The following is a 72,089-nucleotide window of genomic DNA, read 5'->3' as shown; positions in this document are numbered from 1 at the left end:
AATTCTAATAAGATAACAAATTATAACTTATTTTTTCAGCGATCTTGCATCTATATCATGTTTACACTTTACAAAATGAACCTCAGTAGTGTTTTGTTACAATGAAAGTGGCCACTGTGTTGCTACTGACCAAGTTAGGAGCTCTAAGCTTTACACTCTCATGATTTCATGGTTTATAACACAGATTGAGTCACAGCCCTACAGGATTATTTAACATAACTGATGTGAATCATTAACGCTTAATGCGTACCATATTAATGTTTAATATCACAAGTCATTGGAAAACCCTTTTGCTTACCCACCAACAGTCCTCATTTTTGTGAGACCAGGGGGTAAATGTATCATACCCCGGTTTTTGCAAATCGCGGGAGATCGGCATGTTCGCAGCTTAAACAGAGCTGCCGCGCATGCGCGGCAGCTCTCTGGCGGTTTTTTTTTTTCGGTGGAGGGGAAACCCCCCTTAAAAATCCTCCGTGCGCCCATGGGTGAAAAGCAGGATTCCTGGTAGGGCTTTTTATTGCCTCTTATCTCAGGATGCCTATAACAGAAGAAAAACATTGAAAAAAATGTTTATTACGCACGTAAATCATTCTTTTCAATGTTGAAAGGCTCATATGTGTGTGTATATATATATATATATATATATGTATATATATATATATATATATATATATATGTATATATATGTATATATATATATGTATATATATATATATATATATATGTATATATATATATATATATGTATATATATATATATATATGTATATATATATATATATATATATACATACAGTCAGGTCCATAAATTTTGGGACACAGGGGTGGGCTGCTGGGTCAGACGGCTATTAGGGCCTGGGGGTAGGCCGGCCGCCCCCCTGGATGCAAAAAACATATTTTCCCCCCCGCGGCCGTATCTGATGACATCAGATGCGGCCGCGTCATCAATGACGCGGCCGCTTCCCCTGTCATGTGGTGCGGCCACCTGTGTGCCCTCCAGCCATCCCTCTCCCAGCCCGCGCCTGTTGGGACATAGACACAATTCTCATATTTTGGGCTCTATACGCCACCACAATGGATTTGAAATGAAACTAACAAGATGTCCTTTAACTGCAGACTTTCAGCTTTAATTTGAGGGAATTTACATCCAAATCAGGTGACCAGTGTAGGAATTACAACGGTTTCTATATGTGCCTCCCACTTTTTAAGGGAGTAATGGGACAAACTAAACAATCCTGCATCAAGCTTTCACTTTTTAATACTTTGTTGCAAATCCTTTGCAGTCAATTACAGCCTAAAGTCTGGAACGCATAGACATAACCAGACGCTGGGTTTCATCCCTGGTGATGCTCTGCCAGGCCTCTACTGCAAATGTCTTCAGTTCCTGCTTGTTCTTGGAGCATTTTCCCTTCAGTTTTGTCTTCATCAAGTGAAATGCATGCTCAATCGGATTCACGTCAGGTGATTGACTTGGCCATTGCATAACATTCAACTTTTTAGCCTTAAAAAACTCTTTGGTTGCTTTTGCAGTATGCTTCGGGTTATTGTCCATCTGCACTGTGAAGATAATATTGCCCGAAACACTTCAGAATTCATCCTGCTGCTTTTGTCAGCAGTCACATCATCAATAAATACAAGGGAACCAGTTCCATTGGCAGCCATACATGCCACCATGCCTCACTGCAGGGGCGCACGGAGTATTGTCGGAGGGGGGGTTTCTCCCCGCCGACCCCAAAAAAACAAACAAAAAAAAAACGAGAGAGAGCTGCTGCGCATGCGCAGCAACTCCGTTTCGCCAGTGCTGTCCTATACAGCAGCCGCGGCGCTGTCTAAGAAGCGTCTGCGGTGGTGCTGTATACAATACAGCACCGCCGCGGACGCTTCTTTGACAGCGCCGCGGCTGCTGTATAGGACAGTGGCCACTTAGTTAGCGCAGGGGGGGTTTCTAGAGACTCAGAAACCCCCCCTGCGTGCGCCACTGCACTGATGAGGTGGTATGTTTTGGATCATGAGCAGTTCCTTTCCTTCTCCATACTCTTCTCTTCCCATCACTCTGGTACAAGCTGATCTTTGTCTTATCTGTCCATAGGATGTTGTTCCAGAACTTTTTTCATGTAGCACACAAATATCAACTTTAATTTTCAGTGTACAAATAAGCTATCAAGTATTTGTGTGCTACATGAAAAAAAAGTCAGTATTTAACTTATGTGCAAAACAGAAAACTAGTTTGCACCCCTTGCATTGTACAATGGTTTTGTCCAGGAGACTGAAATAAGATACCTCTTCATTTAAGATCCTTAATGAATCAGGTCCTTAGTCTTGATGTATTACAATGGTAAAGGCTGAAGACAATGAGTCATCCTTGGGCGAGTCCTTGAGGATAAGCAAGTAGGAGAGACAAGGAAGGTAACAGGTGTAGATGTGACAATCCCCTCCACATTTACATCTTCAGCCCCAGTAGTGCTTATTCATGTTTCCGTTTTGCTATAGAGTTCAGTTTAAAAAACAAACAAGTGACAAAGATTGCCAAGGTTATATCAAAACACCAAGTGGAGCTGAATGTAGAAAACCTGGGAACGTAAACATTGGTGGTATGGCTGGAGGGAAGGAGGATGGTGAAGGAAGCCAGATTCTAAATGAAGGACGAGTTCCTTTTACCTATCACATATTAGTGTTGTGTGGAAGGCGAGAGGGTGATATGAGTGTATTAGACTAGGGCGGCCTAAACCCTTAATCTGACCCTGTAGAACACCTAGAAGTCTGCTTCACGCCTTCTTTTCTATTGTGTTGGTACATCCAAAAGGTACGGACGTACAATGCATGACACAAAGCGGGTAGTGAAACAAAGCAAAAAACAGTATACCTTGATTTCTGCTTAGAAGCCTAGGTAGATAGGGTGAATAGGACTAGGAGGGGAATGGGTGGGCAAGACAAGGAGGGGCCCACCTGCCCTAAAGGTTGGATGAAGAGAGATGTGCATTTGTGAAGGGAGGAAGACAATTGCATGCATGGAAAACATTCTAAAAATCAAATGAGTGGATCAATAAAGTTGTTTTCTTATGAGAACCAGACTCTGGTAAAGGATGTTACAGACTTACAGAGAATACTAGTGATAACATTGGGCCTTCAGTGATTGCATTTATATGATACACTAAAGGTGTGTTCACAGGAGTGTTTTTTTGAGTAATGTTCTGTAATCTCTGAGCTGTGCATTTCATTGCTGTCAATGAGAAAAGTTTAGGATGCACATGCAGAGATCAATGGATGTTTATGCCGCATTATTTCTATGGTAGATGTTCCCTCAGTACTTTCAACTTTACGTATACACTAAGACAAGTTGTATATAGTGAAGTAAATAAATACATGATGGCTGTTTGTTTGTTTTTTTTACATTTTTATTTATGAGATTGACAACAAAAATAAGCACATTAATTACAATGAGCACAATAAACATACAAAGTGTTTATAAACATAGAAATATATTGGTATAGTTGACCGATTACCTCTATGTTCCAATGACTAGGGTCAAAGACTTTTTGGATTGATAACATTTAAGGAACAGGTAAGTACATAGATGAGCACAAGTACGCAGGCCAGCACCCCTCCCTCCTCCTCAAAACCAGCTACCCAGAGGACAATTGTTCAATCGGCGGATCCCCGACACACATACGTAGCTCATACCATTCTGTGTTATGAAAGCTTTTCCAAACTTGTGTACGTATACCTTGCGGTAAAAGACCTATCAGGCTTTCCCAGGTGTTAAAGAAATATTCAACTCTGCTTTCTTTTTGTAAAGATGTTTCAATCCAATCCATACAAAAGTCATGGTAAAGTTTTTGTTGAAATAATGATAGTGTAGGTGGTTCTTTCTGAGCCCAGACCTGCAGAGCACTCTTCCTTGCTGCCGCCGATATAGCAAGCAACAATTTTCTACACCCCTTGGTCAACTTAATTTCTGTTGGCAAAATTCCGAATAATTGCCAACTCCGGAGAGAGTGGGACATAATTTATTAAATGGGCAAGTGAGTATCTCCAGATCTGGACCCAGAAACGTTTTATGTGAGGACAATCCCACAAACAATGTTAGATCTGCCTGATGTATTCCATATTTGGGCATTTGTGGCTATCTGCCATGCCTATTTGAAAACGTTTGAATGGAGAGAGGTGAGCTCTATGAAAGATTTTTATGAACATCTCTGAGTAAGTCATGGCTGGGATTAAGCGCAGCTGTTTTGACAAGGCTTTCAAAAGAATATCTGGGGTCATAGAAGGGAAACGTTCCTGCCACTTGGCGATGCCTGTCTTAGAATTGCTAAAATCCAGCCGATGACGTAGAATAGAATAGTGTTGTGAAATAGCTTGATGTAATGGGACCGGCTTAGACAAAATTGGGTCTAGTGGATTATCCCAGTCTAACGGAAAGAACTTATTTAATACAGTTTTAATATAATGTTGACATTGAAAGTAGGCCAAATTGTGGGTGCGAATTGGGGGGGAAAGAAGAAGAGGCTTGATCATAAGACATGGGTTTATGAGACACCTTGTCCATTAGTGAACGAATTGTTGAGATTCCCTCTTTTTCCCACAATGTAAAAGGATAGGACGCCATGCAGTCTTGAAATTCAGGGTTACGTAGTAATGGAAGATATAACGAAGCATGTGGGTTTAATTTGAATTGCCTACAAAGCTGATGCCATAGATTATAGGTAGTGTAAAGGATTGGATTGTCACTAACCAGGTCTGGTAGTTCTTGTTTGTGCATGTGGATAAGTGCACGGAGGTCTATACCTGGGCGGAAGCTTTGATCAAGTGTGGTATAGGTGTATATGGATGTATTATGAATCCAATCTCTTAAGTGTCTCAATTGAGCCACCAGGTTGTACTGAGCCACATTTGGTAGGTTAAAGCCTCCCCTCTCTCTTGATTGTTGCAATTTTATGAGTCCAATTCGGGCTTTTTTCGAGTTCCAAATAAATTTACGAAAAAATCCAGTTTATTTTTGATGAATCTGATTTTGTTAAAAGTAGAGGGAGAATTTGTAAAGGATATAACAGTCTCGGAAAAGTGATCATTTTTATCAGATTGATCCGGCCTCCATAGACAGATTTAATCTACCCCATCCATTTATTTCTCGTTCAGTTTCCAGAATTGTCTTAGTGATATTTGAGCTATAAAGTAGGTGAATATTTTTCGGGAGACAGACGCCTAAATATGTCATAGAGGATTTTATCCAAGTAATAGGGATATCATGTGCCCATATTGGTTTAGAAACTTCCTTTGATAGATACATGGCTGATGATTTTTCAAAATTAACCCTAAAACCCGAGACCCGACCAAACTCGGCAATACGAGCCCTCAGTGGCCGAAGAGAATTTTTTGGATTAGAAATGTAGACCAACACATCATCAGCAAAGGCTGATAGTTTTATCTCTTGAGTACCGATTTTAATACCCTCAAGGAGACTCAAACTCTGCAAGACTCTGAGCATGGGATCTAGAACTAAGTTAAAAAGTAGAGGGGAGAGAGGACCCCCCTGGCGTGTTCCCCGGGACATTGTTGGAACTGGGCTTTTGAGACCATTAATTAGCAACGATGTGTTGGGAGAAGTATAAAAGAAGGCTATTAAGGCCTTAAAATCACTACCAAAACGCCTTAGTGAAAGAATCTCATGGAGGTATGGCCAAGACACTGTGTCAAAAGCTTTCTGCGCGTCAAGACTTAAAAGCATGTTAGTGGAAGGGGTTGTCGTGGAAGCTATTATAGCCGAGATTGCCGAGCGCACCCCCTTAACTGAATGGCAACCACTAACAAATCCCAGTTGGTGAGACGTTAACAAATGGGGGAGTATACTTTGAAGTCTGTTAGCCAATATTTTTGCCAGTAGTTTATAGTCTATATTGAGGAGAGTAATTGGCTGATAAGAGCCTTCCTCCTGAGGATCTTTCCCAGGTTTGGGTATGAGGATTGTATGGGCACTATTAAATGAGGGATAAGACGGACGCTCCCTGTGAAGTTTACAAAAGAGTTCAGTCAAAATTGGCTGAATTTCTCCACGCAGAGATTTATAATATTCGGCTGTAAGGCCATCAGGACCAGGGGCTTTGTGTAATTTCAATCCTTTAATTGCTAAATCTACCTCTTGAGATGTAATATCTCCTGCAAGGATCTCCCTCTGATCAGGTGTTAATGAGGAGAGTTTTTCTTCTCCTAGTAATCTAGACATCAATTGTTGATCTGGCGGGGTACCTGAGTATAGGGTTGAGAATATTTATGAAATTCCATCAGGATCTCTTCTGAACTAGTGAGTAGACCCTTAGGCGAATTTGTTTTAATTGCGACTATATGTCCTCTACGTTTACAGGTTTTAGTTATATTTGCCAGTAACTTACCAGCCTTGTTACCCCATCTAAAGTATTTGTTTTTTGTATAATCAATCTGTTATTTAGCCTGGCATGTTAAAAAGCTTTCCAATAATTGTCGCGCTTCTCTATGTGTCGCTAGGGATGCATCTGTTTGAAGTAGAATATGGCGGTCGTAAGAGTCCACCGAGGCCTTGTGTAAAGCTTCGTAAGTTTCTTTTAACTTTTTACGGTGATTCGAAACATATGCAATTATTCTTCCCCGCATGACCGCTTTTGAGGCCTCCCAAAAAAGGATAGAATTGTCCCAGTGGTCTATATTGTCATCTAAACATTCTGCCCATGCATTAGTCAAAAATTGTTGAAAATGCTCAGAGCTACGCAGATACGATGGAAATCTCCAGATACAAGTTTTCTGACCCGAACAGGGTAATTGAATAACCATTGAGACTATCGCATGATCCGAATTGACTATATCGTCAATGTCCACTCATCTGACTAGAGGCATCAATTGATCTGCCACAAGTATGTAGTATGAAAACGAGCCATGTACACTAGAATAATATGAATATGAACGATCTGACGGATTAAGTAGGCGCCATGGATCCACTACACCACATTCCACTGTCAGTCCCGAAAAATAATTGGAATCGGGAGTTCTAATCAAATTTGTTTTCCCTGATCTATCTAACTTTGGATTTGCTACTGAGGCTGTTTGTTTTAAATATACACAGTCTGTAACACAGAGGGAAGTATTTCTGTTGTTACTCTGTTAATGTCATCTGACGCAATGTCACAGATTCTTCAGGCTGGCTGTGTCACTAAATTATGTATGAAAGGGATAATGATTTTGTGACACTTGACAAAATAAATGGACCAAAAAAACCCAACTATTTAGCAACCATAATGGTATTATTACAAATATATATAAATAATAGAAAAGTCTGACAGTAATTATGTGAATCACTTCAGATTGCTATAATTATGCATTAGACAACTGTTGCTATTTTTGTGACTGTTAGAAGACCACAAAACCTAAAATACAAGTTACTTATGCAAAAGCTTCCGAAACTTATCAGAAGTTGAGATTTTTGAGATATAATTTTTGAAATATTGTAGGGTCTTCCAATCTGTGAAAATGTAGAGAGCCTTTCAGAGCCCAAAAACGTTGATGGAAAATAAAAATATTTACACTAAGCAAAATAATAAATGCAATTTAAAGCATCTTAAATTTGACCTGTCACCAGTAGGTGTTTAAAAGCCACATTCTAATAGTAAATATAAATATTTATTACATTTAAGAATTTTTGCTGCTCCATTTTCACACTATCCATTTTATTTTTACTATATGTCCCCCACCCAGGGCCGGACTGCCATCTGGCATTTCTGGCAAATGCCTTTAGTCTGGCCTATATATTGAAATCTGCAATCACATTCTAGCATATAAATTACACCTTCTGTGTTGCAGGTAATAAACTGATTAATCTTAAATTCTTTTTCATTAGAGTTGGATTCAAATTTCGTCACAGGTTTTGTAATATTCAGACCGTTATTTTTACAAGCCTTGCAGTTCAGACAGTAGTGGAATCCAAAAGCTCCGCTACCAACTGTCTTAGTCTTAGATAATGGTACATAACTTTTCATCAACATATTTTGTAAATTGCTGGCTTTTTTATATATAATCCTTGGTTTGTTCGGGAGAAATTTCTTTACCTCCTCATCCAACTCCAAAAATATGCCAATGTTTGGCAATAATATTTTCCAGCATACTAGTGTAACTATTGAATTGTGTTATGAAATTGATTTCTGAAACGGAAAGGGCAAAGGGCAGAGCATTCTCACCAGGGGGTAAATGTATCAATCTGCGGGTTCTTCAACACCCGCGTGTTCAGCCTCTTCTGCGATTAAATTTCAAGCGGCGCTGCATTGTAAAGGGTTAACTTCCCTTTACAATGCAGCGCCGCTTGAAATTTAATCACAGAAGAGGCTGAACACGCGGGTGTTGAAGAACCCGCAGATTGATACATTTACCCCCAGATGTGTAGTGGGGTACCAGATGCTGTTTGGCATCTCCAACAGAGGTCTGGGAGACCAGGGTACATTTTGGCCAGGAGGCTGGGACACAGGTACCACCGGGTCAGAACATTGTATTGGGCCTCAATCACCTGAACACTGATGGAGCTGGCATGTGTATGTTGGAAAATGTCAGTCCATTCTTGATCTGAAATGACAATTCCCAAGTCTCTTTCCCAATATTTGGTGAAATTTAGTAGAGCTCTAATGGTGTGTTCAATCAAAATTCTATATATTGAGGTCAGTGTATATCTGGGGTATTGGTTTGCAGTGCACAGAGATTTAAAAAAAGTGAGTTTTCTCCCTAACATTTTGCGCATCCCCGAGGAGCACAAGAAGTACCGCCAAACTTCGGAATTAGGTAAGTCCCATTTTGTCTGGATGTTGGGGAACTGCATAACACCCAACATGCCCACCAGGCAGTCGCGGGCTGGGAGAGGCGTGGCCGGGGGGCACACAGGCGGCCGCATCCCATGAAAAGGGATGACGCGGCCGCATCCCCTGTCATGTGATGCTGCCGCCTGTGCACGGACGCGCCCGCATCTGATGTCATCAGATGCGGCCGCAGGGGGAAAGCATTGTATTTTGCAGCTGGGGGGCGGGCGGCCGGCCTACCCCCCGGCCCTAACAGCGGCCTGACCGAGCGGCCCGGGGGGCCGAAGCCCCCCTGCCCCCCGGGTCAGTCCGCCCCTGCCACCAGGTGTTGTGAAACTACAAGTCCCAGCATGCTTTGCCAATATATAGCAGCTTATTGCTGGAAGGGTATGCTGGGACTTGTAGTTTCACAACACCTGGAGTGTCACAGGTTAGCCAAGGCTGCACTAGACTTAGAACATTTGACAGACTGTCCTACCTGTTCTTGTCACTTTTATCACCTGTGGATGCTGGTTTCTTTAGTTGGAAAAAATAATGGGTACATTCAGAAAATTCCAACCAGCCTTGGCATTAAATCAATAGGACCTACAATTAATACTTAGGCCTTCCTCCAGCCCCAGCATTAAAGTAATAGTATTTCCATTTAATAAACCTATTTCCCTCCCTGCAGACAGCCCCTGCAATGAATTAATCGCATGTAAGTATAGTAAATATACCTATTTCCCGCAACCGTCACTGCCATTAAATAATTCATATTCACATTTAATAAATAGACCTCATGATCCTCAACCTTAGCCCCACATTCAATTAATAGCCCCCAAACCACCCCATCTTAAACTAATAGTGCCCCACCTTCATCCTACAAACAAAATAGCACCCATTATTTAGCCACCACCTACCAATTATCACACACACATTACATTGCAGCAAGCCCCCTGTGCCATCACACACACATTACTGTGCCCCTTTATCACCATGCTGTGCCTCTTTATGATCACACTGCGCCCTCCATGCTGCTTTTGCCCCCCCTCTCCTAGCCCCCCTTCATCACCCTGTGCCATGCTGCTTTGGCCCCCCTTCACCCTGTGCCATGTTGCCTGTGCTCCCCCTTTTCACTCTCTGCCATGCTGTCTGTGTTCCACCTTTTCACTCTCTGCCATGCTGTCTGTGTTCCCCCTTTTCACTCTCTGCCATGCTGTCTGTGTTCCCCCTTTTCACTCTCTGCCATGCTGTCTGTGTTCCCCCCTTTTCACTCTCTGCCATGCTGTCTGTGTTCCCCCTTTTCACTCTCTGCCATGCTCCCCCTTTTCACTCTGCCGTACTCCTCTTTCACTCTGCCGTGCTCCCCTCTTGCTTCCGTTCCTTCACTTACCTTTTCTATTGGCTTCTTTCTTCTCTTCTGTCTTCTTCCCCACTCCTCTCTGCCGTGCTCCTCACTGCAAGTCGGGCGTGATGATGTCACACCCAACATTCAGTGCGAACGGAGCAGAGAGGAGTCGGTGAGTGCCGAAGTCACGTGAGTATTTTTTTTTAAAGCTTCCCGTTTCCCCACCAGCAAAGAGGGGAGCGATCAGGGTCGGGGCCTACCGGGGGATAGCCCAGTCCCCTGATGGACCAGTCCGAACCTGGAACCAATACTCTGGCACCCTACAGGTGTCAGAGGGCATTATATAAACCATAAGATGCACCCTGATTGGGTGATGGAGATTCGGCGGCCAGACACGATGACCGCCGACAGGTGAGCGGAGATAGGAGGAGGAGGCTGAAGGTTGGAGAATTCATTTTAGAACCAATGGTTTTAATAAGGAAACATGAAATGAATTATGCACGCGGAGTGCAGGAGTTAGATGGAGCATATAGGTAACCGCATTAATAATGTGAGAAATGCAAAAGGGACCAATATATCGGGGAGCGAATTTCATTGATGGTAGCTTGAGTCTGAAATTGCGCATGGACTGGAATCTTCCTACATTGATGATCAGCAAAGAGTTTATGCCATTCCGAGGACTGTAAAAGTTTAGAACGTACCTGAGTCCACATTTTCAAAAAGTCACCGACCATCTCTTGAGCTGCCGGTACCGATGTCTGCCAAAGACGCTAAAGAAAGGAGATGTGGGCTGCATGGTGGCTAATGAGTTCAATTCCCGACCATGGCCTTATCTGTGTGCAGTTTGTATGTTCTCCCCGTGTTTGCGTGGGTTTCCTCCGGGTGCTCCGGTTTCCTCCCACACTCCAAAAACATACTGGTAGGTTAATTGGCTGCTATCAAAATTGACCCTAGTCTCTCTCTATCTCTGTCTGTGTTTATGTTAGGGAATTTAGACTGTAAGCTCCAATGGGGCAGGGACTGATGTGAATGAGTTCTCTGTACAGCGCTGCGGAATCAGTGGCGCTATATAAATAAATGGTGATGATGATGATGATGTTCCAGAGGATTCATGCTGATGAATATTATGTGAAAACTCTGCCTAAAATAGATAATCGCTCTAGGAGGATAGGTGATCAGAGCAGTAACAACGGAGGAACGTCTCCAAGTCCTGGTTGACCCGTTCAGTCTGACCATTAGTATGGGGATGGTATCCAGAAGAGAATTTTAGCTTGATTCCTAGATTGTTGCAAAATGATCTCCAGAATCTTGAAATCAATTGAACTCCTCTATCGGAGATGATTTCATCAGGGCAACTGTGGATCCGAAAAATATTTTTAATGAAAAGACTGGCTAGATCAGCAGCAGATGGCAATTTCTTAAGAGGAACAAAATGTGTCCATTTGGAGAAATGATGGAACACCACCCAAATATTATTGAAGCTATGACTATTGGGGAGGTCAGTAATAAAGTCCATGCAGATGCTTGCCCGAGGAGAGTCTGGATAGTGAACGGAAGAAGAAGCACAGCTGGAGCAGCCTTGTGTCTTGTGACGAGCACATACTCCGCAAGCTGCAACATACTTGTGAACGTCGGCATTCAAGGGCGGCCTCCAATAGCTGCAGGACAAAAGGGCAATGGCCTTTTTAACCCCAGCATGACCAGCAAATCTGGAGTTGTGAGCACAAGCCAACAGTCTGGAACGGAGACCGTTCTCCACAAAAGAGCGATTAACAGACGGTGTCTTAACTGAGGATTTAGTCAAGGCCAGAATCCTCAGTGGACTGATGATAGGTCTGACGTCCAAATAGCAGGAAACCGAATGATCAAAAGACCTAGACAGTGCATCGGCCCTGGAATTTTTTGACCCAGCATGATAAGTCAGGATCAACTTGAATCTAGAAAAGAAAAGTGACCAGCGGGCATGACGAGGGTTAAGGCACTGTGCAGATTCCAGATAGGTAAGTTGTTTTTTTTTGATCTGTGAAAACTGTAATAGGATGGAGAGCGCCTTCAAGCAGGTACCGCCATTCTTCTAAGGCTATCTTGATGGCCAGGAGCTCCTTGTCTCCGATGCTATAGTTGGCCTCACCAGATAGAAATTTCCTGGAGAGAAAGCCACATGGAGAGAAAGTGCAACAGAAATTTTCTGAGAGAGAACTGCTCCCACACTCACCGCGAAAGCATCAACCTCTAAAAAGAAAGATTGTAGTTGGTCGGGCCGTCTCAAGATAGGAATGGTGCCGAAAGCTTCCTTAAGAACTTTGAAGACCGAAACTGCCTCCTGAGGCCAGTTTCTGGCTAGTCCACCTTTACGGGTAAGTGACGTGATGGGCGAGATCAACGAAGAGAAGTCTTTAATGAATTGCCGGTAATAGTTGCAGAATCCAATAAAACGCTGAGTAGCCTTTAGACCAGAGGGTTGAGGCCAATTCAGGATACATTCTACCTTTTTAGGATGTTATTCAAAAAGGCACTTCTTCAATTTGCAATATAGGTAATTGGAACGGAGACAAGACAGAACTTCTTTGACATGATCTCGTATTAAAGGCGGTTTTCCACTTGTCACCTTGGCGAATGCGAATAAGGTTATAGGCCCCAGTATATGAGTATACTGTCACAGAATTGCAGAGATGGCCGCTAACCGGTATTAGCGCAACTGAAAAGGGAGGCGCGGAGTCTAACGCACTCCGGTATTGTCACGACTAGTATAGCGTACCTGCTATCGTTGGCACTACTCGGAGGAAGGCGCGGAGTCTAACGTGCCCCTGGTGTTCACCAGGGACCCCCGCAAGGAGGTATGGACTTGGCTGCAGGAAACACGCAGGTCGCGGTCCTTCCACGAGTCAGATAGCGAAGCACGAGAGGGATATCAGACAGGCGGGTTCAGCAATGATGCGGGTAATGCAGGTACACAAGGAGAATTCAAACGGGGTGTGAGTCAAGCCGGGTCAATAACGTTCTGACAGCGAGGTACAAAGGGAGATCCAAAGGGGTAGTCAAGGCAATCCGGGTCACAATGGTCACAGGCAAACGGCAATAAACTGGAGGAAGGCAAGGGTCAGGAAACAGATAGACACAGGAACACTGGAACGCTGGAGGACAGGAAAGGACCTGAAACTCTGGCACAGGAGGTGAGGTCAGAGGGACTTAAATAGGGCTGCTAACCAATGCCCTCAGCACTAGTGGTGCTGTAATAGCTGTAGCGCCGTAGCGCTAGTCATTAGGCAGCGCCGTAGCGCTCTCTTCCTGCAGCGTCCCGTTGCCTAGCAACGGGGACGCTTCTGGGTCTGGGCTGGCCGGCCGGGCGGAAGGGGAAATGACGCGTCTGGTTGCTAGGCAACCAGACGTTCTTGTATGGACGGGCGGGCGGCCGCCGAGCGGCGCCTGACAGTATGCCCTCCTCCTTCTCCCCTTGTTTGGAGGAATCTCTTAAGTAACTGAGGAGCGTGAAGGTCCGGTTTATCCACCCAAGATCTTTCTTCCGGGCCAAATCCCTTCCAGTGCACAAGGAACTGTTGTTGCCCGTAGCGAATGCGGACATCCAGGATCCGGCTGATCTCAAACTCTGTTCCAGAGGAGGTTTGAACCGGAGGAGGTCGAGATGGAGGTACAAAGAACCTGTTAAGCACCAATGGCCGGAGTAGGGACACGTGAAAAGTATTATGACATCGTAAAGAAGCCGGTAGCTTTAGTTTGACACACACTGGATTAATAACTTGTGAGATGATGTAAGGACCAATAAAACGTGGAGCCATTTTCATAGATGGTACTTTGAGTTTTAAGTCTTTAGTGGAAAGCCATACTTGATCCCCTACCTTCAATAGGGGAGTAGCCCTACGGTGGCGATCTGCAAAGATCTTATGGTGCTGTGATGCCTTTTGTAGAGCTGCTTTGGTTGTGGCCCAAATGATAGAGAATTCTCGATAAAGTGAGTCCACCGCTGGAACAGAGGAGGAAGAATTGGGAAATGGATCTGGGATAATAGGATGCATCCCGGTCACAATAAAGAATGGAGAAAACCCGGTAGATTCATGGACATGGTGATTGTGTGAGAATTCTGCCCAGGGAAGGAATTGCGACCATCTGCTTTGATTATCAGCGGTAAAGCAACGGAGAAAAGTCTCTAAATCCTGGTTGATCCGCTCGGTCTGACCATTGGTCTGGGGGTGATATCCCGATGAGAATTTTAACTCCGTACCCAGTTTTTTACAGAAAGCCCTCCAGAACCGGGAGATGAATTGCACTCCCCTGTCAGAGATAATTTCCTTAGGGCAGCCATGAAGTCTGAAGATCTCCTTGATAAATGTGTCGGCTAAGTGACTGGCTGAAGGTAGACCTGAAAGAGGAATAAAATGCACCATTTTAGAAAATCGGTCAATGACAACCCAGATAGTATTGAATCCAGAACTGCAGGGAAGGTCAGTAATAAAATCCATGGCTATACTCTCCCAGGGAGCATCCGGCGTAGGTAGGGGCTGGAGCAACCCAGCAGGAACCTTCCTGGAAGTTTTGTGTTGGGCACAAATGGTACATGCTGCAATAAAGTCCCGTATATCAGCGCGTATGGTAGGCCACCAGAACCGACGGCAGAGAAGGAATGTGGTCTTCTTTATGCCTGCGTGACCCGCGATACGGGACGAATGGGCCCAACGCAACACCTTGAGTCGTAATTGTGGTTCCACAAATGATCGTCCTGTGGGCGGAACATCCTTCACCGTATTGGTAATAGCAATGATGTTCGAAGGGTCAATAATGCAATGAGGAATTGATGGGTTCAGGCGGTCTGTATCATCAAAAGAACGAGATAGAGCGTCTGCCCGCCCATTCTTAGCACCTGGACAGAAGGTAAGAATCATGTTGAAGCGAGCAAAGAATGATGCCCAGCGGGCCTGCCGAGGATTCAGACAGCGAGCTTCCCGAATGAATGTCAAATTTCGGTGGTCTGTAAAGATGGTAACTGGATATAGGGCTCCCTCTAATAGGTGCCGCCATTCCTCCAAGGCTGCTTTAATAGCGAGAAGCTCCTTGTCTCCGATTCCGTAATTAATCTCGTTGGGAAGAAATCGTCTGGAGAAGAACCCGCATGGAGAGTGGGTACCTGAAGGTGTCTTTTGGAATAACACGGCTCCAATGCCTATTGAAGAGGCGTCCACCTCCACAAAGAAAGGTCGCTGTTGATCCGGCTGAGAGAGCACAGAGGCAGAGGAAAAGGCTTTCTTCAGAATAGTGAAGGCAGAAACAGCTTCTGGAGACCATATCTTAGGATTGGCAGATCTCCTAGTTAATGCTGTAATTGGAGCAATGATGGACGAGAAATCTTGGATGAACTGTCGATAATAATTGGCGAATCCAATGAATCTTTGGATACTTTTAAGACTCTGCGGTTGAGGCCAATTCAAGATGGATGACACCTTGGTGGGATCCATCTGTAACCTGGAGCCGGACACAATGAACCCAAGGAAGGACACTTGGAGAACTTCAAAAACACATTTTTCCAATTTGCAATAAAGATGATATTTGCGCAGTCTTCGTAAGACCTCCCTCACTTGTTCTTGATGAGAACTCAAGTCTTTAGAAAACACTAGGATGTCGTCTAGATAAACGACTACGGAGGTGTACAATAGATCTTGAAAGATGTCGTTAACGAAATTCTGGAAGATGGCGGGGGCATTGCAAAGACCGAAGGGCATTACCAGGTATTCAAAATGCCCATCCCTCGTATTGAAGGCGGTCTTCCACTCGTCACCCTTCTTTATACGAATGAGGTTGTAGGCCCCTCGTAGGTCTAATTTAGTAAACACTTGAGCCCCGCTGATTCTGTCAAATAGGTCAGAGATAAGAGGTAACGGGTACCGATTCTTGATGGTAATACGATTCAGGGGTCTATAGTCAATGCATGGGCGCAGGGACCCGTCTTTTTTTTTGACAAAGAAGAATCCAGCCCCAGCAGGAGAGGTAGACTTGCGAATAAAACCACGTTCCAGATTCTCCTTGATATATTGGGACATTGCCAGGGTCTCTGGGCGAGAAAGGGGATACGTTCGCCCCTTGGGTATAGGTTGATCGGGAAGCAAAGTGATGGAACAATCCCAGGGCCGATGGGGAGGTAATAACTCGGCCTCCGTTTTACTGAATACATCTTGGAAGTCAGTGTATGCAGCTGGAAGGCTAACTTCCGTAACCGTGGACTGAGCAACAACTTGGGAATCAGGAGGCAGAACACTAGGTAGACATCTATGATGACATTCTGTACCCCAACGAGTAACCTGAGCTCGGTCCCAATCCATCTGCGGAGAGTGTCTTCGTAGCCATGGAAGCCCCAAGATAATGGGATTGATGGATTTTGGCAACACCAACAACTGAATCATCTCGCTATGGAGGGCTCCAACCATTAACCGAATAGGTGACGTGATGTAGGAGATGGAGCCACTGCTGACACGGTTCCCATCTACTGCTGTTAACGATAATGGTTGAGGCAAGGGGAGAGTTGGAATTTGAAGCCCAGCAATGAGAGTGGCAGAAATGAAGTTCCCGGAGGAGCCAGAATCCACAAAGGCTGTGGTGGAGAAGGGACCTCTAGGGGTGCTCAGGGTGACTGCCATAAGAAGCTCAGGGGTGTTTTTTGAGTAGGGAGCAACTGTGGATACTCCTAAACCGGCCTCCCTGCTACCGTTTAGGAGGACGGGTTTCCCGGTTTTTTAGGACAGGCCTTGAGAACATGTCCGGAATCGCCACAGTAAAGGCAGAGACGCTGCCTGAAGCGCCTCTCTCTTTCTTCTGGGGATAAACGGGACCGTCCTACTTGCATGGGTTCATCCATAGGCAAAACTGGGTTTTGAAATTGAGGAGCCAGACGAGGAACCACCCGCTTAGAGACAGGACGTTCCTGGGTGCGTTCTTGATAACGTAGGTCTACTTTAATGCATAGCGCAATTAGGGTATCAAGATCAGAGGGGAGATCCCGAGAAATTAGTTCGTCCTTAATACGGTCGATTAGACCTTGCCAAAAAGTTGCGACCAGCGCCTCGTTGTTCCATTTCAGCTCTGATGCTAAGGTCCGGAACTGGATGGCATATTGCCCAACAGATGAGTTGCCTTGACGCAGGTTCAGCAAGCTGGTGGCCGCAGAGGCTACTCTCCCAGGGTCATCGAAGACTCTCCTGAAAGCTTCAATAAAGGAGCCGGTGTTATTAAGAAGAGGGTCTCCATTTTCCCACAAAGGCGAAGCCCAGGCTAGTGCTTGACCACTCAGGAGGGAGATCATAAACGCCACCTTCGTTCGCTCTGAAGGAAATGCTCCTGCATTGCACTCAAACTGGATGGAGCACTGGTTCAAGAAACCCCTGCATTTCTTGGGATCTCCATCGTATTTTTCAGGTGTGGGGATACGCATGCCAGAAGTTGCAGTGGATACCGTAACCACACTGGCGGACGCCCCTGGGGCGGTGGTAATGGCAGGAGCAGCAGGCAGGGAGCCTTGTAAGGCATCGAAGCGTGTAGCGATACCTTGAACACATTGTAGGAGATGTGCTTGGGCTGCTTCTTGCTGTTCTACTCGCTGAGCCAAATGAATGAGAAGGTCCCGGGCTGAGGGTTCCCCCGTTCCTTCGGTAGTCATCGCCAGAGTTTACTATCACGACTAGTATAGCGTACCTGCTATCGTTGGCACTACTCGGAGGAAGGCGCGGAGTCTAACGTGCCCCTGGTGTTCACCAGGGACCCCCGCAAGGAGGTATGGACTTGGCTGCAGGAAACACGCAGGTCGCGGTCCTTCCACGAGTCAGATAGCGAAGCACGAGAGGGATATCAGACAGGCGGGTTCAGCAATGATGCGGGTAATGCAGGTACACAAGGAGAATTCAAACGGGGTGTGAGTCAAGCCGGGTCAATAACGTTCTGACAGCGAGGTACAAAGGGAGATCCAAAGGGGTAGTCAAGGCAATCCGGGTCACAATGGTCACAGGCAAACGGCAATAAACTGGAGGAAGGCAAGGGTCAGGAAACAGATAGACACAGGAACACTGGAACGCTGGAGGACAGGAAAGGACCTGAAACTCTGGCACAGGAGGTGAGGTCAGAGGGACTTAAATAGGGCTGCTAACCAATGCCCTCAGCACTAGTGGTGCTGTAATAGCTGTAGCGCCGTAGCGCTAGTCATTAGGCAGCGCCGTAGCGCTCTCTTCCTGCAGCGTCCCGTTGCCTAGCAAGGGGGACGCTTCTGGGTCTGGGCTGGCCGGCCGGGCGGAAGGGGAAATGACGCGTCTGGTTGCTAGGCAACCAGACGTTCTTGTATGGACGGGCGGGCGGCCGCCGAGCGGCGCCTGACAGGTATTCACCGGGGACCCCAGCAAGGGAGTTTGGGCTTAGCTGCAGAGAGTATGCAGGTCGCGGTTCTCCAAGACAGTCACCGCTGTAGCGACAGTGGTAGACAGGAGTAGTCAGTCAGTCCAGGTCAAAGCCAAACGAGTGATGTGGTACACAGGGAGGATCCAGAGAGAAGCCAGGTCAAGCCAAATAGTCAAACCAGCCACGCAGCGAAGTACCAAAATGTAACACAGGAGAATGGTAACAGAAAGCCGAGTCAGAACCGAAGAACACAGGAAAAGTAGTTCAGGAAGTAAGAGTGAACCAATACTCTGGCACCCTACTGGTGTCAGAGGGCGCTATATAAACCATAAGATGTACCCCGATTGGGTGATGGAGACAGGTGAGCGGAGATAGCGTCCTGTTGCCTAGCAATGTGACGCAGCTGAACTGAGCATGTGCACGCACAGCGTGCAGAGGAACAAGGAAGCGTCCCGCGGATGCCGAGAGGGTGCAGACGTCCGCTTCATGCAAGAAGTGTCAGTGCAGAGACGGCGCCTGACACTCAATTTCTTAAATGTATGAAGAGTCTAATGCATGATGAAATTTTTATGATTTGTTTTATCCCCTTTGTAGACGTTGATGAGCGCACTCCTTCACTGACAACAGTTACACATTTATGTTTTCCTAAGGAAAGTACATTTGTTTTACATCATCTGCTCTCATGCTAGTGCAGCTTACATACTCTAATAACAAACAAGACATTTATGAAAACTGGTGCTCAGAAAAAAGTTGATGTACCCCATATCAAACAATCAGGCATTCTGGTTGCTATGAATAATTGCACCTTTTTTCATAAATATACTCTATTATATTGTTTCTAACATGCTTTCAATTTATTGTATTATTTCCCCCATATTAATGTATTTTAGCCACTAGAGGGCATTCCCGGTCACTTAATGTATTATATGTAAGCCTCAAACATCTCAGGTTTGTAGTCAGTAATGCCATATGCATAATTCAATAAACAAAATATGCAAATAAATTACTTTTAAGATGCTTGCTGGATCATGTATTCCTCCAAATTCTGAGTAGCAACATTTGTGGCTGCTAGCGTTTCAAAGAAATAACCCATTTCTCTTTACAATATGTATACCATTAAGGCAGATACACAAGGAAATTTTCATTTAAAAAAAACCAACTAAATAGTTAGTACAGCCAGTGAGATTAATCATCACCACTCTATTAAGTTTGCAGCAAAAATGACAAAAGGGGACTTGATAAATCAAATGCTCTAATCTAGTTGTAGCCGTATCACACTCTGCAACAGATGACAGTGAAAAATTAGTACCCATTATCTCTAACTCCAGAGTTATTTAATCAGTTAAAGCAAACAGTTATATACTCTAAAACTAACCTTAATGGGCGTTATCATTTAGGGCAGATAAAGGAGGGGGGTGAGTGTAAAATGTCATTTAACATGCACACAGGGCATTATAAATACTTGGCATTGGGTTCAGTAATGCCCCTGCAGTTTTCCTGGACCTTATTAATGATGTCTTGAGACACTTCTTGAATAAATTTGTCATAGTTTACCTGGATGACATCTGAAGTTACTCTAGCTCTGTTACCATGCATCGTTCCCATGTGTGTCCGGTACTCTAGAAGCTCCAACAGAATCATATGTTCACCAAGTTGGAGAAATGTGAATTTGAGGTTCCTGAGGTAACCTTTTTAGGCTATATTATCTCAAGTATGGGTACAGCCCACCAACCTAAAAGCCTTACAGTGATTCCTTGGTTCTGAAAACTATTATAAGAAATTTATGCAAGAATTTTACTCAATTGTAGCCCCTTTAACAACTCTAACTAAGAAGGAGGCAACTCCAAACAACTGGCCTCCAGAAGCCATGAATGCCTTGTTATCAGATTAAAATAAGCAAGCCTGGTCTTTTCCTGACTTGTTGTGACACCTTCGGAGGAGATGGCCCCTGTTGCCACAATATAGACAAAGGCCTAGGGTACGTCTCCTTTTTTTTCCCTTTGAGAGGTGATAAGCACCTAGCTGCATGGGCTCGGAGGCTTCAAATGGTGCACAGAAGAGGTCAGTAGAGAGCATGAGGAAACAAATGTATCCCTCAGCTTTTCTTTTTTCTTTCTTTCTTTTAAATCTACGGTCAATTTTGATGACCAACTGCATTAGATTATCCAGTGTAGCTGGTATTGGATATTGCACCAGAGAGTCTTTTATTTGTTCAGAAAGACCCGAGCGGAACTGGCTCCAGAGTGCTAGGTCATTCCACTCACTGTCCATGGACCAAAGCCAGAACTCCGCACAATATTCTTCAGCAGTGCGTCAGCCCTGCTTCAGGGCTCCGAGATGAGATTCAGCCGAGGCCACTCTGTCTGGGTCATCATAGAGCAGACTCAGGGCATTAAAGAATGCATCAACGGACTGTAATGGAGGGCTCGTAGGAGGAAGACAGAATGCCCAGGACTGGGCATCACCTTGAAGAAGGGAGATAATGATGCCAACTCTTTGGAGCTCCGATCCAGATGAACAAGGTCTAAGACAAAAATAAAGTTTACAACTCACCTTAAAGTTGCGAAATGAACTTCTATCTCCAGTGAACAGATCTGGCAGATTCAATCTGGGTTCCAGGCTTGCTGGGCTTGTGAAGTTCTAGCAGCTTCTTCCTGCGCAGACAATCGATGCGACAGTCCTTGGACCATCTGGGATAAAGTTTGAATCTGGCCCACCAGAACTTGAGCTGGAGAAGAATTCGTCCCACTTTCATCCGTGAAAGTGACTTCTTCCAATCTTCGCGGCTGGTTATAATGTTACGGCTATGGTTACTATCATAAGCTTGTAGAACAGGATGTAGAGGTCTTCACCTATAGCAGCTGCCTTTTCCGTAGAGCTGGTAATGCTCGCAGGTACTCAGATGCCCCCAGGTCTTATACTCAACGTAGTACAAGCTTATGCTTATACCGCAGCACAGGGTAGCGAAAGATTGTAGGCAAAGTGTAGTCAGAGGCAGGCCGAGGTTTAGGGTCCAAGGCAGGTAATGAGGTCAGGTACAGGCAAGTGGTGGGGGCTGGCAGCAATCAAAGGGAGTCCAGGTAACCAAGCAGAGGTCATGTCAAAAAGCACATAATCAAAGTCCAAGAAACAGGCAGATGGTCAAACACGGTGAATCAATCCAGAGTTTAGCAAGATAACAGGAGCTGGAGCAGGCAAACAGGCAGAACCTGAAGACTATAACTGGCAAGAAGACTAAGCCCTCCATGCCTTATATGCACAGACTGGCCAATAGGAAGCAGGGAGCCCAGGAGATGATAATCAGCCTCAGAGGCTCTTAAATTAATTCTAACTAATTGTGCAGATGCCCAGCTGCTTCTACTGCAGGGACGCAGCGCTAGAACAAGATAGTATACCGACCTTTGCATTAGCAACGGCCAGGGCGAATACAGGATGTGACGTCCCGGTTGTCATGGAGATGGCCGAGACGCGTCTGCGGGCACAGTGAGTTACAGAGGCTTGAGGCACCGCCACGGCTCGTAACAATGCCCCAGCCTATGACATATTTATCAAACTTATAATACTTACTTCAGCAGATCAGTCACATTTCAATTTTTTTTGAACACCTTAAAATGTCAAGCTTTAAATATATCAATATCTGAACATGTTGCTTAGCTACTGAAACCTAACTGTGGGTTACTCATAGACTTTTATATTTAGGAATATTTTTATACCCACAGGACTCACTATATACCAGTTACTATATGCATCTCATTGTCAAACAGAGGAAAGACATACAAACTTGGAGCACTAACAACATTTCATGGTTAGGTAAGGTAATGGCAGTGAAATTTACCTTCCTGTTGTGGATTATGTATCTGCTGTTTCCATTATCCATTCTATCCCTACTTTGGTGTTTAAACAACTACAGGAAGATATACTTTAATTTATTTGAAGTCATAAAAAACCTCGGATTGCAGATAGTGTAATGACATGTCAAACTCCAGGTAGGCTTTTCTGGTCTATACTCTTACTGGTTGTACTCTTTGTCCAAGTGGTGAATTATCACACCGCATCTAACAAAATACCATAGATGGACACTGAAGGAACTTTTTCTGGTTATCCACACATTCCCACACTGTTTTGCCTGAAGTCATTGGATTCATTTTAATAACACCTGCTCACTTATGCACGCTTTGAAATTATGGGATGCTTATTGCTTTAAGACGAGGATTATCTAGTGGGTACCCTTGGCTAATCCCTAATTTTTAACAGGACTTTCAGCTTAATCTTTCAATTATGGGAATTCAGCTGGGTTACTACTGTTGGATCACATCAGTCCACAATTCCTTCATATGCCTTTTTATTTTATAAAATGATGCTCTACCCCTTGTTACAAAAGTCTTGCTTATTTACAAAATTGACACTTTCTAATATCCAAAACTCCTATAAATGGAGAATGTTGTAAGTGCCTTTGAATTATTATGCTAGAAAAACCCTGATGCCAAGGCAGGGCCGTCTTTCCCATAGGGCACAATGGGCAGGTGCCTGGGGGCCCTGTCGCAAAGGGGGGCAAGTCAGAGGAAGTAAAAAAAAAAAAAAACCTGGAAAAAGAAAGGAAGAAAATACTTACCGTGCTGTCAGCTGGCGATCCGGCTCCCTCCCTGGTCTCCTCCTCCATCGCGCTCGCAGTGCATGTCGGGCGTGACGTCATCACGCCCGCCCGACATCCATTGCGAAAATGGCAATGTTGTCCAAGTAAGCCTGAGCAAACCCTTTACACCCTTCCAGCAAGTAATCAACTCCATGAAGGAAGTTAGCTGGTGCGTTCTTAATCCCAAACAGCATGGTTTTAAACTCGAACAGCCCAAATGGGGTCATGAGCGCTGACCGTTTTTGAGTCTCTATGGTCAGTGGTATCTACCAATACCCCTTGCTCAAGTCAAATATTGAAATATATATAGCTAACTCATCTAACAGAGTGTCAATATGGGGCAGGGCATCAGACACCTCGTTCAACCGTGGGAAAACTATGCAAAACCGCGTTTGTCTTGTCCTTCTTGGGAACCAATAGAATAGAAGATGCCCAGGGACAGCACGATGGCTGGATCACACTTAGCTCAAGCATTTGCTGTACCTCCTTGTATATACAGTCAGTCTTTGGCCTCTGGGGAGACCTGATAAACGGGTTGCTTAGTTGACCTATGCTCACCAGTGTCCACATGGTGCATCACCAAGGAAGTCCAGCTGGGCTTCCTACTAGACTAAGTCACAAAGGACCGCAGCACTACCTCAAGCTGCTCCCTTTTGTGGTTACTCAACTTTTTATAGGGTCCTTTTTACCACATCATAGTTCGCACAGTCCTCTGGGGCCACTCCACGATAGGTCTCCACTGCACCTCATCCGGTGACCTATGATGCTCATTCCAGGCCATCAGCGCCATTTTCATTTTGCTCCTTGACGCTGAGTAAGGAATTTCGATGTTCTTTGGTTAACACAGGATTTCAAAGTCCACCTTGGACATTGTGCTGTATTTAGCCATCCTGTGCATTCCCCAGTGCTGCAGGTACTCTTCAATTGAGTAACTTGGCTCTCCGAAACTGCTCTCTGAAAAACTGCTTGGGATTACCCCACCGCTTGCCACCAGTTATAAACTGTGACCGTATAGGCTTACTTCACCACACGGTCTGTGGGGGAAGGGAGAAATGTTGTAACACAATTTTTGGGGATTGCTTTCTCACCGTCAGATGGCGGACAGAATACTGGACCTGACCACAACACCTTAAAAAGTTGGATTTGACACAGCAGAAAAAACATTTAAAGTGGAATCATAATGCGCAGGACATGTGTAGGATTGTTAAGACTTTAATCGTATAATTACAACACAGAAGCTTCAACTAACATCAACCAAATTCATTTGACTGAAAATTTTACAGCACAAATAATGAGATCATCATCTGATTTGGCCATCTAGATATCATCATATAGGACAGAGTGTCACCCACTCACATGCTAATTCTTTAACAACTCCACAATAAACTATAGGGTTCAGTTACCAAATTGTAAAGTGAGTCGCCAGCTTGTCTCTTGGCTAACACTGTCTCTTATGCAATACCATTTCCTAACTACCATCAAGAGGGAACAACTTCACTGACCCATCCTTTACATTCATCATCATCATCACCCTTTATATAGCGCCACTGATTCCACAGCGCTGTACAGAGAACTCATTCACATCAGTCCCTGGAGCTTACAATCTAAATTCCCTAACATACACACACAGACAGACAGAGATAGAGAGACTAGGGTCAATTTTGATAGCAGCCAATTAACCTACCAGTATGTTTTTGGAGTGTGGGAGGAAACCAGAGCACCCAAAGGAAACCCACGCAAACACAGGGAGAGAATGCAAACACCACACAGATAAGGCCATGGTTGGGAATTGAACTCATGAACCCAGCGCTGTGAGGCAGAAGTGCTAACCACTTAGCCACCGTGCTACCCATTTGTATCTTGCTCTTTTTCTCTAAACTGGGGGCTTTCACAAACAGGTCTATAATTTAATATTGGTCTGTATTTGGCATTATTCCATATAAACCATACTTGTACAGCTTTATGGAATATGGTTGGCCCATATAAAAAAAACACTAAGGGGCATATTCAATTGTCCTAAAGTTCGAGCGCTCAAAAGATATTACCGTTAATACGGTAATCTCTTGCTGAATTTCAGCTCGCAGCTCCCTAAGGGCATATTTAATTGTCCGCGGGATTACCGATATTAAGGTAATCGTGCGCGGAAAAAACGTTAATACGGTAATTTACTTGCTGGATTTCAGGGAGCTGCGAGCTGAAATCCAGCGAGAGATTACTGTATTAACGGTAATATTTTTTGAGCGCTCAAACTTTGGGACAATTGAATATGCCCCTAACAGTCATATCAGAAGTCTAGGAAGCACTAAACACTTTGCAGCCATGTGCCATGGTGACCCAGAAATTAGAAACTCATAGTAACCAACATTTGAAAATAATGTCCAGATACACTTTGCTGATTTTAAGATGCATGTAAGCATGTTACACATGGCGCAGTTCAAGCAGATCTTGATGCACCACATCAAGTCTACATCATTGCATGCTCACTAAACATAGCTGTAATCTCATATTTTTTAATTTAAATGAACTTCTTCAATAAATATCAATTTACTAAGCCCAGACAATAAGAATAGTTACTGAGCATTACCTTGATTACACAGAATAACAGAATTTGTTTTGGACAGTTTGTTTTGAAAAATACAGACCATTCCAGAAACAAATGTTTGAAACCTAGGAACTGTCACTGGCAAATATGAATTCTGATACTTCACCTAGAATATTTGTAATATACATAAGAATTGATGTTCCCACTCTAGCCAAAGTATAATATCAATTAAATACAAGTAATGGTAATATTTGTATAAACTACTGCAAATACTACTTGTATAAATAATGTGTTCTGGTGTCATCACTTCAGCGTTCATTAGGAATTATGTATATTATTAGGAATAATGTACCCCCTGCTGTAAATTATTATGGATATAACAAGTCACTTTGGATTTCTGTGACCTGTATAAGAGCACAAAACCTGGTATTTTATATGGTCACAAAACTCCTTGATGACTTTTAATAATCAGAAGTGAGTGTATTACCCTACATATAACAACATAGCTACAAATATTTACAATTTAATCCGAATATTGTATTTTAACATGGGCCATGTTGTCATTATGTAAATCACATAAATTATACATGTTTAAGAAAGATATTAACAGTGTTCCCATCTTCATAGAAAGTTTCAGACCAATAGAGATTTCAAATCAGCATACAAGAAACCTAAGATCACAAATCGCAGTGTTTTAGATAGCAATCCCTAGTCTGTTCCTTTGTCTGTGGTGTATTATTACCGCCTGCACCTGGGGCTTGCTGAACGAAGTGTTGGTGGCCCGGCTAATACGTGGGGGAAGGGAGGCTGTTTGCTGTTACATCACAGGCTGTGTAACCATGACTTGGCCACTTACTAACACAGGAGGAATGCAGCCCTTTCCTTAACAAATGCATCTCTCCTTGTGATGTGTATAGTAAGCACTCTACACACCTAACTATTGAACGTCCCCTGTAACATCAAAGCTGTGCAATGTCATCAGTAACACAGGTTTTACTGGTTACCCTTATTGTACACAAATAAGACCAATCTGTGATGATTACTGTGTCTGATGCCTGTGGTACATATTGCAGGAAATGATGGGGTGTAGGCAGTGGGCACCATAGCTGAAGTACGTGGTGGACGTGCCATAATTACATATTTAGTAGCTGAATTAGACCTGCCCCCTTCCTCATAAGAAGTTGCATCCTCCGCACCCTTTCCTCCTATGCAGGAGCCTGTACATCCCTGTGCAGTGTACACTAGAGTCTTGTACACCCTCCCCCTACACATTATTTTACACAACTTCCTACTGTGACACTAGTGTCTTGCACACACCCAGTACTAGATATTTAGATATTGCACAGCCCCCCTAATGATGATCAAGCCTCTCTCTTCAATGCAGCAAGTCCTCATGTTACAGCCAATCACAGGCCAGGAAGTGGGTTGTCTCTAACATGTCACTGTCAGAGAGAAAAGAAAAAAAAATACAGCTTGTAGGGCAGCGAGGAGAAAGAGAGCTCTCTGCTGTTATCAGTCAATTTCTACACAGCACATCTCTGCTCATAGTGACATCAAACTTGGGATCAGTTCACAGCACACGGGACCATAGACTGTATTGAAGCCAGTCTGCAGAATGATAGCTGCCCAGCTCCTGGCCTATTACTTCACAGAGCTCAAAGATGATCAGGTCAAGAAGGTGAGTGAGATACCCCTTTACTTCAGCTCCTACATGAACACTATCACCTATGCATCGTTTACTACATTACAAAATCCATATGTGTTGGCTATAGATAAGGTAAACAGTCTTTTCCTGTACAGATCAATACGTTACAGGTACATTAGTGACAGCACACACATGTATAGGGGACCAGGCAGGAAGAATGTAGGGACTCATGGTGAAGTCTGCAGTGTCCTTGAAAGCAGGATGTAGATGACATTTCATGCCTGCTACTCTATTTAGGCCTTTCTCCAGATCCTACGCACCGTGCAGGCTGTTACATTCATTATACAATGCTCAGTGTGAAGAAACATTACCTGCACCCACATTACCTGCACCAGGGTATTGCCATGCTGGGCAGCACTGAATGTGGCACCTACTTATTAATAGACAACTTTTTCAACCATGTTAGAAATGCTTTAGGTGCTAACATAGCAAATTTATTGCCTCCTGTGTATTATTGTTATTGGTATTATTATTATTATTATTATTATTTTATTACTAGTAGTATTTTGCATCATATTATTTTTATTGTTACTCATACTGTAATTTTTCTGTTTTTGTTTCTTACTGTAATTGTTAGTTTTATTATTACTCTTACTGTAATTTTTCCTAGATCACTCTATCTAGCTATCCTTTCTATCTTTCACGCCATTTTCACCATATATCGATGAAGCTGCATTAACATGTTCTGCAGCTTTGTATAATGGCTATCACCATTTAATAATTCATGTGATTCCATAAACCTATGAATAAGGCTTGTATGAATAGCTGGCTGATAACAATTTAATGGCAGCTGGTGATTCCCTTAGTTAACTGTATTCCTTCTAATCCTCATCCGGACTATATACAGAAGGCTGGATTTATGTGCAAGGACACACCTTAGTGTGGATGTCTTGGCTGCATGGCAGGTCCCCTTTGATCATTCAGCTTGACTTATTAAACCAAATCAAATCACTGTTAGGGGGTTAACAGTATCTAGGAACTGAAACAGTTCAGCCGTGTCACCTCTGCTGCGTTGTGTATGTACTAGGCATCGCCTGAGGGGAGGTCAAACCACTTGGGTCTTTTTATATAAGTCGCCATTACTGGAATGATTTAAGTGTTAGTTTCACTTATTCAAATGAATTAGACTTCTCCCATGTAACATATTATATAATTCCAAAGCCAATACATTTTAGTGGATTAGGCTGTTATTGTATAAAAAGCTGCAGCTGAAATGCAGATATATTATATATTAAGACGAAAAATATAATTTTGCTGTTCAATTAATGCTTCTGTCTACTCCATCGTTTCTGGCTGAATACTGTAGGTGGGTGTTATATAACACATTTCATTACTAGGCCAGATATATTGTGATGCAATATTGCATTCTCCATGGAATCTTTAATGGGTTTGCATGTTTGGAATGGACATGTAGCTCGGGGACATGCGTGGAATTTGAAGTGGTTGAGTTCAGCTTATCCATCCTACTTGTGACCTTGTATATGTCATTTTGTCTGTCTACTCCCTATAAGATTGTGACGTTTAAGAGTAAAATTGAATGGATTAATGTATTAATGATAATATATTAATGATAGAGTAATATGTAAATATGTTATAACATTTCCTGTCTACATTATAATAATATTTGAAGTATCTGAAAAGTTTGTTGGTCAAATAAAGACAAAAGGCCATTGTCTGAGTACTGTACGTTTATACAGTACATAGGAATTTGAATCGGTTGTAGATTATGTTACTCCTTATAATACTTACATATTCCAAATCCTAATGAATTGTTAGTTATGAAAACACTAATAACTGATTATATGTGTATTATTTAATTTGTGAGAGTGAAGGATTAAATCAATGTCACTCTGAAGCTAGGTGCCCTTGGTAAATGCACTTTGTCTATGACCTTTAACAGTACAGGGAACAGTGTGTTACCAGATCAGGCGATTAAATCTCATACTGATTGTACAGCACTGCAGAATATGTTGGTGCTGTTTAAGTGAAGGATAATGATAATAGTAATACATGCTGTATGCCTTTACTACTACTTACTGTGTTGGATTTACATTGCTTGATCAGTTTTGCTTGAATTATTGACATATGTTGTGTATATATAGTTTTATCCATTTTATATTATCTGGCCCACTTATACCTTCAACCTTTTAATACAGACTGAAGGGCTTCCCTGTCAGTTTGATCCTGTAACAGCAGAATTGTACAGGCACTTAATTTTTATATCAAAATGTCAGTTTTGCATTGTAACTCTCTGACATTTTATCTTTTTACACCATCACACAGTATCACACTACTATTGTACTGTATCCATGGCAACACTCAGGAGGTGCGGCAGGAAGCAGCTACATATGTTTTGGACTCCGGAGCATACACAGAATACCTTTTTGTAAGCCAGCTGACTGACTAATGCTATAAATACTACTATTCCTTGGTGGAATGTAGCTATAAAGTCATAATAACTCTAATTTTTAGATGAACTGATTGCTTGAATTCAAGAAACTATAAAAAAGCTAATTATTATATAAATGGGACAGAACCTGACATTTATGATAATGGTCAATTTTTCTAAAGATCTATTTTATTTTGTGTAACTTTATCTTATTTAAATGGTTATTTTACTTTGAAGTGACTCCGGTTATTATACTCTTTATATACATTTATATATTACTTTGTTTAAATGCAAAAGATAACATGTGAATGCAATCCAGCACAGAAAAAAGTCTTGTATGCAATTGTTAGTTTCTCTAGGGCAGGTGTTAATATTTTTTGTGTCATGGACCCATTGGGCAGTCTGGTGAAGCCTATGGACCCCTTCTTGTAGCCCCACACTACTATCTGCGCTAAATGTCATATGAAAACATCTGTGAGTTCTATTAGTGACAAAGTCACAGGTACTGCTAATACTACTGTGGTACAGGTACTGCTAATACTACTGTGGTACAGGTACTGCTAATACTACTGTGGCTTGTTGCCTACATTCATAATTGAATAAAATGCTACATTTTAGTTACAGTAACTTTTTAATCATATTTTTTCTCCAATAGGGCGTGTACACCGGGGCATTACATTATGTTCACTCCGCTTTCTTAAAGACTATTAAATTCGCACTAGTACAAAAACAATATAAGTGAATAGTTCTGTGCACACATCAAGAGTTCACTTCGATTTTTGTCAATTTCAATGCTGTTTGCAGAATTCATGAGCATGAACACTCATTACAGTCTAATGGAGTTATGTGGTACATTATATATTATGCTACAGGATCACCCATATGTACAAACCTTCAGGGTTGAACAAAATATTGTAATGAAGGTGGCAGAGAAGGTGACAAGAGAGCTCAGACTGCCGTTCTTTCACATTGAATTGATACATGTCTGCTGTAACATCCAGCTAACATTTTTTTTTCTATTGAAGCCTAAGCTAGTGCTTTATTGGCTTGGGACTCTGGACCCCTCCCTAAAGTTAAAGGGCCCTGTTGCTCCAACTCCCCAGAGCCATAAGGCCCAAAGGCCCATTATAGCGACACAGGTCTTCAGAACCTCCTTCGCCAAAATTATGGGGGCTCCTTGACATTCCCAACCACTGGAACCATAAGGCCACTTGGGGGGCAAGTGTTTTAAGGCCCACCACTTCCATAAGGCACGGGAGGTCCCCTCTTTCCTTGAAGCGGGCCAAAGCTTCTACTGGGAAACTGGTTCTTCAGCTCTCCTCTGAAAGAGGTAGCCTACAATGACATGGGGAGAGGGTCACCGATAAGAGTCTAACCCAAACCCCGAAAACAGAAACGTGCCGCACACAAACAAAGAAAAACATGAATAGTGTGGTGCAAGTGTTCAATAAATAAATAAATAGTGCCAATTAAGAACCTGGCCTCTCAGACGGCTAACAAATAAAAACAATTTTAAATGGTAGTGTCAGCAAAATTGCAACTTACCCAAGAAGCAAGCCATGCCTACCTTAGTAGAAACTGAGTGTGCAGGGGAGCGATGATCCAGTGACGCCGTCATACACATTCCTTGTCCACTGGATGCAAATAGTGATACCAAGTCAGTCCCAACTCTTCTTCTTGTACCTGCCTTCCACTTCTCCTAGAGGATCTAAAGTAGGTATTTTATGTTACTTTCACAGGATTACTAATATTTCTCCTCACTCTCATGTTAGTTGCATTCGTCACCTAATCAGTGTGGAGATTTGTGCATCTGCTACTAAAGGTGTTTGAGTTTGTGTTAGAATCTTAATGAATAATAATTGAATGCTTAATCTTTCTAGCAAACACACCCATTGTTGCCCAGACCTGTGATCAGTTACTGTGGATGGGGGATGAAGCAGTCACTTACATACATTGAAGTGTAGCATCATCCTTTTATTTACTTACTGTTGAACATCTTGTTCACTCCCCTGATTCTGACCACCCTCAGCAACCGTACAGGGATCTCTTCTACCAATCCTGTACCAGGCATGAGCTCTGCCAACTGACGGTCCCTGTTACTTGTAATAAAAGTATAACAGATATTCATCCACCTGTTAGTCACACCTTTACAATACAGTTTACTTGTACTCACACACACTCCACATTACTGTCATCTAGTCTGTGTGGTGCACAGTGTTACCCTGGGTAAATTGCATATTTCTACTGAACAGATTTGAAATGCAGAAATCCATTTGATCGCTAGCCATGATATTGCATATGTTTTTGGATATTCAAATGAGAACAACCTATGTTGCCATAGATCATAGGGTATCCTTTCAAGAGTTCACCTATTGTCAAGAGGGTCTTGAACTTGGTCACATAAATACAGCCCCAGTAAATGTCCTACCGCATAGCTTGTCCAACGTGGTTGTCTGCCAAGTGTATTTACTAATATTTCCAGAATTAATGCAGCATCCAATATATAGATGATACAGAAGAAAAATTACATTATTCTGGATTACAGAGTTCTACTGTGCAGATTAAGGGGCAAACAAAAACCTTTCCTCCTATATGTGCAATCGCTGCTTACTAGTTTTACATTCTTTTCTCTATGAAAAGAATTTCTCTAAAGAAACAGTATCCTAAGAGTCATATTACAGTGTTAATCCGTGTCAGAAGTGTCTATGCCATTTTAACTTGGTTACAATATCCAAAACGATACCATCCAAGCAATAATAACACAAGTATTAATCTTGCTTACATTTATTTTGAGAAAAGTACTTTACATTAGATTTATATAGTATAATTATTTCACAAAAAAACAAAAAGATCTACTGTTTTCTAATACTATATAAAAAAACTATAAACATACAGCATATAGGAATATAATATGCAAGTGAATTTAATATATGTTTAATCCCTAACGTAAATAATATGAAATGAGTGCCGATGTCATCGCTTAGAACCGGGTGAGTTCTGATGTAATCAATACATGATCCAATTGGTTCATTTCTGCTATAATTTTCAGTGCTGACATTACCCAGTGATCAGACATGCCCAGTCATGCAGATCCCTACTCTTCAAATTCCTATGCTATGTTTAGAATATTTTAGTCTCTCTTGTTAAAATAATAATCCGCAAGCAGTAGCAAGTTAGATTGTATTAAGAATAGTAGCTTCCCCACTAAATCACCTGTCCTAAATCACTGTATGCTTAAAGGAATAATATGAATCCGTAAATATTGTATAGTTTTCCTTAATTTTTCTTTACCTGTTCAATAATTCATATGGGCATATGCTATGTCATGCAGAAAACATAATCTGTTTGTTTGAACTTATTAAGGTGATTGGGAACTGTTTGGTTAGCTGAGACACTCAAATGAAACCGTTATTATTAAGAGCTATTTATATAGCGCCAGCATATTCCGTAGTGCTTTACCATGGGGAACAAGCGCAGTAATAAAACGCGGTTGGGTATTACAGGCAGACAGAGAGGTAAGAAAAGTTCTTCCAGTGCCCAAATATTATGAACAGTGGAGAATTACTTGTTTGACTGTACCAAGTATTATGTTTTGATTAAACATAAAGGTGCTATTATTTTATATATATAGATGTACAAATAAGGTAAATTTATCAAGCTGTGGGTTTGAAAAAGTTGTTGCCTATAGCAACCAATCAGATTCTAGCTGTCATTTTGTAGAATGTACTAAATAAATGATAACTAGCATCTGATTGGTTGCTATAGGCAACATCTCCACTTTTTCAAACAGTTTAGTAAATATACCCCATAGACTCTAAATAAGCAACGTGACAGAGTATTATGATTGTTTTCCAACCTCCTGGAATAATGAACAGTAATGTGCAACAACAAGTTGTGGAACCAACTGGTTAAATTGATAATGTTTGCTTCTTCTCTTTACAGATTGATAAGTATTTGTACGCCATGCGGCTCTCAGATGAAACCTTATTGGACATTATGTCTCGGTTCAAAAAAGAGATGGAAAATGGACTGTCAAGGGACACAAACCCAACAGCAATTATCAAGATGCTTCCAACTTTTGTGAGATCAATTCCTGATGGAACAGGTAGACACACTCACCTTGTGCTTACATAGTGCTGCACTGACAAAGGTCTGCAACACTTTCTGTTCCAGTTTTGTCCAGATTTTGACTAAGCAGATTTATGGGAGATTATTTTTTTTTTTCGTTTGGACTCCTATAAATTCTTTCACACATACAACAATCACGCAGATTTGGCCAAAATTCTGTGCTTAAAAATAAGTATGACGAATGCACGAATGGGTTAATGCATATATTTAAAGAGACATACACATTATTTTATTCCGGAATTGGAAGTGCTTCTACAGGTCGCTGGTTGAAAAACATGAATCTTAAATTGCACTACGTTGCTGATGAGCATTAGCTATAGCTTGGGAATTGTTTCTTGTCATGACAAATACGTATCATTTATGGTACACGCGCTTTCTAAATACACTTGTTTGTGCTTGTGTGAAATAATTCTGATTTGACTATTGTCAAGATCGGAGTTTTTGTAGAAGGGAAATCTTCTCCTTTCTTAGTATGATAATGTTAAAAGGAAGCTGTTCCAAAAGAAATGAGCAGTGAGCAGTTCAGATTATAATGCCATTGTTAGTGTTTGAAATAATGCTCTTTAATAGATATTTGAAGTTATACTGCTGACAGGACTGCAACTATTATACAGAACATGGTAAATTATGCTGCACGATTGGTCAGTGTTGAAAAGTAGGGATGATTACTTAAAACCTGACTCTGTCCCTGTTAATTTTGACGGTTGTCTGTGCATGTTATAAAATACGCCACATGGTGATCACTAAAGCTGTTTGCACTGTTCTTAAACAACCAAAACGTGCATTAGCCAGATTAAAATATCTGCTCCCACCAAGTATTTATAAATGTGATTTCACACAGAGCGCACAATATTTGCACATACATATTAGGCCATATTAGTAAAATAATGTGTGCTTAATACCAGGGCAGATTTCTGGTGGAATCAAATATTTTATCAGAGAAACTTTGGTCAGTCTATAGCTAGAAAATGTGCATTGTATATATTAACCAGAATCCTAGTCATTTCTTAGATAAATATACAGGCATTTTGTTTAAATGTTACAATCTTATACAATTTGCAACTAGTATCCTTGTGTGTTGTAATATTTGATGTAAGTAGACACATGTGTGCACATACTAATAGCAATCAGGATATTGTATAATGGATGTCTACTTCCCACGATTATGCTTGAGAATAAACACTCTCTGACCCATTTCTGAGTTCGAATGACCCACTTTCTCCTTCTCCCCATAAGTAGCTAGAGAAAGGGCCTGTGAAGTGAACCACTAGCTAATCTCCTTTACAGGATCCATTGGTCCTGTGCTATTAATGTATTTGTGGCCTTGCTGCAAGCTATTTAAACCTTTACATGGTAGATAACAGCAGGTCCCTGTATGCATCTAATTTAAAGGGTGTTAAACTCTCCTGCTGCCAAAATACTCTAAACTGCACCTACACAATGGATATTGGCTCTATTATCGTCAGTGTTCTTGTACCATTCCAGGTGTGTGTGTGTGTGTGTGTGTTAGGGAATTTAGACTGTAAGCCCCAATGGGGCAGGGACTGATGTGAGTGAGTTCTCTGTACAACGCTGCGGAATTAGTGGCGCTATATAAATAAATAGATGATGATATCATTGAGCTTTAAATGTGGTCACTGCAGAACTTGTATTACTCACCATGTGACTTATTTAATAACTTTTATTATTATTTTAGAGACAGGTTTTAAATTAGGTCTTTTTTTGCTGGCTGGCAGCAGAGAGAAGCGGAATCTTATTACCAAGATGGAGCAGTATGCACAAATGTTCTGTAACGCATAGCAAGCAAACATCTATTAACATTGGAATGGTTGCTATAGTATACCTCCTAACTGGCCCGATTGCAGTGGGCAGTACCAGTTTACAGAGAAGTGGTTCTTCATTAGACAGTTGGAGTTCGGGCGAATTAGAGTGTGTTTTGGGTGAATTGGTGGTCTGCACATATCAGGGGTGTAGCTTATTTGGCCCCGCTCTTTCCTGAATAAAAAGGTTGGGGGTTATGCTCAAGGATACAGCACATTTGTGCACATTGTATGATGTTGTTAAATAAATAACTCCCATATCTTTCTATGTGGTAGGGGAGTTGAATTGATAATCCAGGGCCTGAGTCAGTAAGGAAAGTAAGGCAAAAAAAAAAAAGGAGTAAATGTTGTCCAGGAGTCCGAGTGCAAGTTAAATACAGGTTGTTTTTTCTTCTAGCACACAAACACCTAATAGCTTTATTTGCACACTGAAATGTATCTAGGACATGCCCTACCCCAACTATAAATCTGTCTCCACATTTTAATTTTACCTCCCCCTCCAATGCAACATGGTTTTACCCAGGTGCAAAGTGACTCTTTTTTTATGCTTTACTCTCCTTAATGACTCAGGTCCCCACTGTGTAAAACAGCTGTCATGTGTGGCTGGATGTGGAAGGGACTTGTAACTATTAGTTCATATAATATGTGGAACTAGATTGTCTACTTAGACATCTAGACCTGGAATACTTTTATTTAACGGCATGCATTATAGTAATGTCTCTTTCAGGGGAATTCCATAAAAATGGAGTAAGAGGAGGTAAACGGTCTTTAATATGATAGTAAATTAAAACCATATTCCGTAACAAAAAAAAATCACCTTTTGGATCTCTAGTTTATCATCGCTTTGTAAACTAGAGGTAAAAGTGGTGGTATTTTATATAATGTGAAGATCATTTACCACTGCTTGCTGAACTTTGAAATGATTTTCCCCACTTTGAAATGATTGGGATTGTCACCTTAGCAAAGAAGAGTTCACAAGGTGAGATAAGGAACAAGTGTGGTTTGCAGATTCACAAATTGGTTCTGTGGCTTCTGTCACTATAGTCTGGTGTATTCTGAGAGATGTCACATGCCAGCCACATTGCAGGAAGGGACATTATGTTAAAACCTCAAAGGTTCTCTAGATTATTAGTTTGTTGAAAGAAAACAGGATGCATTGATGTTAGGAACAGACTGTCATCCTGACACTTTTTAGTGTCAGGATGACAATCTGTTCCTAACATCAATGCAACCTACAAAAAGTGAGATGTACACATCATCATCACCATTTATTTATATAGTGCCACTAATTCCGCAGCACTGTACAGAGAACTCACTCACATCAGTCCCTGCCCCATTGGGGATTACAGTCTAACTTCCCTAACACACACACATACAATCAGACAGACACAGACTAGGGTCAATTTGTTAGCAGTCAATTAACCAACCAGTATGTTTTTGGAGTGTGGGAGGAAACCCACGCAAACATGGGGAGAACATAGAGACTAGAGAGAGAGACTAGGGTTCATTTGATAGCAGCCATTTAACCTGCCAGTATGTTTTTGGAGTGTGGGGGGAAACCGGAGCACCCGGAGGAAACCCACACAAACACGGGGAGAACATACAAACCGCACACAGATAAGGCCATGGTTGGGAATTGAACTCATGTCCTCAGTGCTGTAAGGCAGAAGTGCTAGCCACTACGCCATACATGAAGTTTTAAAGGGCCCAAAGTGATAAAAATGGAAAAGGGGGGAAAAATATAGGAAAACATTGATTGCATGAATGGTACGCTCGTTCATGGATGCAATAAACAATTGGGATGGTGGATTGTACAGCACAAAGCAAAGTTTAAATTATGTAAATATTATAATTACACTTTACGGAACATAGTGCAAAGAGTTTTACAGTCATAGAACATTATTCTGCCCCAGCAGAGCTTACAATCCCATTTCCCTATCGCAGGCACAAATATAACAATCAGCATCCAGTATTATTTTATACAAATATTACATTTACATTAATGGAGGTATTCAAGAGAATTGTTATAACATTTATACGCGTTGGTATATGGTTCCAGACAAACTTCACCGTATGTACCTTTCGGTGACGGACTGCTGCTGGCTGCTATGGGGAGCTTAGGGCACTTTGAAAAATGACGGCAAACCGCCAAGAATCATAGGCTTGTCGGACCCGCCATTAGTAAATATACACGGGCACAAGTTCTGAAAGATTTTGATTTTCAGTACTTGTTAAATCACAAAAAATATGGGGTCTGCTATTGCTTAGGATAAGTGGGACCGCATCCGATTTCGGACATATCTGCTGCAATCCCCTATCATTAAACACAGGGGGTACTTATAATTGTTTTCAAGGGATTGAATAAATAGGCCCCATAATCTTAGGGTCAGATAAACAACCACTGATATAAATCACAGAAAGGATAAAATAATCTCCGGCCATTATAACTGGTTAGGTTGGTTAGCTTATGTGACACTTTTGATTGCATTCATTCTGTGACATTTCAAAGACAGCGTATCTGGCTTGTGTAGTCTGTGTCTCTGGTTTCTTGTGTTCCTATATTTAGCTAGGAGGTAATGACAAGCTGGTTAAAAATACAGAGTGCGAACAAAATGAGAAGGACAGCATGGGTCAGACTGAGAGTCCGTCTGTGACACCTGTGCACCTGTTAATTGTCCTTTGTACTGAGTTAAACTATGTATTTTATATAAGTTTACATCAACTTGGATGCTTTTCTGTCTAAACACAATTCTTTTAAATGCTTACTAGCGTTTAAGTGCGTAGTTATGACTAAGAGTATGAGTTAGACATCTCCAAAATGCTTTATAAATCCATTATCAAACCTAACCTATAAATACAGCTAGCAGTTTATAGATATGATTACTGCTCAGCTTATCATTCTAGTATTGTTGAGTGAAATGAACATATTCTGGTTTAATGGTAAATAAACAACTATGTATCATGGTAATTATTTGTTTCCTAAAATGTTCCTTGTGTGGTTTTTAAATGTAATTACATGTTAAAATGTGTCTCCCGTCTCCTTTGCTGATTGTTCCTTGCTAGTGCCAGCGGCATTCTATGCAAATTAAAGGGAGGAGACAGTGTCAGTGGACATCCTAATTTTAAAAGCAAATGCTTTCTGCCCCTGTTGCAAAAGTCAAATAAAATGATAAATAACAGCAACTAGGAAATTTGGATTGCCATTTCTTTACCAAGATATTAAACAGAAAGGTTATATTTTGGCTTGCTCCTTGCTTTTCTGAACAACAGAACTTGCTCCGAGTTTGGTCTCAGTTCTGTTGATCTACCTTACTATCCTCTTTAACACGAAGATTTCATTGGTGGTTGTTCGGTATTGACATGAAAATCTGCACTCGCCCCTGGTCTTTATGAGGCTTTGTTCATCTATGAAATATGACATTTGGGCCACTATTTCCGCAGCGCTGTACAGAGAACTCACATCAGTCCCTGCCCCATTGGAGCTTACAGTCTAAATTCCCTGACATACAGAGAGAGAGAGAGAGACTAGGGTCAATTTGATAGCAGTCAATTAACCTACCAGTATGTTTTGGAGTGTGGGGGGAAACAGGAGCACCCGGAGGAAACCCACACAAACATGGGGAGAACATACAAACCCCAAACAGATAAGGCCATGGTTGGGAATTGAACTCATGACTCCAGTGAGGCAGAAGTGCTAACTACTAAGCCACCGTGCAACTCGCATACCCATAGCCACAAGACAATATTGACAGCCATTAAAGCTAGCTTGTGTCTGATGAGCTATATAAACAGCTGCAGCTGCCTTTGAGATTTTGAGGCTCTAGATTATTTAATAGGCATCCGTATAGTATATATCGAAGCTCAGTCAAAACAAGACAATCCCTTTGAAAGTGTTTTTGTAATTCTGCATTTAAACCTGGAAGGCTTTCACTTCTTAGCTGTAATAACTCTTGCTGTCTAATGTTATCCCAATCTAATTAGCCAGAATGGGGTTATATTTCAAAGTGTAAAATTGTATTATAGCATTTCTCCAAATAGATAACTGTTTGCTTGTTCTAATGTGTGGGTGGACCGGACCTGGACAATAAATATTATTTCTTTACTACAGCACTCCTGGCTGTCTTCACAGAGCAGTTAGGTTGTTACAGTGGATATAATAAGTCTGCAGTCCCATAGTGAAATTACAGGTAGTTGTGATCACAAAGTTTTTGTTCTCAGTGACGTATCTATAATAGGTGCACGGTGTGCAGCGCATACGGGTATAGGGGGCACCGTGCCATCCACCCTGCACCCAGGACAGTGATAGCTGGCGCCATATTTCTGGCACTCTCTTGGTGGACGGGGGAGGGGATGATAAGGAGACTCAGCCACTTAGAGACTCTGTTTGAATGTTGTTTCCTGGCCACATTTTGCTCGCCCACTGCCTCCCCCGTTGAGCCACTCTAAGCGTAGAGGAGCAAGGAAGAGAGATGGAAGTTCTTCTATTGTGTAGCTGTAAAGTGATTTTTGTTATTACAAGTCAGACTCTACATGACCCCCTGAGCTGTTAAAGTCCTCCTCTTGGCTCTGTGTACAAGGGATTTCCTTTGATAGTCTTTAAAATAGCAAGCGCTGTGTCCATAAAGAAGAAAATGTCCCGTAGAAAAAAACTCTCAAATACATCCAGTTCTGATCATTTCCTTAACATTTTCATATTTATTTGTGACCATGTTGCTGCTATGTCAGTGTTTTATGTCTAGAGGTCCTTTAAAACAATATTTGCACTCTGTACTATTCCAACTACTTGTGTTGTTTAGTAACATTGTATTTAAAGTCTTTGAACTGTCACTACGTTAAGTGAAGCAGCAATTTTATATTTACTCATTTAATTATCTAGTGTTTAGTTAAAGTGCATCTCTGGGCTCACTCATTCCTAGCACATAGACAGCTGTTGTAGTGTTTGCTTTGCGTTACCAGTGAAGTGAATGTCTTTAATAATAGGAATCGGTCTTCTTTTAAAAGCCCAAAAATGTGTATCCAACCTGAAAGCAGCCATGATCCGCTCATGATATACTTATTTTCTTGTTAAACAGAAAAGGGAGACATAATTGCCCTGGATATGGGTGGATCATATTTCCGTATACTGCGGGTAAAGGTTTCACATGAAAAGAAACAGACGGTTCAGATGGAGAGTGAGATCTACGATACACCAGAGGACATTGTCCATGGCACTGGGACAAGGGTAAGCCATTTTCAAGCTTAATGGTGTATAATATTTTTACTCACTTTTGTATCATATATATAATCATGTTCTAGACGACATCAGAATCTTTAGGCCTAAGGCCTGTTTCCCACCGGAGTTATAAACCAATCTATCACTATAATTTTGTAACACTAGTAATAGCATGTAAACCGGTATGGGGATGAAACCTGTTGGTTCCAATGACTACATAACCGATTATCCATTTGCTCTTGCGGTTGGGAGCTGCTGCCTCACCTCTTGGATGCTGTCTGCTCTATGAACTCACATTCACTGCAAGTGAAGGTAAAGGAGTCAATGGAGTGACCTTTATTGACTCCTCCTGACCCCCAACTGCAAGGGCAGACGCTGGTTACATAGTGGGTGTCGAACACTTGCAATGTCAATGCCATTTTTTTTTAACACCATTGGGTAACCAGTCTTATACCCACTGATGTTTGTTTTATGTTCGAGAGGTGTCTAAAGGGGAACGTTACCTGTTTAGTAGAGGATCACACAGCACACACATAAAAGTGAAAATGTAACTAAGATCACCCTAATGTTCCAACTCCCGTGGTTTATTTAAGATATAAACTGGGCCAAACCGAGCAGTATTTTAGGAGGAAAGCTGAAATTATGAAATTAGGGATGGTTATAAAGTGGCAGTAGGCAGGACATTGAATTAATCATTTCACTATTCCCACCGTGTGCATTTCCAATTGGAACCGCAATACAGCAAAAGTAGATTAATTTCCCTATTCGCCGATGATGTACTTTTGACACTAATCTGATAGTCTCCGTCCTGAATCTTATGTTGGAATTATCATATTTTGGGACTCTATCAGGGTATAAAATAAAAGATATCAAGTCTGAAGCTCTCTTACTTCACATTGCCCACTCTGTCCGGGACTCTCTCCAGATGTCCTACAATTTCCAGTGGCATCCCAAATCCATTCGTTATTTGGGGGTGAATATTACCAAACATTATTCTGGGCTGTATCACTGGAATTACACACCTCCATCCAACGGGACCTTTCCAAATGTCCACATGTCACCCTCCTCCCTCAACACATTTCCAATAACATTTTCTCCATTCGAACGCAAATGCATATACTCTTCCGGCCGTAGGGTGAACATTTCACTTATGTACTGTTCAATCATAACCACATGTGACCAATCTCTCGCACCTCATGAGAAGGCATAGGAATGTGACCTTGGGATCTCCTTGGACAGTGAGGAATGGTCCGTCATACGAGCTCGAACAGCCAAAGTCTCCATCAATGGAGGTATTCAAGAGAATTGTTATAACATTTATACGCGTTGGTATATGGTTCCAGACAAACGTCACCGTATGTACCTTTCGGTGATGGACTGCTGCTGGCAGCTATAGGGAGCTTAGGGCACTTTCTTCCAAGTGGGAATGTCCAGTAATCTGGGATTTCTGGGACCTCCATGTCATTCACCAAACCAATGGGATACAAGTCCGCAGGGCACCTCTACAGATTTTACTTAATTGACCGATCCCCGGTATTGGTAAACCCACCGACCGTTTAATTGCACATATCAGTCAGGCAGCTAAACTGCTTATTCCCAGAGCCTGAAAACAACCAATGACTCCCTCTAGACCGGAGTTGCTCAATCGCATATGGTACATTTCTTCCATGGAATACATTACTGCCCTTCTGAAGAACACCGTAACAAAGTACCAAGTGATGTGGACGCGATGGTTCTATAAACACCACTTTCCTGTTCTAGGGAATGCCTAAGACACTTGCTCTTTTACACCCCTCCCCCATGCCTAACTTTTCCTATACGTCTTTCTCTCTCTCCCATCTCTCAGTGCCCCCCATATAGAATATAAAACCCCGTTTGAACCTAAAAACGATTCTTTTCATCCACATACTTGTTTGTCCACTCTTAATCAGTTAGATATCAATGGATATAACACTGCTTCTTTACAATGTCTAGTTGTTAAGTTGCAGTACCAGTACTGGTGTTTTGCATTTGGACTGTTTATTTTCCTCCTCTTTTTAAAGAAATGTGTCTATTTACTTTTATATGGTTTGAAAATAAAAAGTAAAAGAAAATAAATTACTTTTTCTGTAAATTACCTTTAATGGAAATGACAAAACTTTTAATAGGTAAATCCCTGCAACAGTCCCTGCAAATTAGGGAGTATGGTTTATTATTCTAGAACAATGCAGACTTTGAATGTTTGAAAGAATGTTTGCATAGTTCTGCAGCACACATTGAAATAAATTCCATGAGCAGGGAGTAGAGGATGTGTATTTAGTGGTTTGTTCAGAGATGCCAGAAGATTGGAATGAGCAGCCATAAAAGCAGGGGCTATGCTAATCAATAGCCACCACCAGTATTTCCAACAGCCTGACATTACCAGTGGGATTGAAAGTACACTGTGACTGTTGTACAGACTTTCATTTCAGCTGGTCCTAACTGCAAGTACATCCGCTCAGCCTTGTCTGGCTGTAATGACTGTGGGGAACAGGATGAAACCAGAGAGTTTCTTCAGTGCCTCAAAATAAAAATGGAGGGGCAGCTTTGGGGGGCAAATGTCCTTTTACTACTCCTTTACAGCCTGCCCCAGCTGATACCACACACTTATGTGGCTTTTCAACTGTGAGATTTCAAATCACCTTCTTGTATGTCGCACAATCATTTTGTGCATGCTGACTCTTAGATTTGTGTTACTATCAATTCATTAATGTGTCTGCAGGAAACATTCTCACTAAGAGGATGTGACCACAAATGAGTAGATATAAAAGGGATTTTATTGGAAGGGACATGTAGATACAGAGATGGAAGGAGATAATATGTTTACATCCTGCCAGTACAATGCATGGTGTAATTAGTACACATACAGCTTTAGCTGTATGTGTACTAATGTGTACCCCTCCCACACACAGTTGTCACACTAGAATGTTCCTATATTTTAGTTTAGTTTATAAAGCAACAAATGCTGTAGGGAGCAGAGTCAAATACACAACAGAACTGCATTAAAATTCCATGTAAAATATGTTTACTTGCAGCTATTACTGCATTACAGCCAATAACATTTGAATCTCTTGCTTTAGGTTTGGGTTTTTTTTTGTTGGTTTTTTTTTTTAGTTTAAAGGTCCTGAAAGGAAATCTGATACTTTGAAGCCATTCCTATAATAGAAAATGTTCTCAGTGGCATCATATTGCATCTGACTGATAGACGGCTGACGTTTGTTCAGTATTTTCCTGTTGTCGTCCATAAACTGTAATAAATAGGATTCTCTTGTCTATTTTTTTTCTGCTGCATTCCTACAAACTCATTGTCAGTTCACCATTCTGACGACAATCGTGTGACATGATCTAACAGATGTCCTGGATGCTTGATGTCAGTGAGGCTCAATGTATGTCTGCAACCTGTAGAGTAATGCTGAATTACTGCTGGACAGCTTTTACTGCTCACTACAGGGCTTGGGACTTAAGAAACAATATGTCATTAAACAGCTGACAATTAACCTTTGTGTTCATTCTTTACCAGGGTAATTCTATCTGTAGCCCATTATAACTAGCACCTGCCACACTATACCACAACAATAGTATGTGCAGAAGTGTATGTACGATGGTTCCCTGTGTACAATGATAGGTTTTGTGAAGATGCGAGAATCATTTATTTAATTGTGAATGCTTAAAAATGTTTTAAACGCTATAAAATGACGGTAAAAAATTGCACCCATTTATCCATGTATTCCATGCTGATTTCCAGCATTTTAAAGCAGAAATTCAGCATGGAATACAGCGTTTAAAACATTTTTTAGCATTCACAATGAAATCAATGATCTTGCATCTTCACAAAATCATTCTACACACGGAACCATCGTACTTACACTTCTGCACATACTATTGTTCAGGTATAGTGTGTATGTGTGTGTATGTATGTACATATATATATATATATATATGTGTGTGTGTGTATTAGATAGCTTAACCACTGAGCCAGTATAACAAAAGGCCCAAATTGTCGTAATTGATAATAGCAGTAAGTAGAAGGTTTCTAGTTTGAAGAATAACAAAGTCTGGATCACCTTTGATGTAGACACGGTTGTTGTGAATGTTACAATATAAATGTGTTTTGTCCCATTAGCTGTTTGACCATGTTGCCGAGTGCCTCGGAGATTTCATGGAAAAGAAGCAGATTAAGGACAAGAAGCTGCCTGTTGGATTCACTTTTTCCTTCCCATGCGCGCAGTCAAAATTAGATGAGGTAATAACGATGTGTACTGTGTGATTTATACAACCTTATTTACAACCGAACTACTGTTCTTGCTAAACTATAACTATTATGCTCAGATCAATAATTGGGAATGTGATACTACATCAGATAGTGAGCTAAGCAATCACGGCCCCTGAATTATAGTTGCAATAAATGAAGCAATCATATTTATAGGGAATTACCATTAATATAATGATAGACCATGTGTGCTCTCCTGAAAAGTTGTATAATTTGATTTAATTTGATTTATCTTTAAATGTGGCTGTAAGAAGCGTTGTATTTATTTATTTTTACTGTTTTATATTGACTAAAATTTACATGAAATGTTTTTTGACTGATATAATATTGTTAGGTTCTCTTTATGCTGGAGTTTAGCAGGCGAGTAAAGTTTTCGTGTATTTTATATCTCTCCCAGTTGTAGCTGCCATATTGCTAGAACACTTCACTGATATCATTATTGTTTCCAAAGGGTATATTGATTACATGGACCAAGCGATTCAAAGCTAGTGGTGTGGAGGGCATGGATGTAGTTAAACTGCTAAACAAGGCAATCAAGAAACGAGGAGTAAGTCATTTATCTTTAATGGATTATCTGGTATTTGTAATTACTTTCTATGCGAGAAACAGCTGTAATTTATAAAGACATTATAGATGCTGTGTATATATAAAGCCGTACCCGTAGTCTGAATCTTTAGCTGCCCTACAGAGTGGAGCAGAGCATGTAGTAGAAGCCGTTAGGATAACACCACCTCCCCCTAGAGCCCAGGGAAGGGACCTATCATCATCATCATCATTTATTTATATAGCGCCACTAATTCCGCAGCGCTGTACAGAGAACTAATTCACATCAGTCTCTGCCCTATTGGAGCTTACAGTCTAAATTCCCTAATATAGACACACACTCACACACAGACAGAGAGGTATAGACTAGGGTCAATTTTGATAGCAGCCAATTAACCTACCAGTATGTTTTTGGAGTGTGGGCGAAAACCGGAGCACCCGGAGGAAACCAACACAAACACAAGGAAAACATACAAACTCCACACAGATAAGTCCATGGTCAGAAATCAAACTCATGACCCCATTTCTGTGAGGCAGAAGTGCTAACCAGTAGGCCACTGTACTGTCCTATAAATGCCAACAATCCATAAGAAAGCTATAAATACAAAGTGCAAAGTTACACACAAAAATGTAAAAGAGTGAAATAAATAGACGCATATTTAATTTATAAAAATTATTCTTGCCCATTCAAATCATCAGGGCAATGGAAAAAAGTGATTTGTTCCAGAAATCTTCGGTGTTAGTGACACAGGCTTTCTTTTGTAACAGACACATGTAAGCTATATAAATGGAGTGTAAGGTGGAATAACAAGAATGAACACAGGGAAGAGCTGCCCAGTATCCTATTATAATATGCCTTTATAGGTACTGTACAAGTTAACTAATGAACACTGAAAGCTCATTGGTTATTTCTGATGGTCTTTCTTAGTGAGGCAACATATTTCTTTCTGTCTAGTATACAAAGATTTCAAGAGCATCTCAAGCATATGTTTTCTTTTCTAATAATACATCCATTGTTAGGGGTAAATTTATCAAGTTGTGGGTTTTGAAATGGTGGAGATATTGCCTATAGCAACCAATCAGATGCTAGTTATCATTTATTTAGTACATTCTACAAAATGACAGCTAGAATCTGATTGGTTGCTATAGGCAACATCTCCACTCTTTCAAACCCGCAGTTTAGTATATGTACCCCTAAGGCTTATTTGTAAGCATCATCCAAGCCCTGTCTTCTGCTCATTCCCTAGGACTATGATGCAGATATTATGGCTGTTGTGAATGACACAGTTGGGACTATGATGACTTGTGGGTTTGATGATCAGCGGTGTGAAGTTGGTATAATCATAGGTAATGTGATATAATCATTTTGTTGGTAAGGTCCTAACCATGGATGTGGTGGCACTCAACTTATTGTGATTTGTCTTCCAAGGTACTGGAACAAACGCCTGCTACATGGAGGAGCTGAGGCACATTGATTTAGTGGAGGGAGATGAAGGCAGAATGTGCATTAATACAGAGTGGGGAGCTTTTGGAGATGATGGATCCCTGGAGGACATTAGGACAGAATTTGATAGAGAGATTGACAGAGGTTCCCTAAATCCAGGAAAACAGCTGTAAGTATCTTTACACATCCAAAGCAGTTCATGCTGAACCCCAAAATTGAAAGTTTAATTTGGGAAGCATGTAGATAAAATACGCTGGTGAGTGCTGCATTGATTATTCACTGCGCTGTTAAGAAATAAATTAAATAGTATTCGCTCCCTGTTCAATTACAGACATCGCACATCTTTAGGACAGTCTGATACAGGTCAGCAAGCTGAGGTTACAGTGAGCTAAGCTGCTGTGACATCAGAGGTTCTACCCATCTGTAAGTTCACAAATCCATGCAGAGCAAGTCTGCAAGCCTTTTACTTACTAAATATTAGGGTACATTTTGATATTCAGTTTAAGAAATAAGCTGCTTTGTAGAAAAGGCAAATATATAGGCACATTGCACATCTATGCGATTGTGGCAGACTAGGAAGTATTGTAATTTGTAGACAGTGATCAATTTGTGCCGAAACACTGTGAAACAGCATCAGATACTTACTTCCATCAGCCCCAACTATGACAGAATTAAGAGAAGTAATAAAGGATATATACAGGGAAGGATGTTATGAAGTGACCACTCGTTCTAGTGAATCCTTGTCTACAGCGGAGAGCAGGTGCTGTGCTGCTGTCACTAACCGAATAGTGACTCCTCTTTAGATGGAGTAGTTACAAATATGTCTGGTCACTTAATAACCTAACTACCCTCAGAACTTCCGTGCCGTCTATATTTTTCTACTTCAGGAATGAATTTAATTATAAGAGAAGGTGAGAAATGAATTGAAAGGTGGGAGGAAATGAACTACAGACAAGAGAGAAAATTGATTACAGGGAGAGAGAGGGTAGAAAATGTTTACAGAGGGTATTATGCTGGGTGGGGGGTGATTTTGTGGTTCAGCCTGCATGGCCAGGGGCAGCTGGTGGTATCTCCCCCATTGTGTTGCTCTGTGTACAGCATTACATTTTTACCTACAAATTAAATACTGGTTATAGAGCCGGAAAACTTAATATATTACTGCTGCAAAGAATATAAAAAAGCCCTACATGGGTCATCAAACAATGTCAAGATAACCCCTTATCCTCTATAAATGTGCGGGCTATTGACTACTACATGTAGTGCACCTGAGGAGTTTCTAAAAAGAGTGGAAACCGAATGGCAATGATCACCAGCTATGGTGAGAGAAGGTTTTTGGTTATTGTTACCATCGAATAATTACTCTGCCTGGAAATATTGCTTTGCAGCAATTGGTACAATGTGTTTTTCTCCACAGGTTTGAAAAGATGGTCAGCGGCATGTACATGGGAGAACTTGTCAGACTTATCCTGGTAAAAATGGCCAAAGAGGGACTTCTTTTTGAAGGAAGAATCACTCCAGAATTATTAACTAGAGGGAAATTTGAAACGAAACATGTTTCTGCCATAGAGAAGTAAGTGAACGTCTATGTTGATAGTGTAAGCTAGTGCAGGCCACCTTCTGCGGCCCAGGAATCAATAGATAATGCTGTATCCAGTGGTGTTGAAGTCCGTGCAGTCTCGCAGATGGCTTCAGCTTCGCTCTCCTCTATCACAGCAATAGACACTTGTTGTAACCACAGTTGCTGTGCAATACTTTGAAGTCACTTGTATTCAACAAGAAGCCTTTGCCGATTCCCTGCATGGCTAAAACCACCTCTTATTTCATTGATTGGGAGCATTACAATTTTATTGGATAAAATCACAGAGGCTCACTCTCCAGGCTGGCAGAGTGTTCTTATCCCTGCTAACATGGAGAGACCATTAATCACTATTAAAAGGGAGAAATAAGATAAGGGTGACCGTGTTGGGCACATTGAGCAACCAGCACTATATGGTATGCAGGAGATTGTGGTAGGCATCAACCTGGGCACATAAGAGACGCACAGGAGTATAGTGGATCCTGGACAGTGCCTGTGGTTGGCATGAGTCTGTTTATGGCAGACATGGGATTGGAAGTTATGTTACAATACTAAGGGCCTTATTTACAAAGCACATTTGATGCGGCCTGCAAAACACTTTGGTTTTGCTCCAGTGCACCTCAAGGTCTACACCCCCCACCCCCCCCTTTAGTGCCACATGTTTCAGCTGAATAATGTTTTCCGTTTTCCCCTAAAATACTGCTCACTTTAGCCCTAAAATAAATCAGGAGAGCAAGGGAATATTGTATATGTTTTTATTCCCTGTGTTACTTTTCTGTATTACATTAGTCATAGTGCAAGATATTTTCTGGTGCAATGTACAATATATAAAAAGAAAAACAAATTTTCACCCACCACCAGCACTAGACAGATGGTTTCTACGAGTGTCGGGTCCCTCTGCTATACTGATGACCACCCTCAGCTCTAGACAGATGGTTTCTATGAGCGTCGGGTCCCTCTGCTATAGTGATGACCACCCTCAGCTCTAGACAGATGGTTTCTATGAACATTGGGTACCTCTGCTATAGTGATGACCACCCTCAGCTCTAGACAGATGGTTTCTATGAACATTGGGTACCTATGCTATAGTGATGACCACCCCCAGCGCTAGACAGATGGTTTCTACATCCATTAGGTCCCCCTGCTATAGTGATGACCACACCCAGCGCTAGACATGATTTATACAAGTGTCTAGTCCCCCTGCTATAGTGATAACCATTCCCAGCGCTAGACAGATGGTTTCTACATCCATCAGGTTCCCCTGCTATAGTGATGACCACCCCCAGCGCTAGACAGATGGTTTCTACATCCATTAGGTCCCCCTGCTATAGTGATGACCACACCCAGCGCTAGACATGATTTATACAAGTGTCTAGTCCCCCTGCTATAGTGATAACCATTCCCAGCGCTAGACAGATGGTTTCTACATCCATCAGGTTCCCCTGCTATAGTGATGACCACCCCCAGCGCTAGACAGATGGTTTCTATGAGCATTGGGTACCTCTGCTATAGTGATAACCACCCCCAGCGCTAGACAGATGGTTTCTACGAGCATTGGGCGCCTTTGCTATAGTGATAACCACCCCCAGTGCTAGGCAGATGGTTTCTACGAGCGTCTAGTCCTCCTGCTATAGTGGTAACCACCCCCAGCGCTAGACAGATGGTTTCTACAAGCTTCAGGCCCCCCTGCTATAGTGATGATCACTCCCAGCGCTAGACAGATGGTTTCTACGAGCTTCTGGTCCCCCTGCTATAGTGATGACCACCTCTAGCACTAGACAGATGGTTTCTACGAGCTTCTGGTCCCCCTGCTATAGTGATGACCACCTCTAGCACTAGACAGATGGTTTCTACGAGCATCGGCTATCCCTGCTATAGTGATAACCACCCCCAGCGCTAGACAGATGGTTTCTATGAGCATTGGGCGCCTTTGCTATAGTGATAACCACCCCCAGTGCTAGGCAGATGGTTTCTACGAGCGTCTAGTCCTCCTGCTATAGTGGTAACCACCCCCAGCGCTAGACAGATGGTTTCTACAAGCTTCAGGCCCCCCTGCTATAGTGATGATCACTCCCAGCGCTAGACAGATGGTTTCTACGAGCTTCTGGTCCCCCTGCTATAGTGATGACCACCTTTAGCACTAAACAGATGGTTTCTACGAGCATCGGCTATCCCTGCTATAGTGATAACCAACCACAGACTGGTCAGTGCAGGGCTGATGCCTCTATGAAGGGGTTGGGGCTCTTCCTGTCCACCCTATGCTGTAGGGCTAGGATAATTAACAATATTTGCACCTTGGAGTGCCAATGCTGCCTACTTTTAAATTATTTACTTATTTTATTTGAATCGACATTGCACTGTGCATTCAATCTGTTTTGTCATTCAAAGTCTAGGATTGAACCCAATCTGTGCCATCTCTGAGCTGGTGTAGAATTCCAGTTCTATTGTGTTGGGTACATGGCCAGACATGATAAGGAACTCCCCTTCTCTACTCTTTTATCTCATTGCAATAATTAACAATAATAATTAAATTTTGTTTCTGCACTGCTCTGTAAATCGAAGCGCTTACTACATGCTTTGCTCGTAATGCCTCACTACGTCGCACCTTCAGTCTGTGCATACTGCTGCTCCTCTGCAAATGCGACAATCTTGCTGTTACCCTGTGCATCTTGGAAAAAATCTAGGCCCTGTGGAGTGACTGTTTTGTGCTTCATAAATAACTCTCAGGGGTATATTTACTAAACTGCGGGTTTGAAAAAGTGGAGATGTTGCCTTATAGCAACCAATCAGATTCTAGCTGTCATTTTGTAAAATGTACTAAATAAATAACTAGCATGTGATTGGTTGCTATAGGCAACATCTCCACTTTTTAAACCCGCAGTTTAGTAAATATAACCCTCAGTGTTTTGTTATTTAAGCTATGTATGGTAATTTTGTGTTTAATCTATGTGTGGCAGTGTTGTAAATGAAATGATTACTTTTTGTTTCTAGGAGTAAAGAAGGTTTAAGCAAAGCCAAAGAAATATTGACCAGGCTGGGGGTAGAACCCTCCCATGAAGACTGCATTGCTGTGCAGCATGTATGTACCATTGTTTCCTTCCGTTCCGCTAACCTGATAGCGGCTACACTGGGCGGCATCCTCAGACGTCTGCGAGATAATAAAGGGACTCCCAGGTTGCGTACCACAGTAGGCATTGATGGGTCACTTTACAAGATGCATCCACAGTAAGTGCTATGGGTTTATTTTTGTTAGAATGTTAAAATGTGTCCAGTGTTGGTGACCTCCACAGACAGGATATTGCACCCAAAATTACAACATACAAGTAAGTCTTTGAACCGTGGGAATAGACCAGAGGAAAGCCAAGCAAATAATACATACCCATGCAGAGGTTCGTTCAAATAAAGGCCTTCTCAGAATTAAACCCTAGGCCCCAGCGTAGCATAGTTAACCACTGTGCCTCCTTGTTACTTTACTGTCCTCAATCAGAATAGCTAAAAGCTGTATTTACAAAGCAAGGTTTTTTAGTAGGAAAATCAATACAGGAAAACGTTATATTTTTTCTAACTAATTAATAATAACTAAGAACCAATAATATAAGACACATCTTTCTTGAAGTTGGTGACTTGTTATTTTCTAATCAGAATTGATCTTTCTTTGGTCAACTTTTTTAATAAAAAAAATCAATTAATCTTTAGCTGTAGTTACAAAGAATAACGATACATTTGACAGAAGCAATTTATAGATAGTTCTTCTGTTACACATGCATTTCTGCTATTGTGGCATTAAATCTGGTGGTAATTATGCATAAATTAAACAGAGGAGAAAAGATTCCCCCAAAAAGTGGTTCTGGAATGGAATTTATCTCACAACTGAATATAGCTCTTAGCGTGTTGACTATAATATGAAAATGAGCTGCTATTTTTAGCACTGCATATACATAGCAAATTTGGTCCAATATTGCAAGGTGTGTGTGGCCCAGAATCAGCTGTGATGCTTCATAATAATCCATTTGAAATTGATCCAGTCATTATTGGACATGTTGGTTAATCCAGTCAAAATATGGCTGCTATCTGCCTGTGTCTGTGGTCATTTTCCAAATGTAATAACAGGCACTGTTGATGATGGAAGTGATCCAGCCAGATCTTGGGCTAGAGTTACTAAGCTGCGGGTTTGAAAAAATGGGGATGTTGCCTATAGCAACCAATCAGATTCTAGGTATCATTTATTTAGTACTTTTTACAAAATGACAGCTAGAATCTGATTGGTTGCTATAGGTAACATCCCCACTTTTTCAAACCCGCAGCTTAGTAAATCTAGCCCCTTGTGTAATTTGGACACTGCATGAAATTTAGACACTGATTCTGTTCACTCTGAGCTTGTAGCTTTCACCTAAAACTGTAATACATTCACATTGGTGTCTGGTGGTAAATACAAATCTTTTTAAAAAAAATATATATTTTATACACACCAGATTGCCCACACAAATAACTTATGTACCAATGTGTTGCAGTACAATCATTCACACCCCTATCCCCTCCCCTTCCCGTATAAGTCAGTGTAGACAGATTTTAGTCCTACAAATGACTTATAGGTTTCCTCATATTTGTGGTTATAATTACAACTTGAAAAATATTTAATTGTAATTCCTTTAAGGATACTGCACTGCGTCACCTTGGTCACTGCAGTTTTATACTAAATTTACATTGGTTTTGTGTAATCATGTGTGCCTTTGCATATATTTGCATTTTCACCACTGAAAGTTTCTTAAATATATAGATATTCATATGCAGTTTATTAAATATATATTCGTTTTTATTTGTATTTTTTTTATATATGTATTTCCGACATTGAACATTTTCTGACTTTTTGTGTTGCTTTTGTGCAGGTATTCCAGGCGCTTACATAAAACAGTGCGGCGTTTGGTCCCTGACTCGGACGTACGGTTTCTATTGTCAGAGAGCGGCAGTGGTAAGGGAGCTGCTATGGTGACAGCAGTGGCTTACCGGCTGTCCGAGCAGAGAAGGCAGATAGACGAGACACTTGAGGAGTTCAGCCTCACGCACGAGCAGCTGCTGGAGGTGAAGAGAAGAATGCGGATCGAGATAGAGAGTGGACTGAAGAAAAAAAGTCATGACATTGCAAAAGTTAAAATGTTGCCAACCTTTGTTCGCAGTACACCAGACGGAACAGGTACGGCCATAAATTATTAAGGGAGATAAATGCAGCAATAATTAAAATCTATAGATAAACCTCCATATGCCTTAGAAATGTAGTTATACATCTGTCACTGAAGGAGTTCAAAGTAATAAAAAATGTACTTACCTATGGCCCACCATCGCTGGTGGGAGCTGGGAGTGGAGGCAGCAGAGTGATGATGTCACTGAGGGAGCGGAGCTAGGTCAGTGCACTACAGAAAAAATCTGAAGTGCAGGGGAAGGGGAAAAGGCACTAAAAGTGCCATGTCTCTCTAACCCCCGACATCTACACAATCGGGGGTACCCTCGTTTGGAAAAGGGAATTCCCCTTTTCAAGCTTGCTGTATATGTGGTCATTATTTAAATAGGGACACTTCCAGAGGCTATTCTCTAAAACCTGGGACTATTCCTTTGTCCCCAATTGTAAAGCGCGACGGAATATGTTGGCGCTATATAAATAAATGATGCTGATGATGATATTCCTGTATCTTGGCAGCTACTCTATATGTCACTGCACATTTGCGCTTACAGTACATAACCCCCATGGAAGTCAGTAATTTGCTCCAGAGTTTGCATCAGAGAGTTATTGATTGAGAATTCATTCTTGATGTAAACGTTCAATTGGCTTCAGTTTAGGGGGGGGTTTTAAGTTGTTTTCTTTAGCTTTTAGCATAGCATTTGGCATGTTTTTGTATGATTATTTTAGTTGTATATTTTATTTTGTAGAAAACGGTGATTTTCTGGCTCTGGACCTCGGAGGAACAAACTTTAGAGTTTTACTTGTCAAGATTCGAAGTGGAAAAAGGAGAACCGTGGAAATGCATAATAAAATCTATGCCATTCCTATAGATTCCATGCAAGGGACAGGGGAGGAGGTAGGTCACAGACATATAATATGTTTGTTTGTTTTATATATATTTTGCGCAATTGCAGACTAGATGCAGAAGATACTTTATAATGACTTGCTTGTTGTATTCTGATATTACCAAGCATTGGACATTATAAAACTTTTTTTTACTGACCACAAGGCCTTGCCTTATCTAAGGAGCTATGTACAGAATTGGTGGAGACGGGGACAGCATTGAATGTCTTAATAACCAATAAAATAAAACTTCTTCCAATGGGGCGATAAACCAGGGAAGATGTTGGCTCGATCTCTACGAGCTCAAAGACTTAGCTCATTCATCCAATCGATTAAAGACGACTGTAGACATTCCCATTTTGAAACAGGGAAAATAGCTGCCACTTTCCGTTCTTACTATTAAAAATTATATAGCATTGCTGGCTTCACATTGAGAACTAGGGGACGGGATCGCTGGCGGGAGATCGATAGCTATTTGAAGTCTGTTAAATTCCCACAACTCTCAGCGGAGGATAGGGAAACTTTGGAGCTGCTTTTACATCTCAGGAGCTGGAACAGGCTATCTCTTTATCTCCCTTGGGAAAGAGTCCTGGTCCAGATGGCTTTTCCATATCTTATTTTAAGACCTTCAAATCTCAGCTTGTTCCTTTGCTCCTCCAGGCGTTTAATGTGCTTTCAGCCAAGTCAAAATTCTCCAAACAATCCTTAGAAGCCCATATCCCAGTTTTCTCGAAAGACGGGAAGAAACCTTCCCTGCGTCCCAGCTACGGCCCGATTTCGCTTCTTAATATAGATGTTAAGACTTATACAGAAATGCTTGTTATCCGTTTAAAAACCCTCCTTCCTAAGTTTATACATGATGATGGCCAGGTTGATTTTGTCATAGGATGCCAAGCCTGAGACAACGCCACCAATATAATCAACCTACCTCCAATCTTCAAGTACATTGACAGTGTGTTGGACGTTTGTGGTCCTCCTCCCACTATCATCCCATAACCCCCTACCTCCGGCCCTTTGTCTACCCTCTTTCTAGTTGTTCTTTCTCCATATATGTTTCTTCTTCTTTTTGTATTCTATTTTTTGATTGATATATTTGAAAATGGAAAGCCTTGTGATCTATGTGTTATATTGTGACATTGCTGGAGCTTTATCTAGCTATAAGCTTTCAATAAACAAAGTTGAAACAAAACAAAACTAAAAAAAAAAAATTTTTTTTTTACTTCAGAAACAGGCTGCCATATAATTTCTCCAATAAATGTGTGAGAAAGCAATTTATTTTATAAGTAAACAATTTATGTCACCAGCAATTGTCTAAATGCATCAACTCCACGGGGTGCTGAACCAATATTCCTGAGAATGCACTCTATGGGGCCTTGCGCGCTTTGTTTATACGCATTTTTCCAACAATTATGGTAATGTAACTTCTCTCATTTTTGTTAATTTTTCATAAAAATGAGCAAAGTGCATTACCAAACATCACACAGAAACATGCTACATGATGCTAATCCAGCACCTAGTTGCTAATTAAAGCGGCCCCTATCAATTTATTAGAAACCATTGATGGTACTGAGACGCAAGGAGCCATGTTGTTGGCTGTGCATAGCGCATTGGTCTGTCAGCAACATTATTTCAATCCACAAGATAGCTGACTCCATTTTGGCAGTGACTGAGGCACCTTTAAAAAAAACAAACCGTTTTTATTAAATTATATCACTTGCAGTAACTATTTGTTGTGTCTAGTTTGTGTAGAAATTACTAATAATATTATGGCCTGTTTTTCAGCTGTTTGATCATATTGTTCATTGCATCTCTGATTTCCTGGATTACATGGGAATTAAAGGAGCACGACTTCCCCTGGGCTTCACCTTCTCCTTCCCCTGCAAGCAGACCAGTTTGGACGCTGTGAGTCACACGGGCTGCGGTGGGTTGTGGGTTCTGTCATAGAAACAATGAGCTTTACCTCTGTTGCCTAAAATGTTCTATCAATTAAATCATTACCTTTAGTAACCTATGGGCAGTAACATTCTGCAGTGGGTAACGCACTTTGGGCTAGTGCTCCATCAGAAAGAAAGCCAGGCACCACCGCATTCGGCATGTTTCAAAGGAAAACCTTAAAATTATGACATTAAATAAAATATATATATATTTCAATGAAGACAGATTCAATTACTAAATTCGCTTTTAACAATATCAAAAATAGTATTCTAGGGAGCGCCTCAAATTCTGCGGCATCAAACCAAATGCTCTAATTGCCGAAGGAGGTGTTCCACACATTTTTTCTCCACTGCTTAGACCCTTTACATAGAATATTGTGACTAGACTTGCATGGCTATATTCTGTCAATGGCTTGCGATAAAACTATATCTATATTTTAGGTATATAAATATACATATATACAGGGTATCCTGCTAAAACAAAAAGACAGTTGTCAGCTCTTATCCTTTACACTGCATATCTGTGTGTGTCTAGCAAAATGAAAACATGAGGTATTAGTTCATATTTTGATCAAAACTTTTAAGCCTGCATCCCACCGTCAAGGGCACCTCATTATATGCAGGTCCTACACTGACCTATATGCTTTAAACACCATTAAAATGCAGTTAAAATCAGATGCGCTCACCTCCCAGGTATAGGGGTTTACATCTAGTAAGGGCTGGCTAGTGTGCCACACCCAAATGTGCCTTAAATAGGCTTGATGGACAGCTGCTATGACAATAAGGCAATATTTTGTTTCGTAGGGTATCCTGCTAACCTGGACCAAAGGCTTCAAGGCAACTGACTGTGAGGGGGAAGATGTGGTTAATCTACTAAGAGAAGGAATTAAGAGACGAGAGGTATGTATGACTAATAAGCCGCACATCCAGCACACAAGAAATCACGTCTTTATTCAATATATAAAATGTAACTAGTTACTGTAATTGTAGTATAACTAATGGCTTTATTTAGCAATTTAATTGTCAGAATAGGTATTTTCCCAATTATAAAATTTAATTTGCAGGGTTATATTGTTTGTTAAGATGATATTATTCAACAGATAAGCAGAGTTAAACAATGGTGACCACTTGTCAGTATGATAGAAACATTGACTTACTTCATATCATATGGGCAGCATGGTGGCATAGTGGTTAGCACTTCTGCCTCACAGCACTGGGGTCAGTTCCCAACCATGGCCTTACCTGTGTGAGGTTTGTATGTTCTCCCCGTGTTTATTTATGTGGGTTTCCTCTGGGTGCTCCGGTTTTCTCCCACACTCCAATTAGTGGCGCAATATAAATAGTTGATGATTATGTTGATAGCATCTGCTCTGTGACATATTTGTTTAGAAAAAGTTGACTGTATATACACAGCATGGGGAGAGTTAAGGCGGTTCTACATTTATTTATTTTCATCTCACCCCCCTCCCAGGGTAAATTATTTTACTAGAAGACAGTACCCATACTTTGTTACCACAGAGCAGAGCTGTCTGCAGCTGCTGACCATTGAATCCCCTGCATGTCTCCTGTGTCCAGAATTCCGTCTTCCCCGCACTGTATGATAGCACGTTATTATATAGCGTATACGTGTTATCACAGTATAACACATTGTGATTGATAACTGCCTGCAGCTGCTGACCATTGAATCCCCTGCATGTCTCGTGTCCAGGATTCTATCTTCCCTGCACTGTATGATAGCACGTTATTATATAGCGTATACGTGTTATCACAGTATAACACATTGTGATTGATAACTGCCTGCAGCTGCTGACCATTGAATCCCCTGCATGTCTCGTGACCAGGATTCCGTCTTCCCCGCACTGTATGATAGCACGTTATTATATAGCGTATTCGTGTTATCTTAGTATAACACGTTGTGATTGATTATAACTGGAGATCCAGTGATGCTGTGCTACACCTTACAGCCTGGACCATTTAGTCGGACAGAGCAATCAGTGGTAGCAGTCGACACTAATCTCAGTTACAAGGTAAGTATGGTTACCGTCTTGTAGTAAAATAGGTTATGCTGGGAGGTGGTGAGAAATAGGAGAAATAAAATTGCTAACTGGAGAGCTCCTAAAATACCAATGATTGGAATCATAGGGCAAACTGTGATTGTACAGTTATATTTACGCTGTGGCAACACTAACACTTTGTTTTGAATAGTTTTTATTTTATTCCCTTTCATAGGAATTTGACTTGGATGTAGTTGCCATAGTAAATGACACAGTTGGAACAATGATGACTTGTGCATATGAAGATCCAAACTGTGAGATTGGTCTAATTGTGGGTAAGTGTTTACTCTATAGACCTCACACTCCCAGTTTTCCAACACAGCGTAATGTTACATAGTCCAGTCCGGCGGCTCTCTTGCAGAGGCACTGAACTGTGAAAGCTTATATAGAAAAATATACAGTAAGGGTGTTACAACGCAGACTTGTTACTGTCCTGTTGTGTTTCAGGGACTGGCAGCAATGCATGTTACATGGAAGAGATGAAAAACATAGAAATGGTGGATGGAGATGAAGGCAGGATGTGTGTTAATATGGAATGGGGAGCATTTGGTGACAATGGCTGTCTGGATGATATCCGTACAATATATGACAAAGCTGTTGATGAATTGTCACTTAATTCAGGAAAACAAAGGTATGCTGTTCAGACATCAGAAAGGCTTCTGAAAATCTGATATATTTCATATATTTGATACATAGCATTTCATACTTTATTATACTTCATTAATATGAATTATTTTGCTTTTAGGTACGAGAAGATGATCAGTGGAATGTATTTAGGAGAAATTGTACGCAACATTTTAATCGACTTTACAAAAAGAGGATTTCTGTTCCGAGGTCAGATTTCTGAGGCATTGAAAACAACAAGTATCTTTGAAACAAAATTCCTTTCACAGATTGAGAGGTAGGTAACAGCCACCCATTTATCCAATCAGAATATGAGGATAAGTGGTGGACGTCATGAGTTTAGGTAGTACAGTATTTAGTTACACTAGTCTAGAACAACAAAACAAACTGTAAATACAGCTAAGGACTGGTAACCTTATTTAGTAACCTTATTTAGCAATTTTAGAGGTGAAAATTCTGAACCCAGTTTGACAGCTCTAAAAACGGAAACTTGTCCTCACTGTACATATCCTGGAGTGAGAATCATAGGAAAATACTTCTCTGCATTATCCAAGGGGAAATTCAGCCACCTAAAATTACATGACAAACTTATCATTGGGTCATCTGTAATCCTTTTAAATCCAATTACTTCATAAACAGAACATTTCATTGTATTGTTCTAAGCTGATACATATATGTAATCGGTATGGGATAATGTACACTGTACTGTATATTTATGAAAATGAGATGTCACCAAGGAGTTAAGTGGCCATATAAAGATATACGGCTGTAGGTTGCCTATACTGGGTATGGATTTCACAGGTAACGTCTGATATAACTTTACTCTGTAAGGAGTAACAATTCCTAGTATGGATCATAGGAGTGTCACAGCACTTATGAGTGTGCGCTTTCTCCATTTGAATTCCTTATATAATCACATAAGGTTTATATTATATATCGTGTCCATATTATATACTGTAAGTAGTATATATCTTTATACTTCACCAGCATTAATAGTGAATGTTTGCCATACTGAATATATGGTACTTGGTGTTGGTCAGTAAGAATACCTATATAAATACTAAATCTGTGATGTAAAAAAATAAAAAAAAGGGGTGAATACTATTTGTTGCCACTTTCAATGATTGTTGTATTGTAGTTTAACGCTTTTAGTGCTAAATAATTATCTTTTAGTTCCATTGGTTTGTTTCTCAGTGTTGTTACTGGTTCCTAGTGAATCGATAGGTTGTATTATCATAAGCATTGGTGCAGCTCACAAAATCACTCATCCTGTGTTTAAAGCTTTATACACATAATGTAGGTATTCATATATAGCAGTGAGTACAATGTAACCATTACCAGGCATTTGATTATGTAATTGCAGGAGAATGATAATTTAACTTACTAATTGACTAATTAAGCAACAGAAAACCTGTGTGTGTGTTGACTCAGCAGTCTAGACTAAGTCTGTGTCCAAATTGCCCCATTTCATTGCCAGGATTTTGCACATCTCTTATTTCATGCTAAGAAACTGTACATACTTTGATCCACATTTAGCGGAGCATATAAATAAGCATTGCAGAAAGACATGGGGTGATAACACAACGTGTTTCTTGTCCTGCAGTGATCGGTTAGCATTGCTACAAGTACGGTCAATCCTCCAACAGCTGGGTCTGAACAGCACCTGTGATGACAGTATAATCGTCAAAGAGGTTTGTGGCGTTGTGTCAAGAAGAGCAGCACAGTTGTGCGGTGCCGGCATGGCAGCTGTTGTGGATAAAATACGGGAAAACAGAGGCCTGGACCATTTGGAGGTCACAGTTGGCGTTGATGGAACTTTATATAAATTACATCCACAGTAAGTATAGATATTTTTACTAAAATGCTGTAATTCTATGATATATTTATTCCTCCATTCTACATGGTACAGTCCATGGGCTATTTTGTTTGTAGAAGCAAAGGATGCATTGAATCAATCTACCTTCCTTATCATGAATTAAACTTTGTACTTAACTGGGAGGGCATTGGATCTAGTTTGCATTGACCTCCTTCACCCTGTTCAGTTATTGTATAGTGAAGTCTCCTCCTGGACTGGTGGTAGTCATGTTCCCGGTAATGATAACACCGACAGTTAGTTTCACAACATAAAATCTCCGATGCTTACTAGCCCGACCATAAATAAATATAGACTGGCCTTAAAAATGACATGTGAAGTATCCAACAGTGTTTAGCTACATTCTGAAGACAAGAAATCACGACACAGCGTTTTGACATCATTTAAAATTGCGACCGTCATATTAGCCGTTTTAAAGTGGCAATGCCAGGTCCCGCTGCCTAACTCATCTAAGCTAAGTGTAAGTGTTAGGTTTAGGGTTAGGGGTTGGGCTAGGGTTAGGCCGCAGGACCCGGCATTGCTGCTTTAAAAACACTAATATGACAGTCAAAACGCTGAGCCGTGATTTCTGGTCTTCGGAATGTATCTGAACACTGTCGCCTGTTTTGCTTGGATAAAGCCAACACAGCGAAACGCGTGTCGGCATTATTGCTGTGTATGACCAATATTATTTAAATTAAATATGCTTTAGTCTAGATGAATACCTTATTGTCAGCTATAGAATTTTATACTGCCCAAACCCTGAGTTAGTCCTCCATTAGATAGTCAGAATTACCAGGTGGAAACATTAATAGATATATTTTCATAACCTTCTTTTACTTTATGAGAGTCAGTTATCTTTATTTTCATGTCCCCAGACAGTTTGTTAATGGAGCCCATGGTTGTATATGCACATATGATTATGTACAAAAGGACAGAAGGGTTATAGTGTTAATTTAAGGCCTAATAGGTCCTAGGTTTAAGGCCTTTAAAAAGGATAAATGACTCAACTGGAGAGGTGCCCAGAGCCTTGTACTTGCCACATGTTACTGTTTTTTGTTGTTGTTGTTGTTTTTTGTTTTTTTTTCAATCTGTTAAATACAGCAAATATATAGCAATTGTACAGGCAAAGAAATGTAAAATCTTCATATTACTCCATATAGGAGGAAGGGGAAGCATTGTGTTACATGTGAACAGTAAATATAAAATGTTACTACTGTCAGTGGTCAGTATGATCACAAATATGTTGTGAAGGCAGATCAGGGGCTCCAATAGATCAAGTGTCATCATAATTTGCTGGAGAACACTCTAGACTGTTCTCCAATTGCCTGTGAAAGGAAACCATTTCTGAAATGCGTATCAGGAGAGTTAAGCCACCAGTGGTGCCCAAATATTACATAAAACTGTACTGTGAAAAGAGTGTCAGAGAGATATTGGAAGATAAAGGATGTCTACCTAACACTAAGTATATTTTTATTACCCCTCCTTCAGCGTAGCAGAATAGAGGAGGGCCTACTGCTGGACCACAGTTGTGTCCAAAATGCGGCAAGTGATCATAGAATTCGCAGGATATCAAGAGTGGGGAGTTTATGTTATTAGATGACATCCAAATAGGCACATGACATCAACATAGTATCACCAATATTGGCAAAGCCCGTGGATTCAACCCACACCACTTGTGATTTCCAGCTTTAGCGTCTCCTTTGGCCTTAGAGGAAGATCTGCTCACTGATACTCTGTTGCCACCAGGACTTATACACAAAGTTACTGGTGCATATTTTTCAGGCATTATGAATAGACAACAGAGAAGAAAGCAGTCAAACCATCTTCGGTCAGGAACCAGTTTAGCAGTGGCAGTACAAAATTAGAAGGCAAAGGCAAGTTCAGAGCTGGAGAATTACAATCACAGTGAATGGTTTAGAGTGTGCATACAGGATAATAGCAGAATAGTGAGCACCCAGGTAATATCGTGGTGTAACCTATTAAGGCCAATGCTTACACGAGATTGGGCCCTTTTTAATGCAATTTTTGCCTATCTCAGGAAAAGGATGACTCTTTACTGATGACATTTGGTATAACTAATGTGGACACCTCACAGATAATGGAGTCTGAAGGTAGTTACTTTTACGTATTCCATTGTCAGAGCTGAAACACAAAATAAAATATCTTTCTTTTGCAGCTTCTCCAGAATCATGCACCAGACAGTTACAGATCTTGCTCCAAAGTGTAATGTGTCCTTCCTCCTGTCAGAGGACGGCAGTGGGAAGGGAGCCGCTCTGATCACCGCTGTCGGATGCAGACTTCGTGATGCTGAACAGAATTAAAAATTGGGTCATCTTGCTTGTGTTTTCCTGCCTTTTCCAGCACTTTCATTTCAAGCAGTAACTTTAACAGGGCAACTTCCAGCTGCACTGTCCATAGGAATCTAACCATAGGGAAATAGGAGACCATCGTATGAAGAGTATTATCTCCAGCATTGGCTGGTACTGGACTCCTGTCTGTATCACTCCCCAGCTAATACCACCTACTTGTAGGCCATTGATATCTGTTAATAATTTATTCTGTTATTTTATACTTTATTTATCAGTTTGTTAAGACATTTGTATAGTTGTCCTCTTTAGATTCACCAGCTTTACAGTTGACAGCGCTAGCAACTTAATGTAAAGCTGGCTTCTATCAGCCATAAGGCAAAAGTCTACAAAGTACTTAAACAAAGCCTGTTACGTTGTTTTATTTCATTACTACATATTACCATTGGTTGCGTCTTACAAACAGATGTAGTCCTGGTGCCAGGGGCAGTATCAGTTCCAGCAATCTGAGAGTTTATAGAATACACCCAAAATTCCTAAGAAAGCATAGGATGCACATGGTAACTCTTGTGTCATTGACATTTCTCATTGCTTGTATGAATAGTGTTGTGTAACTAGTATGTATCTATTCCACATGTATGTTTTGTTCTAATGTCAGGCTAAATACAACCTGTATCTGTTCATGGGAGGCCATTTTTTTTTTTTTTTAGCTGTTATGCTAATGCCCCCCAAGATCTGAGAGGTTGTCCACTTTTATATAAATATTTTGTTGCACTGTGATTGGATGTGTTGAGATAGGTGTTTTTAACGTCTGTGTTACGAAACAATGCCCGACATATTTTATTTAGGTCAGAGAAACATATTATGCCACACTAGATTCACTAATGTTATTTATCAAGTTAATAAACTTTTACAATGTGTCCTGACGTGTCCTTGTGTTTATTTGTTACGTATTGAGAAAATGATATTAAAAATGTGGAGTGAGGGTTGCTAAGGAGAAAGATGGATAGGTGGATGGAGGAAGTGATTAGCAATGCGAAGTCAACAACAAAAAAATACAAATCCATAATTAATCAATAAACAGCAAATAAAAATGGTTGGGGGCACGTCATGGCATAGAATCAATCATTGACGCTAATAAGAAATATGATCAAGCAGCAAATTAAGATTGGCTAAGCAGTACATAACTTCCATCCGCAATGATGCAGGTAGTCACATTGTGACATAGACCCACTTCTAACATTTAAATAGTTGGCGAGAAGGTTAATATTCAGCAGAGTTCTCATCTCAGGCTCTACAATATTTGAAGGTGTTTCCACTGCCATACAATTGTGTCCTGTAACTACCCTGTCTTTAAAGGATGATATATGAAAGGGATTCCAGTGTCCAAGAATAAGAACTGTCACAACATTGATCAATTAAAAAATAAAGAACATTTTTGCATAGGATATTAAAACAATAGGGCTGTGATGACGTAGCATAAGTCATGGGCTTAATCGTCCTTGACTGCCATTTTTGTTCTCAATATGGCAACAATTTTCAACAAGTAGGCATCTTGGCGGTACTAAATAGATGGTCATTTCATCCTTCTCTACACCTCAGTACTGGTGCTGTCAGTTGTCTTCAGAGGTCACAAAATAAGGCCTATGGCAACTGTGACAGAGTTATAGTCTTCTACGTCAGAGATAGGAGAAAGTGTCCATGGGACAATAATAGCCCGGGCAAATTACAAATTGTGCATTATGGGAGGGTAGCAAAAAAGAAGACTATTGTTGTGGTGGATAATTCTCTGTTCTAACGAGACCACAATTGAGCTTTTTGATATCAATGCTAGGGGCTCTTTGGGGCAAAATAGTTAAAGATATAGAAAAATCTTGGAAGAAACCTACCGCAGTCTGCAAAAGACCTAGGACTTGGGAGACAAATTGGGCCTGATTCATTAAGGTAAGTAAAGCAAAAAAAAATGAGTAGCTTTGCACCTTGGCAAAACCATGTTGAATTGGAGGGGGAGGTAAATTTAAAGCAGCAATGTTCTCTGACCCCCGGGTTTTGATTTTAATTTTGGATCTGGATTAACTTCGTGTTTTGGTTTTGGTAAAACCTCCCTCGTATGGTTTTGGATCCCTATTTTTTTTTCTAAAATCACGTAATTTGGCTCTTTTTTCGTTCCTACATTATTATTAAACTCAATAACATTAATTTCCAGTCAATTTTTGTCAAGTGACAAGAACACTACTACCCATGTTTCTGTGTGAGCAATGGTGCTGGGTCTACTGGGGAGGTACTTATGGAATCCAAAACCTGTGAAATCCGACAGCGCAACAATGATGTTTCACCTCGATTCAGATCCGAGGACGCTTGAAAGTACCGAGCCGGCTCGCGAGCCTACTCGGAACCCCTAAGTTCGGGTGGGCTCTGTTTTCAGAAAACCGAACCCGAGCATCTCTATTTAAAGTGTGATGGCAGATTTATAATTGGGGTAGTTCATGTCCTAGATCAACTTTAAATTTCAGTGTACAAATAAGCTATCAAGTATTTGTGTGCTACATGAAAAAAAAACAGCCAGCATTTAACTTATATGCAAAATAATATACTAATTTGCACCCCTTGCATTGTAACATGGTTTTGTCCTGGAGAAAACTCATTTTTTTACATTACTCTTCTTATTGAATCGGGCCCATTATGTTCAAACATCACAGAGCCAAAACATACAGGTAAAGCCATATTGAAGTTGCTTGAATACAAAACAAATCAATCCCCTGCAGTAGTTCAGCCAAAGTCCAGAGCTCAAACTCATCAAGAATCTGTGGTATGGTTTGAAAATTTGTTGACCTGATCGAACAATGTTGCAAATAGGAATGGGCAAAAATTGACCACCTGTGCAGGTGTGCAAAGCTGGTTGAAAACTAGCCAGATAGATTCCCAGCTTTAAATGCTCCAAAGGGTGCTTCTAACCAAGTACTAAAGCAAGGGGGTGAATACTGAACAATCAATCAATCAATGAGCTCCTGTTTTTTATTCATAGGAAAAAGCTTTATATTTTTTTATTTGATTTATAGAGTAAAGGTTTTGGGCTAGCTTTACTATAGGATGCTTTGATGAAAACCACAGTTTAACAACGCACCACATTACAAATCACCATCCTGATTTTTAACATGATAAAAGTACAACCCATCATATTTACTAAGCTATGGTTTGCCAAACCGATAAAAAAACTGCCAGAAAAACAGCCATAAAAAAAGATGGTTGTGTTAGGCTGACGGTCTGATCACCAACTCACAGAACAAGATGGCGGAGGTCTTCACCTATAGCAGCCGCCTTTCCCTTAGAGTATATATGCTCACCGGTACTCGGATGCCCCCAGGACTTAACTCCAGGGTAGTGTGAGTTGGTAATACAGGCCCGTAGGGCAGGCCAGGAGGCTGAATAGAAGGCAGCGGATAGTCAGACAGTAGCCAAGGTCAAGGCTCACAGGCAAGCAGAGTAGTCGGTAAACACGCCAAGGGTCCTGACAGGCAAAGTAGCGGAGTCCAAAGTACAGGCCAAAGGGTCAGGGTCAAGAGCAAACAGGCAGAGTCCAAAGTCCAGGCAGATGGTCACAACAGAAAATCCAACAGGCAGAGTATCCAAGGCCAGGATCCAACAACAAACAGCAGGTCAGCAAACTGGGTCAGAAGGTGCTATAACCAGCAGGGAGGCTAAGCTTTCCCTGCCTTAAATACTTAGACCAACCAATCAGGACTCATCCCTGAAATTACACACAGGCCAGTTTAATTTGCACATTAATCAGCCCACAGGCTGAAGATCCGCACATGCGCCCGGCTGCTAGACTTGCCGGGGCGCATAGAACCGAATTCGGTGTCCGGCCGTTGCCCTGGCAATGATCGGCCCGAACTTCCGGAAGTGACGTCCCGACCGTCGCTATAACGAGAGAGGGGGCCGCGGCTCTCTAGCAGGTTGTGAGAGGCGAGATTGCTCAAACACTGATTTATCTTGCCATTCAAATCACCATTGACTTAATCATTATGGGGGGCAATCATTATTTATTGATTATGTGTTAAAATAATTTATATCTATCTACACACACATGGCACTACAATTGCCACTATGCATACGGGTGCAAGTGCTTGCTGGAACTTCTAGTGTGCAGTATAAATGATGCCCCCATCATGAAATAATTATTGCCTCGTGCTAGCAATCAAATATTATTTGTCCCTTAATATAATTATATATTGAAATTGCCCCCAAAATATAATACAATAATATTACCCCTTAATATAACAAAAAAAATAATTTGCCCCATATGTCCATAATCAATGGTGCCTCCTCTTATGTTCTGAACAAGATAGCTCAAACATCATGACTAAACCGTCGGGGGATTAGGTGTGAAACCACCACACATCACCAGAGGTTTAACATTACAGACTCAAACCGACCATATAGTAAATGCAGCAGTTTGGAGCACTAAACCAATGGTGTGTGGCTGTTTCAAACTTCTGACAAACACAATTTTTAGAAAATCTATCCCAAATTTCCGACTAAATCCATATGGATTCCATGATGTAAGAAAATAAAATGAAAAATGCCATAGGGGTGAAAACATTTTGAGGTTCATGTTTAGAGCTTATAATATTCTCAATTTGACTATGAATGTATGGGCATTTAACACAAGCTTTGTCGACAAATTTGTAACTGGAAAAATCATGTTGCAAGGGGTGCAAATGCATTTTTTACATGCAAGAAAAATACTGCACCATCCCTCAACTCACCACCACATTACTTTAATATATGTTCCCAAGTGAACTAAGAGCTTGATTCATTAAGGAATGCAAAACTAACGTAATTACTTGATAGATTATTTGTACACTGAAATTTATATATGATCTTGTACATGCCCTACCCCAACTATAAATCTGCCATCGTATTTTAAATTTACATCCCCCTCCAGAGCAACATGGTTTTGCCAAGGTGAAAAGTTACTCTTTTTTTTGCTTTACTTTCCTTAATGTATCAGGCCCTAGAAGTGGATCTGAAGAAACATCTCTTGTTGAATACTAGTGTAGTACGCTCTGCATATACAGAATATTGAGGCAGATAAAACACACTGCTGGATACATATAATACATATGGGGAATATAAAGTCCAGGCAGAATCCATAGAAAGAAAAAAAATAATTATTGTCACCTGTTAATAAAAATGTTTTTCCATTAAATACATTTATCAGGATGTTTATTAAGTTCTACTGTACATAAGATGCATTTTTACAGTTGCTCTTGACCTCAAACACATGTTCTAGCATCCATTCGCAACCGTCGTCTCTATCACTCTGCACTTACACCTGTCATGTAGCTGGTACAAGTGATACGGCTGAAAGACACGAATCTTAGAGATGCCAAAAGCTTGAATTGGACGCTGCGTGAGCTCAAACTTGGCACACCCTTACTGTACATTGACTACGTGAATACTATCCCCTTCCCATTGCTCCCGGTTGTCGTAGGCTGTCGGAAGTGTCATTAACGTGCAAACATGAATTGCGTTCTTTGGTGTATGTTTTAATTTTGCGCAGTGAAAAAATTCAAAATACGCGTTTAAATGGACTTATGTTCTTTATTTAAACAGGCCCTAAATGTTTAGTTTTGAGTGGAATTGGCCTTTATTTGCAGGTTCTAAATTTATTTAAATATCATGTTCACAAAACTTATATTTTGTTGTTGTGTTTTTTTTGTGATCATATAACATAGGGAGTGAGCCATGCCCTCCCCGTAACACATTTCCTCCTATCACCAATGTAGTAAAATCCTCCCCGTTCCACTGTAACACCTCCCATCACCAAGGTTATTATTATTATTATTAACCTTTATATATAGGGTGCCACAGATGGTCCACAGCACCATAGACAGGGCAAACAACACAAGAGTACATGAGGTGAGATGTGGTTACCAGAGGAGAGGGGGGGGTAACACATCCCCCATAACACAGTCCCACTCTGTAGTAACACATATCCCCCATCACCTCTGTAGTAACACATCCCCCCATCACCTCTATAATAACACATCCCCCACTGATGTGAATGAGTTCTCTGTACAGCGCTGCGGAATCAGTGGCGCTATATAAATAAATGGTGATGGTGATGATGATCACCTCTGTAATAATACATCCCCCATCACTTCCGTAGTAACACCTCAATCACCTCTGTAGTAACATCCCCATCATCTCTGTAGTAACAAATTTTATGAATGGCTCGGACTGTCTGGAGCTGGGGGAAGTTGGTAATGCCACTGCCACAGTGGAGATCTGCTACAATGCTGGACAGATGCAGGAGGTCACCAGGACAGAAATACTAAAGTGGTATTTTTTTAACGGTCTTCCAGGCCACATTGTATATATCCTGCTTCCTAAGGGGGCCACAATAAAAAGCCTTGCAGGCCCTTTATATACCCACAGTCCACATGATGCGCATTAGTAGATGTAACCTACAGACCTCCCCAGTTCACCCGTTCACCAACCAGTTTCTGTGCTTGTTCTCCAAGCTATTATCTTGACATGTTTTTGTCACACAAAATAGGAGCAATCACATTACAGGTGCCAACCTAGTTGCATTTAAATCACAATTGTAAACGGCTCTCTATGTTGAGATGGATATAGAATGTACAGGATTGTGAACCAGTGTCATCCTAAGAAGTGTAATGTATTTAAAGCTAGTACATGACTAGTACAATTCTTCTTCCGATAACAGGGATTCCAACTCTTTTTATGTAATACCTCAGACTGCAAAGTTGACAGATATGCTGCAGCGGGCCATTGTCACAAACAACAGACAGCAGCACTGCATCTATTATAATTGATATTGATTGGTATTGGCATCTATTGGTATTAGATTGTATATGGTGATTAATGCACATAATTGAAAATTTAAAAAAATCTGCATTCCTAATATAGTACAATGTTGTGCATGTGAATCATAAGATAATAACACAGTAGATATCTATTCATATAAATGAATATTTTATTACAAATGCACTTGTTTGCAGAAGCCAAGTATGTACATTAACCATATACAGATGGTTGATATGACTGCAGAATCTGTCTCATTTCTTTAGCGCTGCAGAACTTTAGAATGAGTTGGCTCTCAATTCATGTTACTATGGCAACATGCTTGTGTTCCCATGTTTAACGCCTACGCATACAATTGTTATTGGTTAATACTCAAAAAGACATTTTCAATTTCTGTCTCTGTGTGTGTGCTCTTCCCTAGCAGGTGACTCATTGCTAATTTTGTACTACCTGCAGTTTACAATAATCTGTTGCATAGAGTTTGAGAAAAACTGTAACATTGCAGTCTTCCACCCTTATAATGCATTGGTTTCCAGTCGATCATCAATGAATTCCTAACAGTTAAGGTTTTGGAGTACTCCTGCTGGCATAAATATTAAAATTACTTATATAAAAGAGCCATGCCCTTATAGTGCACTGGTAAAAACTATTATAATATTATAATAGAACTACTATGAGAAGTCCTGGTATATTTACTAAACTGCAGGCTTGAAAAAGTGTAGATGTTGCCTATAGCAACCAATCAGATTCTAGGTATCATTTATTTAGTACTTTCTACAAAATGACAGCTAGAATCTGATTGGTTGCTATACCGTCTCCACTTTTTCAAACCTCAGTTTAGTAAATATACCCCCTGGACTTATAAGGAGTTATTTACTAACAAAGTGTAAAAAGTGCAGTAAGGCTGGTTACCCATTGGCGTTATGTTTGTGACAAATAAAGCAAGTGTGAACTGCATGTAAATATGCATATAAAGCTAAGCTATGCTTCTGTGCATATGTTAGATATGTGGATATTGTGAGTTAAACCTGCAGTTTGTATGCAGTGGACGTGTCCGGCATGGAGCTTTTCCTATTCCTTTCAGTGACGCATGTAGTTTAATGGGTGTCCAGCGTGTAGAAACCACACTGAAATTAATGGGAGAAGTTCAGCTACTAAATACATTTTTTTATTTTTTATTTTTTTTAACAAATACATTTTTTTAATTGTTTTTTTATATTTTTCTTTCAAAGGGGTACAGAAAAAAAAGGGGGGGGGGTACATAGTGGGAATGGAACACAATAACACCAAAAGCATACAAAATCAAAGCAGTATCTTCCTGACTATTTGCCAAATATAGTTTGATAGTTTGTTTTTTGTTTTTAAATCTTCCCCCCCCAAAAAAAAAAATCTATTACCTGCACCATCTGCATATGGTCTGGACTGGTTACCATAAAACTTTGGGACAATAGGTGTAAAAATGAAAACCAGCACCAAGTCGGGCAGTACAATTAAACAAAACACTCCCTTGTACCATCATAATCCAATGGGAATTATTGCAGATCAGTATAGAGATCAGTAGATATCAACTGAATCACTATTAATCTGAGGAAAAGAAACAATTATCAGTGCTGTGCAGCTCC

At 40.9% G+C, this 72,089-nt stretch overlaps 1 protein-coding gene across 1 annotated transcript; it reads left to right on the top strand.

Annotated features, from left to right (window-relative positions):
• The first annotated feature begins 27,113 nt into the window (after positions 1 to 27,113).
• On the top strand, positions 27,114 to 64,553 carry LOC142161161 (hexokinase-1). The gene is made up of 18 exons (XM_075216470.1): positions 27,114 to 27,375; positions 33,734 to 33,896; positions 40,812 to 40,960; positions 45,093 to 45,212; positions 45,691 to 45,786; positions 47,030 to 47,129; positions 47,212 to 47,395; positions 48,641 to 48,796; positions 51,794 to 52,027; positions 53,689 to 53,993; positions 54,725 to 54,873; positions 56,643 to 56,762; positions 57,599 to 57,694; positions 59,024 to 59,123; positions 59,296 to 59,479; positions 59,594 to 59,749; positions 61,076 to 61,309; positions 63,504 to 64,553. The coding sequence occupies exons 1-18, from the start codon at positions 27,313 to 27,315 to the stop codon at positions 63,646 to 63,648; spliced, it is 2,754 nt and encodes a 917-aa protein (XP_075072571.1). The 5' UTR covers positions 27,114 to 27,312; the 3' UTR covers positions 63,649 to 64,553.
• The last annotated feature ends 7,536 nt before the right edge of the window (positions 64,554 to 72,089 follow it).

Source organism: Mixophyes fleayi, chromosome 6 (assembly GCF_038048845.1).
Source record: "Mixophyes fleayi isolate aMixFle1 chromosome 6, aMixFle1.hap1, whole genome shotgun sequence".
Taxonomy (NCBI): domain Eukaryota; kingdom Metazoa; phylum Chordata; class Amphibia; order Anura; family Limnodynastidae; genus Mixophyes; species Mixophyes fleayi.
Note: the sequence above shows the minus strand (reverse complement) of the source record. Positions and strands in the feature narration are given on the sequence as shown.

Excerpts from the sequence above, each read along its gene's own strand:
- LOC142161161 (XM_075216470.1), top strand. The coding sequence starts at position 27,313 with ATGATAGCTGCCCAGCTCCTGGCCTATTACTTCACAGAGCTCAAAGAT. Across the intron at positions 56,763-57,598 it reads AGCAGACCAGTTTGGACGCT|GGTATCCTGCTAACCTGGAC; the intron begins GTGAGTCACACG and ends TTTGTTTCGTAG. Across the intron at positions 59,124-59,295 it reads TGAGATTGGTCTAATTGTGG|GGACTGGCAGCAATGCATGT; the intron begins GTAAGTGTTTAC and ends GTTGTGTTTCAG.